Below are 71,463 nucleotides of genomic sequence, written 5' to 3' on the forward strand. Positions count from 1 at the left end.
GGACCATATGGGGTACGAGGGATCAAACCTGGGTGGACCACATGCAAGGCAAGCACCCTACCCACGTACTACCTGATGCACTTTGTCCTTTGCCCTTGGGAGAGCTCCTGTGTGGCATTTCCCCTACATTGATAGTTTGCAGGGTCCAGCAGACAGTTCAGTGGCTGACCATGACCATCCTGCCTGTGTAAGGCCCAAGGTCAATCCCCTGTGCCACTGTCTCTACTTCCATTGCTTCACAGTTTTTTAAAATTGTTTTTAATTTTATAAGTTATTTCACAATATTTGATTACATTTAATATTCAAACACCAATCCCACCACCATTACACCTCCCCACCACCAAATTCGGGATGTTTCCGTCCCAAGCCTCAATCCCTATCCCAAAACACAAATGAAAGAATATATTTTGTATTGTCTATTATGAAGAACTGCTGAACATACCTACAAAAAAGTGTTCATATAGAAAACAGTATGAAGATTGTTCTATTTTGGCAGGAGCCATTAAGACGTTCTATAGGATATCACTAACATGTTGCTAAAGTTTGGGTGATGTGAGCTTTGGTGGGGACTGGAGCGATAGCACAGCTGGTAGGGTGTTTGCCTTGCATGCAGCGAACATGGCCGACCCGAATTTGATTTCTCCACCCCTCTGAGAGAGCCTGGCAAGCTACCGAGAGTATCTCGCCTGCACAGCAAAGCCTGGCAAGCTACCCGTGATGTATTCGATATGCCAAACACAGTAACAAGTCTCACAATGTTACTGGGTCTGCTCAAGCAAATTGATGAACAATAAGACAGTGACAGTGAGCTTTGGTGGTACTTATGTCTGAAAATATGTATATATGCATATATATTTCCATCTATGATTTGTTGCCTACTGTCTGAACCCCATCCAATATGGTGTGGCAATTATGGAAAATGGGTAGGGAGTGTCTTATAAAATTACGGTCCAGGAATATGTTCACTCATATGTGAAGCTCGGCCCAAGAAGCTTCACACAATTTCTGCCACCACACCCAGGTGCATGCAAAACACAATAAACAGGTGTGAACCCCAGTGAACATGCGTCAGAACTTTCTGGTCCCACCTATCCCGCCCCCCTTCTCCCAACCAGCACGTGTGTGAGCATCACAGGGATCACAAGCAAGCACGCCAGGAGGCTCTAAAAGGAGGCAGCTCCAGGTGAGGGCCACAACCCGGGGTGTGTGCACTGCAAGCTCAGACAGCCAGGCCCCATATGTGCGGGACCCCAGTCATTTCGATGAAGCGAAGGAGGAAAAAAAATTTTTTTTCAATTAGAATTGCAGCAGTATCCAGTCTGCTCTTCAGCCCATCTACTGAGGCTTTGGGCAATATTTATTTTGTACATTCTGTTGGGAGCACTTGGGGCTACACCTGGTGGTGCTTTGAGGTCACTCCTGCTGATGCACTGGGGACCACGTGATGCCAGGGATGGGATCCAGGACTTCTGCATGAGAAATGCACTCAGCCATCCTAATGGCCTTGACCGTTGCAGAGGAGCAATTCCTCCTGCCCTCTGCGACAAACCTTTCCCCCAATGGCTGCTCTCATGCACACAGAACCTGACTCCTCCTTTCTCACAATGGCCATCCTGTGTACCAAGCAACACAACTGGTAAATCCCTAATCTGGCCTGCCTGCAGAGAAAGTGGGAGGGCATTCAGTGTGCCCAGCTGCAGAGCATGGGTTTCTGGGCAGCCCAGCACCTCCAAAGGTTACAAGCCCGATGGGCACTGCCCACCTTCAGGGAGAGCCCAGAAGGGCTTCCCATGAAAGCAGGAATGCACGACAGGGCAGCTGTGCTTCCCAGGGCAAGGATGGTCTTGGTGACAGAGGTACCGGCCCTGGGGTGAATGATACTGGACAAATAGTTTCATGTGAACCTTGATTTCCTCATCTATAAAATGGATACAGTCCTAGGAAGCAAACACACAGTGAAGGTTTGCTTATGTGGCAATCCATGCCAAACACTCAGCAAACCACCCCAAACACAATGGCCATACTCTAGAGGCAGATGTAGCCAGGTTTACCTTATGAGAATTCAAATGCTCCTGGATTTGAATTCAAAGCATAACTCCCTAATGCTGCATTTGAGGCTGACAGGCTTGAACACTCCCTTGCCCACCTTCCAGTTAGTTTATCTGTTAGGATGCCCCACCCTGTGTTCAATATTTCTGGGTCTGCTCTACTGGAGACTCAGTTTCTAAGTAGAACTTGTCTTCCTCCAAATACCTCCTCCAGGCAGCCTTCCTTGAGGCCGGTAACCCTCTGCCACCAAAATAACACACAACTCCATAAATCAAATCGCCCACACTCTCCCCCTTGGGGCTCACGAATGGGAAAAGCCAGCACAGAGATGCACACTTCTTTCACCCCAGACCCCGGTGCTGAGCAGAGAGAAAGTGCTCTGAGAAGGGGCAAATGAATCTAGGGTTTGGGGGAAGAAATATTCCTTCCTCCTGCAGTTTCTCCAGCATCTTCACTGGGAGACAAAACCCAGAAAAGGCAAAGTGGGGTGGGAGGGGCTGACAGTGGCTCCACACACACACACACAGACACACACACACAGCCCGGCGCAAAGGAAGCTGTGCAGCAGAGGGCGAGGAGGGTTCACCCTCACACACCAGCCTCTCGTCCCCGCCTCCCCCCGCTAAGCCAGCAGTCCTCCAGTTTTACAAGGCGCAATGAAGAAAGACAGTCTCTCATGAGCACTGCTTTTATTTCTCTGTTATTTGGTTTTCTACTTTGGTACACACAAGCTGCGGCTGTATTTTACACAGGAGCCGACATACCTCATTATGGCACGCCCCATAAAACAGAGCACAAATAAATCACTGGGCGCGGTTCTGCTTCACCTGGTTGTTATTGCTGAAATCTCTATTTCTAAGAGCACGGAAGAGAATATTCTTCGATTCGACAGATGGACAAGGACAGGGGAAACACTAGCCTGCAGTGCCAGGATGGGACAGGCCAGAGACAAAGTCTCTGACGCCTGGGGAGAGGCCACCCCACCCCCCCAAAAAAAACGCCAGGACGGCTGGAGAAAACACTCCAGAACCATTAGGCCTTGTCTCTCAAGATCCTCCTGCTTGCTTGGTCCTAAAAGATTCTGAACTAAAGAAGAAGGCCCGAGGGGGTGTGACCCCAAAGCCAAGAGTGCCTACTCTCTGGCCTCAATCACTGCATTAAAGTTTTTTACCTACCTCCCCTCTCCTAGGCAGGACCAACTGCCCCTCCCCAGCTAGTCCCCAGTGTCCCCGGACAGCCCTGTGGCGAGACCCCAACAGGCCTTGCTCAGCTCTAAAACGTCTTGCCCTCAAAGGCCTGGAGATTGAAGGCAGTATCCAGAAACTTCTTCAGAGATACCAGGTGTGTGTTCCGGTTTCCCGTGGCCGGGGCAGCTGCTGGGTCACGGCCGACATACCTGGGAAGGGGGACGCACGAGGTAAGGGATGGACAGGGCCCGCCTCCTCCCCCGTCCTCAAGGCACACCAGGCTTAAGCTTTCTCGTGCTTCTGGTGCTGGGAGGAAGGATGTGAGGGCCCTGGAGTCCCCGAGCCAGCCCGCGATGCCCGGGAGGCCCTTGGGCTCGGTTGTGGGACAGGAGTGAAGGCACCCTGCCCGCACTGTACCATATGGGGCGCGCCCGACTCAGGATGGTCATGAAGCGTGGGCTGATGTAGTCGTAGTAGCCCATGTTCTTGTGCTCCTCCTGACACCACACCAGCTCCGCGCTTGAGTACTTCTCTGCCTCTTGCTTAATCAGGTCAAAGGGGAACGGGGAGATCTGCAGCAGGGAGGCAGAAAGGGGTGCACTGCAGGGGTGCCCGTGACGAGGCCCCCCCACCTCCACCAGTCCCACCTGCCCTGGGCCGGGAGTAGGTGAGGAGGACGGGAGGGGTTTGAGCTCATCCATCCCCCAACATGACATGACACGGGGCTCAGGTGCACCTGCTCCAGGCGCGTGATGGCCACCTGGGCCTCCAGACCCTGGCTGCTCCGCTCCTTCACCAGGTCGTAGTAGACCTTGCCTGTGCAGAAGATGAGCCGCCGCACCTGGTCCGGGGCCTGTGCCGCAGGCCCATCCTCGGGAATCACCCGCCGGAAGCTGGTCCCTGGGGGAATGCAGGGGGTGGGGCCATCAGCTCCCCAAGGGGGAGCAAGTGTATGGGGAGCCAGGCAGTCACCCTGGCACCCCCATGCTCTCCTGCATACTATATCACAGGCATAAACCTAGGTTATACCCAAACCATGGAACAGGGAAGAGGGCACAGCCTGCGCTGCCTTGGGAGAAGGGCGGAGACTCAAGGGTACAGCACCGAGAGCATCAGCCACAGTGAGCCCAAACCACGGAGCAGGGGAGAGGGCATAGCCTGTGCTGGAGCTGGGAGAAAGGGGGAGACCCAAAGGGACAGCCCTGAGAGTACTGGCCACAGCAAAAGGGGGCAAAGGCGGAGATGCCACACCCCTGTCTGCCTAGACCCACCTGCATCCCCTCGGCCCATCTCCTGCCACCCAACCCCCAGCCGGAAGGTGCAGCTGTCTAGGTCATGGCTTCTCCAGCTTTCTCCCTCATGCCCCCTTTGTCACCAAGAAATGCACCCCCCTGAGCAAGCCTCGCCACCAGAGGTGCGTCCAACTCAGTCTGTGGCTGGGGCTGAGTTGAGGTTTGGTCACTGCACATTCAGAAACCTTTTTTTTAATGACACCCATATTCAGTCAGGTTTCAGCACATGGTTTCAGAAGCTGGGGGGTGGGGGGGTGGGCTTCCTCCTGGAACCTCCCTTAGACTGCAGCCAACTCGCCACTTCCAAGTCCTGTCTATCCATTATTCCTTTCTGAACTGGTGCCAGGCCAAGCACGCTGCCAGAACCTCCCCCGGAAGCTGTCGTGTCCCCCTCCTGAGCCAGGACACTGAAATGCAGGATCACAGCTGCTGACCTAACCGCAGCCAAGCACTGGTCTCCCTGATCTCCTCCGGCTGATATGTCACCCCACCTCCAAGCCCTTCAGAGACACTTTTGGCCCACTTCCAGGTAACGGAGACTGACAGCTCCTACGGTGGAGGAGCGTGGAGAGGGACACTGGGCCCCCAGGACCAATAATGTCTGTCTGGTTCACAGGAGAAAGGAATAAATTGGACCAGTGAGACCCAGTGCCTATCTGAGAGCCAGACTCACTCATCCCGGCCTCCTGCCGCCCAGCTCTCCCGGCACAGACGGGCTGCCCCGCCAGGTGGCCGGGGGTGGTGGGGGTGGGGGGGGAGTTCCAGTGCCTCCTTGGCCCTGGCACTCAGCCCAGGAGACCTGGGCAGGCCAGCTGGCCGCCTGCCAACCTTCCTAACCTGGTCCCCACAGGGGCGTGCTGGGAGCTGCCACAGGGTTGACGGAACTACTGAGAGCCAGAGAGGATGGCAGCGCCCCAGAAGCAGAGATCATGCCACGGGCCCCTGGGAACCCATCGGCCACACCCCAGCCCCCAGAAACAAGCCCGGCACGTACCAGACACCATTTGGTCAAAGCTGGACTTGGCATCTGGGTGTCTCAGCAGAGATTTGGGTGTGAAGACAATCAGCTGCATGGGAAACACAGGCCCAGCTGCTAGCCGCCTGACCCCCCACCCCCGGGTGGCGCCCCCTGCCCTCGCTCCCCTCCACGCTCCATGGCCATCCGAGGCGGGCAGGCACTCACTGGCTTGCGGAAGGGCAGCAGGATTTGCCGGCGCAGAACATGGAAGTAGCTGGCCGGTGTGGAGCAGTTGACAACGATCCAGTTACAGTCGTAGAGCTGGCGTACCTCAAAGTCCTGAGTGAAGGCCTGGGGGAGGGGACAAGGGGTGGCTGGGGGGTGGCCTTTGGACAGCACCCACAGCCCGCCCAGGCCCATCTATATCCCAGGCCTGACCCATGGGCAGCACTCACCGGATACGCATCCGAATCATCATTGCTCATCTGCAGAAACCTCTCGGGCCGTGCTGAGGAATGCTCCGGGCCCTGAAAGCAAAGCCCGGGCATGTGGAAGGGGGACAGTGACACAGGACAGTGCTGGCCTGGTGGGGACCCCAGGACTCCTCAGGGGACAGCTTGGATGGCTTCTCAGGATCCTCAGATCCGACATGTTCTCAGAGCACTGGACCAGCGCATGTAACTGGGCAGGAAGGCCCAGGCACCCGCTTCCTCTCTCTCCAGAACCCCCCACATCATTCCCTGATCAGACAAGTGATGGAGAAACAGTTTCCCCATCAACAGAAAGAAACAGCCCCAGGGGCCAGGGATATGGTCCAATGGACCACCTCAAGCTTTGCACACGAGGGGACTGGGCTCAACCCCCAGCACTGCACAGTTCCCTGAGCACCAATTAGAGTGACCACCCCTTTCTACCCTCCACCCATGCGCGACCCAGCACAGGGTCAGGAGCAGAGCCACAACACTGCTGGGCGCAGTCCAAAACCAAGAAGAAAACAGAAACCGAAACCACCCAAGGTCACACGGCCAGAAACGGTCAGCTCAGAGCTGGGCACGTCTCTGCTCCCCACCCTGGCCATGTGCCTGAGTGCAGCCAGAAAACCCTACACTGGCTGCCCAGCTGGTTCCCCAAGGGGGTGACCTTCCTCACAGCGCCCCCCCCCACACCCCACCCTCCTCACGGCTCAAACTCCACCCCAAGAAAAAGCGGGTTTCCTAAGGTCCCTCGCATCCTCCGGCATATGAAATGCTTCAGACAGGCCCAGTCCCAGGAATCCGCAGGGACCAAGAGTGCTCATGGCAGTGGAATGGTGGCGTGTCACTGACCCACCAGCAAGACCCAGCTGAGCTCAATCACTTCCCTGCGGCCAGACTGACCCTAGAAGCCCCTACTCCCTGCCTGCCGACTGGTGCCCCTCTCTCTCTCTCTCTCTCTCTCTCTCTCGCTCTCTTTCTCTCTCGTGTTGACAGTCTGGTCACCCCAGGGGGAACCCAAGGAGGCACACGCAGTACAGGGTACAACACAGCTCCAAGCTGTGTGACTTCAGGCAAACTACTGCAGCTCTCTGAACCCGTGCCCTCATCCGAACAGCAGGAGGAGGGGCGGCTTCGCGAGGCAGTCCTGGGGATGGAAGAGCTGCTCCCCCCAGGGGGAAGTCTGAAACTGAGCCTGGTGCCAAGCAAGCTCCCAGACGAGTCAACAGGAGCAGGTTCCTCGTGGCTGTCCTCCGCCGGGACAATGCCGGTGCCAGCAGGCTGCCCACCCTGCTCCAGCCCCCGGCACGGGCCTCACCATGCCCTCCATGCCGTGGGGTAGCAGCAGCACAATGCCGTTGTGCCGCACCCACTTGGCCTGGCCGGTGCTGATGAACTGGTCGATGATGCACTGGGCCGTGTTGTGGAAGTCGCCAAACTGGGCCTCCCAGAGCACGAGTGCGTTGGGGCTGGCCATGGCGTAGCCCAGCTCAAAGCCTGCAGAGAGGACACAGAGGCTGAGCCGCATGCACCTCCCTTCCAGCCAGGAGCATCCCGAGGGCTCTTCCTCCTCCTCCTCCTCCCACCATGCCGCCCTGATCTCAGGCCTGAGCAGCCCCAGGGCCTGAGCCCCGGAGCAGGGAGCAGCGGCTGGGCAAAGGCCCCTCCCGGAATCCTTCAGAGAAGGGGCAGGAAACGCCTCCTCACACAGGGGACTGCAAAAAGTGGGAGGAGAATGCGAGGCGCGACCCCAATATCAGAGCGGCGGAGAGGATCTCGGGTCAGGGCAACTGGGCTCAGTTATAGAAGAGGCACTCGGAAGTCGGGAATGTGGCAGGCGTCGGCCAGACACAGGTCAGTCTGCGGGTCTGGCCACAGTGGTCTCTACCACACCTAGTCTGGTCCCCTGATGCTGGGAGCCCCCAGACCCTCAGGGCTGCTCCCGGGCCAAGGGGACACCACCCGGGGCTCTGTGGGCTGCAGGCAGCGCTGGGACGCACCCAGGACTCCGTACTCCGAGAGGGAGCTGTTGCACACAGTGTAGGGTGCCTGGTCTGGCCACAGGTGGTTCATGGGGACACAGGTCCTCCGGTCAACTTCCTGGTCATGGAGAACGTGGTGCCGGTGGCTGCAGGGGAGAGGCAGCAGGTCCTCACCATGCCCGAACCGAGGACCCCCCTCACCCCCAGGGCCTCACAGTTGCACTGTGGCCTGAGCACAGATGTGAGGGTCTCTGCGTCTCACCCACAGAAAGGACTCTTGAAGGACCCCGCAAGGGTGGAGACTGAAACCTCCCCCAAAGGTCACCCCTCCCCCCGGGTCATCCCTGCCGGTCCTGCAAAGGCCCTTCACAAAAAGAGGCCTGAGCAGGGTGAGGGGGAGCACATGGACCCGAGGGGAGTAGAGCAGCTATGTCATGGAAAAGGGACGTGAGCGTGACGGTGAATGTGAGCATGACGCTAAAGCACAGTCCACCGCCCCTCACTAGGGCAGCGACCCCACCAGGTCCCAAACACTGGGGCCCACCAGACAACATGTCCTGGGCAGAACTGGCCCAAGTCCTGCATCCGGTCCCCAAAACGCAACAGCAGCGAGATGGGGGGAGTGGCTGGGGGCAGTTCTCATATACAGAATCTGGAGACCAGCAGCCAAGAGGCCCAAACCCACCAGCCTCTCCGGCCAAGCAATCAGCTCTCCCTGACCCCCCGGGGGTCAGCGAGGGAACCCCGTGGGTCTTGCCGGCCTGGCCCATGAACAGGGCCTGGGGATGGTGAGGGGTGACCGACAGGCCAGATAAGGGCCTGTCCAGGCTCCCCAGGAGCGGTCAGGGAGAAGAGTGAGGGCCAGTTCTGCCCTATAGTTCTGAGCTGACCCCACGCAGCTCCCTGGACACTTGGCCCCAGCCCCAGGAGCTGGAGCTGCCCCCACCTGAACGTGCCCCTCTCCACATCCTGCCCACTGAGCCGCACGTGGATGCCCTCCTTGAGCAGGGAGCCGAAGGCCATGTACTCCGCCAGCGCCCAGTCCACCATCCGGTTCTTGGTCATATCCGCACGGCCTCGCAGGATGCGGGAGAGGCCTGTGGGGGAAAAGGACCAGCCTGCCTGGGATCACTAAGGCACAGCGCAACCCTCCCCCGGCCCAAGGTGTGGACAGCTGTCTCCGGCTACCTCAGCTCCAGCAACCCGGGCCGGCTTGACTGCCCCATCCCCACAGCCTCTCCTCTGTGCGGAAAGGAGACGGCACAGAGCTGGGCCCTTTCTCAAAGCCCCACAGGGAAGACGGTTACCGAGTCACCAAGTCACCATCACAGCGGTCAGTGTGCTTGCATGGAACCGGCTTCTCGCAGGCCCACACCACACAGATTCAGAACAGAGACCGCAGGACACTTGGGCCTCTGCAGACACTAGAGAGGATCCCCTGGACTCCCACAGGCTGGTCTCAGGGTGTGAATTGCAGGGGCCCCGCTCCTGTAACCATGGTGGGGATGGGGGATGGGGCAGTCAAGCCGCTCCTGTAACCATGGCCTTCCCGCAGGCCACCTGAGCAGAGTCCAGTGGCCAGCACAGCCCAGCAGCCCAGCACTGCCGGCCTCCCACACACAGTCCTGGCCCAGGCCCCCGCGCCCCCATGGGGAGCTCCTTCTTCTCGGTCCTGGCAAAGGCCCTGGGGAAACCCAAGGGATGTGGTACATGCAAGCCTGGCTGCCAGCACCCCTGGGCAAGGCATCATTAGGCCAGTGCCGAGAGGTACTGGCATCATTAGGCCAGTGCCGAGAGGTACTGCCATCCTGGGCATCTCGCCTGCAGCTGAGCCACCAGCGAGCAGGTGGGGACAGCCGTGCATCTCATCCACTCACCTGTGTGGATCTTAAAGTCCTCCAGGGGCACAGAGCTGGCCACGGTGCCGATGTGCGTGAGCATGTCCTCGGAGATGCCGGTGGAGGGGCACGTCATGCTCTTGGGCTCCCCGTCCACGTTGAAGAAGCCTGAGGGGACAGGGACTGTGCACTCTGGGCGGTGTGGAGCCTCAGAGCCCCGGTGCCTCAGGACACCCCCCCTCGATCCCCTGCCCCCAGCAGGCACCCCCGACACAACCGGGTGAAGATCCACGGGGAGCAGTTCCAACTCTGGCTCCAACCCCGGCCTCCCGGTGGTGGGGTCACAGCCATCGGCCCCATCCCCCGAGCGGTCCCCGGCACCCTGCTTTAGGGCTTCCCCTTCACGAGCCCTGGCCTCGCTCAGTTCTCTCTTCCCAGAGCACCGCAGTGGACACAGGTCCCGGAAAAGCCATGCTGTCTTGCTTGGCTCCCCTGGATCCACCGTCCACTCCCCAGCTGCAAGGGCGCACCCCACGCGGCCTCTGAGCTGGGGACTGCCCGCCCCGCCCCACCCCGCCGGCTCACCAGGCCACGGCGAGTCAAGCCAGTGCTTGATATGCAGGATCTTCTTGTCCTTGGACCTGCCATAGGCCTCCTCACAGATCCGGTCGTATTTAGCGATTTCTTCCTGAGACGAGAAGTGGGGGTAGGTGAGGCTTGGGGCAGCCAAAGGCCCACGCCAAGCCTAGGGCTCTCCATCCAGCTGGCCTGCAGCACCCTGTAGCCAGAGGCTGAAGTCTGAGTTCAAGTGGATCCTGGGCAGGTACACCAAGGCGTGGGGTGGGGGTAGGGGGCAGAGTGTTTGCTGTGTGTTCAAGCAGGAAAGAGTCATCGTCAGTGCTGCCCTGAAGATGAGACGACTACACATCCGTAAAGGACCTCAAGGACAAAGGTGATTCAGGGCCACCGCCTGCAGGAAGCCTTCCTGGACTCTGTTTGCCCACATGGCAGCATCTGTTCATCTCAGAGTGCAAATGTGCCTCTCCCTCCTTAAATATGGGGCTCTTGGGGAACCTCGACACCACTGGCGGCTGCTTTCAGTCACCAGCACCCAGCATGACACTGGCCACCACTTCCACAGGGTCCCTGCTCAGTCCCCGGCCCAGCCACCTCAAACTCCTGCAGGGTGACGGTGCCCTCGGCGATGAGCTTGTCTGCGTACTTCTTCAGCACGGGCACCTGCCTGTGGATCTGCTTGTACATGAGCGGCTGCGTGAACATGGGCTCATCCATCTCGTTGTGGCCGCGTCGGCGGTAACAGACCTGCAGGGACCTGGCGGTAGGTGGTGGGGGACCAGATCGCTCCCTGCCCCCACCCCCAGGCAGTGCGGCTGGCATCAGCACCTCACAACTGGGGCATGCCTGGCAGCCCCCCACAACCACCGGCCCCTGAATACCACCCCCAGCCTGGGCGTAGATTGATATTCCAGGGCTCCGCACCTTCCATAGAAAACCTTCCAGCCCTCGAGGCCTGAAACACGGCAACCCCTCCCCCGCGAGGCCCCATCCCGGCCCCCAGACCCACCAGGTCGACCACAACGTCTTTGTTGAAGGTGTTCCTCCACTCGGCCGCCACACTGCACACGTACATCACGGCCTCGGGGTCATCTGCGTTCACGTGGAAGATGGGCGCGTTCACCACACGCGCCACGTCGGTGGGGTAGGGCGAGGAGCGGGCCATGCGGGGGTCCGTGGTGAAGCCGATCTGCAAAGCAGGAGGCGTGGCAGGCTCCCATTTTAGAGCTCCCAAGAGGGGTGCCTGCCTGAGTGGGCAGAGGGCCGAGGGGCTCGGGTGGGGCATCAGTGGTCCTTCAGGGGTGTTCGAGGGTGTCCAAGCCACCCATACCAAATGGGATGGAGGAGCAGGGAAGGGCCCCAAAATCGGACTCGGCAGCTGCGCACCAGGAATAGCAGCACCACCCTGACCTGGGGGTCTGCTCCTCATTGGCCGCTTTCCGTGGGTGGGGACAGTGGGCAGGTGTTTGCCTTGCATGCAGCTAACCCAGGTTCGACCACCCTCGGCACCCCGTAAGGTCCATGAGAGCCGCTAGGAGTGATCCCTGAGCACTGAGCCAGGAATAAGCCCTGAGCACTGCTGGGTGTGGCCTCACTCCCCCCCCCCCATAAAATAAACACAAAACCCAAAATTCCCCTTTGGTGAGTGGCAAAATGTGTCCAGACAATGCCCATCTCTCTGAACACCAACTGCATGGCACTGGGGAAGAGGCTTTTTTTTTTTTTCCTTTTTGGGTTATACCCAGCGATGCTCAAGGGTTACCTCTGGCTCTGCACTCAGGAATTACTCCTGGCGGTGCTGGGGCACCATATGGGATGCCAGAGATTGAACCTGGGTAGGTCACGTGCAAGGCAAACGCCCTACCCACCGGACTAGCACTCTAGGTCCTGGGGGAAGAGGCGTGATTTCTGCTGTTGTGGGGGGAAAACCGAGAATGGGGGACGGCAGGCCTCCTGCTCAAGGTCACCCGCCGGGAAGCCCCAGAGCAGCGGGGCTAGAAGCCGGAACGGCTCCTCATGGGTCCTGGCACTGCCTAGACACACAACGGAGGCAGCCGGGCCCTCACCTGGTTGTTGACGACGACGTGCACGGTGCCATTGGTGGTGTACGAGGGCAGGTCACTCAGGTGGAAGGTCTCGTAGACCACACCCTGGCCGGCAAAGGCGGCATCCCCGTGGACCAAGATGGACATGACCTGCGAGGCAGAAAATGAGCCAAGAGGAGTGCCGGGGAGTGGCGGGGACGGGGGGGACCCCGGGCCTGAGAGGCAGCCCTGCCCCCTGCAGGGAAGAGAGCTGGAGGCTGGCCCCAGAGCCCAATACCCAAACCCCAGACCTCCAAATCGGCATCCTCTCCTTGGCTCCAGAGTGACTCACCTTCTTGCCCTGGGCGTCCCCGCGGTAGAACTGCTCCGCCTTTGTCTTCCCCTGAACCACCGGGTCCACGGCTTCCAGGTGCGAGGGGTTGGCCACGAGCGACAGCGTGATGTTCCTGTTGGTGACACGGTTGATCCTCTCGTGGTACATGCCGAGGTGATACTTGACGTCTCCAGAGCCCTGCAAGTGGAGGGGGCCTGTGAGGAGCACCCCCGCTCCCATTCCCTTCTCAGACAGACAGACAGACGAGGGGACGGCTCAAAGGGACGGAGCACATGCTTCACACATGGGAGCCTCAAGTTCAACCCCCAGCACCCTCAGCAGTGACCCCTGAGCCCAAAGCCAGAGCAGCCTCTGAGCACCATGAGTGTATCCCCCGCCCCCAACCCCCAGTGGCGCCTGGACCCTCCCAGGATCTTTCGCACAAGAAAGATCATGCTGTCCCTGAGACACTCCCACCCCCTTTCCCCACCTTGCCCTCCAGGCCTTGGCTGAGAGGCTAGTCACCAGAGGCCCGGCTCTCCCAGCATCAATGGCGGCAGAGAGGCAAGGAGTAAGGGCTGCCGTGACAGCACAGACCGGGGAGGGGTCCTCGGAATGCTAAGACACAGGATTCCTACCCAAGTCCCTCTTCAGAGTGACAATGACACACACAACAGGCAAAGCCACCGCGCAGAGGGAAACACGACAACTTGACCACCTCGGGATGGGGAAAAGCCTTTCTGAACAACGGAGAGAGAAACCTCAGAAGCCAAGAATGGGAAGACGGCTGGAATGCAATCGACTTATCACGGGAGAAGCAAATCCAGGCGCAGTGTCAACAGGCAGAAACATCAAGCCCAGAACGGTATTTCTAAGACAGATGCCGAGAGAGCACTAATCCCCTTTATACCTGCGTGTGCCACCAAGCCCCAGAGGAAAATGAGCAAAAGCCACGAGGAGGAATTTGACAGCGAAAGAAATAAGATGCGGCTAGTGACATGTGAAAAGATCACCCCACTGCACCCGAAGCAGCAAGGTGAAATCTGGTCCTGCTCCGCTCCACGGCAACAGAGGCAGGAAGAGTGGAGAGCGAGGTAGGACGAGACCAGCACAGCCCACTGTGGTCTCGGGGGCCTGCAAGTTTGTTGCAGGGTGATGCAGCTCTCACCCACGTCACTCAGACGCCCCCAGACACTCACTCCGGCCAGGAGCATCCACCCAAAGGGACAGTGCATGCCACAGGGGCTCTGGCGGCTCTGACAACACACTCAAGATGCACAGCAGGGTCAGGGCGCAGGGCAGTCCTGGCCAAACAGGCATGTTCCAATCAATGTGGAACTTGGGCCAGAGCGACAGCACAGTGGCTAGGGCATTTGCCTTGCATGCTACCGACCTGAGTTCAATTCCCAGCATTCCATACAGTCCCCCGAGGACCGCCAGGAGTAATTCCTGAGAGCATGAGCCAGGAGTAACCCCTGAGGATCACTGGGTATGACCCCAAAAGAAAAACAAACAAAAAAACAATCCATGTGGAACTTTCCAGAAGTATACATACAACTTCCCACAAACAAAAAACTGCCCACGTTAGCACCTCAGAAGATCCAGAAAGGGAGTCACACCAGAGGAAATTTATTTCCTTCAAGGTGTTCATTAAAAATTTAAAAAGCTCACACTTCTTTTTCTGTAAAAAGACCCTCCTATTTTAGGGTCTCTCTGCCAGGTTTCACAGTGACACGTGCATCTCCTTCACTCCTCATGGCCACCTGGAAAACAGGTTCCCTGACCCCCATTTTACAGAAGAGCAAAATGAGGCTCTGAGATAGGAAGTAGATTCAGCAAAATGAATGTGACTGAGGGAAAATTATAGGCTAAAGAGGCAGTGGATGTGGATTCTAGTGTGTGGATTCTAATGTGGATTCTGCTCGGAGCTGCCACACTGGGGGACTGGAGAAGTCATATAATGTCACTCACTGGAATGAAGCAAGCGCCAGTGCTAGGAACTGAGGATGTTCCCTCTCCAGGCTGACACAGGCATGTGCACACACACAAGACTGAAGAAAGTCAGAACAGACACATATGCGCACACACACACACACACACATACACACACATATACCTGGAGAAGGCCTGAACAAACACAAACACACACACATACCTGGAGAAAATCAGAACACACACACACACACACACACACACACATTCACATAGGGACCTGGAGAAGGCCAGAACACACATGCAACACACTCACACATACACATATCTAAAGGTCAGAGCACACCCACACGCACACACACTCACACAGACATACTTGGAGAAGGCCTGAACACACACACATGCACACACACATGTATGCACAAATACACTCATACAGGCAACAACATGCACATTACCTGGAGAAAGCCAGAACACACAAACACAGACACACCCCTGAAGGCCAGAACAAGATAGCACTGAAGACGGAGGAAGGAGGGACAGGTTTGCTTTGATGGTCAGGTCCACAGGGGAAGCAGAGTAGGAGAGAGGGGCAGAGGCCCCAGTATGGGCAAGGGTGCGGGCAGTGGGGCAAGCACGGGTGCCAGGCAGGGGTGAGGCAGAAATGCGCCTGGTCTAGTCCTCTCTAGGCACAGGACACATCCCAGACAAGTGAATGGAGGTCCTGGGCAGGGGAACTGAGGAGCAGAAACAGCGATGAATGGCTTGAGGCACGGTCCTGGGCCTCCACTTCCCCAGGTGTGAACAGGGAGGCTGGCCCAGATTCTCCAAGGGAGGCAGCTGGAGGTAACTCAGGCAGACATCCCAGCCTCTCCTTCTCGTCCACGTCCATGTGGCTGTCACTCTCCAGGTCCCTGTGAGCCCTGAGGCTCCTGACCCAGCCCCTCCTCCCGGGCACGTCCTAAATACCTGCCCCGCCCCCCTCCCCGGGAGCTCCACGGTCTGGCACCCACCTCATCCGCCGCCTCCAGCTTGGGGTCAAACTGGCAGAAGATCTGTTCCAGGTCCTTGCGGATCACATTGGCCAGCACGTTGAGCCTGCCCCTGGAAAAGGGGGTATGGGTGTTCACAACCCCCCTCCCAGACAGAATCCCCCAGTTTCTTGCAGAATAAACATGGGAGAGCTGATGCTCCGACCCTCTTGTTCTGTCTCAAGCTGCGAGACCATCCGTGAGTGGGCCTGGCACGCCAGCTCCCCGGGCAGACAACACGGGCCATCTGAGTCCCAGCGGGCGGGGCAGGTGGCTCAGATGAGCAGGATGCCACCCAACCCCACGGCTGTCCCCCCGACCTCCCCAAAAGGGAGCCTGACCCAGTAAGTACTTTGAGCCCCACCTGCTAACAACATACCACAGTGGCATCCACAGCACCATCACCCACTTCTGCACAGGGCAGCGGAACAGGGAAGAGACAGGAATGACCGTAACTAAGGTCAGGAGTCACCAGAAGGAGCCCAGCTCAGGGCTGAGGTGTGACGGGGACTGAGAGTTCCCCGGTCTGGAACGTTCCACTGACGATGCACATTATACTGTGGTGGGTACCAAGAGATGCCTCAGTCCCCAGCAGCAGGCACCCACCTTAGGTCTGGCCTCCTACCCTGAGGGGTTGTGCCCAGAAGGGTAGTCCTCCCCTGGGTGGGCAGGACGGACACCCCGACCCCTCTAAGCAAAGCTACCTCACCCTCTGTGGAGGCCTGGCCCAGAATCCCCGTCAGCTCATGGCTGCCTCCTTAGCCAGGAGCCTGCCCAGCACCACCCCTGCCAACTTTCCCAGCTCTGCTGATGCCACTGCAGTTCACCAGAAGCTCTGCCTCCACCAGCACCCCAACACCAAGCAGTCCGAGGACCCTCGCACCAATGGCGTCCAGGGGATGCTGGAGGGATAGTACAGTGGGTAGGGCACTTGCCTTGCATGTGGCTGACCTGGGTTCAGTCCCCAGCATCCCATAGGGTCCCCAAGCCCTCCAGGAGTGACTCCTGAGCACAAAGTCAGGAGTAAACCCTGAGTACCACCAGGTGGCCAAAAAAAACCCCCAAAAAAAACAAAACCAGAAAGGTGTCCAAGTGGACTCAGATGGAAGCATCTGGCAGCAGTTACAGGAAACACCAGCTGGTCCAAACTTCCCACGGCCCATTCAGCAGGACCCCAGGAAACCCCGGCCTCTCAGCCCAGGCTCTTCCCATCAGCCACAGGCTCCAGCTCAGTGGGAACTGCCCCGTTGCTTAGCAGCCATCCAGGTTTCTATTAAGGTCAAAGCAGCGGGCCGAAAGCCAAGAGAGGGGCCTGAGCTCACCTCCCTGCAGAGGAAGGAGCCAAGGCAGGGCTGAGGGCCCAAGCCCTGCCTGACACTCCGGGACAGGTCAACTCCGTGCCTCCTTGTCCACAGGAACCTCAAAAAAGTACAGCCCTTCTCTGAAACCCTGACCCTCGTGGGCACAGGGACAACACAGGTAAGAGAGAAACAGTCTGCACACATCTGATTTTGGGGGCAGGGGAAGAGGAGCCCACCTGTGAGGCATGCCCAGGATGACGTTCTCAATCCCCATCTCACTGGACTTGTCAATAATAGTCTTGAGCGCAGGGATCATGACCTCGCAGCCCTCCAGGCCGAACCGCTTCTCTGAGGACCACTTCCGGGCCAGGAAGTCTTCGAACCTGCTTGCAGGCAGGAGATGGGAAAGGATGGAGAGTCTGGGGCCGTCAGGGTCTGAGGGGTGGAGGAGGGTCCCTCACCAGGGCTGGGGGCTGGCTGCCCGAAACACAGAGAGCTGCGCAGCCGCCACCCCTGGAAAAATCTGGCTCCTGGCTCAGACATTGGGGTGCTCCCACTCCACCGAGCACCAGGGGGGAAGGAGGTCAGAATTTACCCCATCGCAGGGAAGATCTGTGCCGGTACCTTTCCCGACAACCACCTTCCACCCTTCTGGTCTCATAACTGCCAACAGCCGCCAATACACCCAGCCCACCTTCATCACTCCTGCACCCCCACCCTGGAAAGACTATTAAGCACAGCTCTACTTCCGGCGTGCGGGCCACTGCCCTGATCCCCTCTGCACCCAGAGGCCAGACCAGGTGCACGTCAAGGTCTCCCCCGCTGCCGAGAAGTCCAGCAGGCAGAGGCAGGCAGTGGCCCGCCCGCAGCAGGAACACCCCTCTCTCTCCACAGAGGGACATCTTCCTGCCTCACATTGCCAAGGCCACTCGCTGTCCCCTCCCCACACTATGAGGATCTCATCCCCCTCCCCCAGGTCTGTCTGAGCACTGGGTCCCTCAGGAGGGCCTCGTCCAAGTTGGGGGTGGCCAGGAGAGAAAGGGCTCCCTAGGTGTGCCTGTCCTTCCAGCCAGTCTCCTCTTCCCTAGGCCAGGTTCCCTCGCTGGGACACCTCCACCACCCCCGTGGCAGACCAGGCCAGTGGGGGACGCCAGGGCGGTGCTGAGGGCCTGACCTCATGGAGCGCACCAGCCGGGCCAGCAGTGTCCGCTTCTCCTCGCTGGAGAACTGCATCACGCCGGGGGTCTCGAACTTCTGCCGGATCCACTGGCACTGCTCCACGTCATTGATGAACATGAACTCCAGGCCTATGTGCTGGCAGTAGGTGTTCTAGAGGCGGGGATAGGGTGGTAGGTGGGGAGTCCAGGAGGAGTCCTGGCTTCCGGACTGGGAAGGGTAGCTCCCTGCTAGCCATCGGCCAAGGGGCCTCCCCTCACCAGCCCGCGCTCACCTCCAGGCGCCGGATGATCTCCCGCAGCGAGAGGGTGCTGTCCGCGCCCCCGATGAAGGTGGTGGTGGGCAGCTGGAACTCCTTATCCAGGTCAGCCTCCCGCAGGTCATAGAAGGCTGAGGATGTACCATGTAGCCAGGTTGGGGCTCGACAGCATCCCCAGACCTCTCAATAAGCCCCACCCCCCACCACCACCCCTTGCCTTGCTCCCTCGTGCTAGCTGAGACCTCAAGAGCCCTGAGTGGCAAGGGGAAGAGTCTGGGGCTGGCCAGGAGGGGGGTCTCGGGCACATTTCTCTGGAGTGCTGAGCAAGGGGCCTGCTAGGGAAGCTGAGAGGGCCGCACAGGGATGCTCAAGTTGCACACGGGGCCCCGACCCAGAGGCTACACCATCTCCTCCCAGGCACAGATGGCAGCTGCCTCTAGCGCTGAGAGCACAGGGGAAAGGGCGCCGACTCTCACCCAGTTTGTCGATAGTAGTTATCAAGTCCGAGGGCACAAAAGAGTCCAGGTCTGCATCCAGAATGCCCAGGGGGTCCAGCTGGGCGACATGGTGGCCTCGAATCTGAGAGGGGGAGAAAGGAAGCAGCTGGATCCAGGCTCCAGGGCCCGGCCCTCACTCGCTGCTTTCCAATTCCCAGGTTCCATGTGTCCAAATGCCCAGATGCTCCCAGTTATGAATGAGGCCACCAGGGTGGCAAGAGCTCATCTCCTCAAGAGAAATTTTCAAATACAGGAAAGAAGAGGGTGGCTGGAAAGATAGTACAGTGCGCAGGGCACCCGCCTTGCATGCGGCTCACCCGGGTTTAATCCACAGCATCCCATATGGTCCCCCAAGCCTGAGTAATTCCTGATTACAGAGCCTAGAGTAACCCCTGTGCATTGCCGAGTATGGCCCAAAAACCAAAACCAAAAATAAAGACAAAAAAATAGAAAAATAAGAGATACACCAAAATGCACCACCAGTACAAGGAATCATGAAACTCAACACCTCATACCAGCAGTGGATAAAGGAAGTTCGTGCAGGGGAAGAATACACAGCTTTCAAAAGAAACGAAAGAAGGATGGAGAGCTCGCTCAATGGACCAAGTACATGATTTGTATGTGGGAGGCTGGGTTCAATTCCGTGCACCACACATGGTCCCTGCTGGCACTGCCAGTAGGGACCCCTGAGCATAGAGCTGGGAACAACTCCCTAAGCACTGCCAGGCTTGGACCTCAAACCTAAAAAACAAACAAAAAAAGAAATGAAGATAATCTCAGGGCTGGAGCAATGGTACAGCGGGTAAGACACTTGCCATGCATGTAGCTGCCCTGGGTTCAATCCCCAGCATCCCCAAGCACTGTCAGGCTCTGAGTGCAGAGACAGGAATAGGCTCTGAGCATTGCCAGGTGTGGCCCAAACACACACACACAGAAAGAAAGAAAGAAAGAAAGAAAGAAAGAAAGAAAGAAAGAAAGAAGGGAGGGAGGGAGGGAGGGAGGGAGGGAGGGAGGGAGGGAGGGAGGGAGGGAGGGAAGGCAGACTCTGTGTTAAGCAAAAAGAAGCAAATCACAGAAAACTATGACCTATTGTCTAAAGAGGGAGTTATGAGTAAAAATTATGCAACTGTATACACTTGTACCTGAATCTGCATATCTAATTAATGCAAACTTTTTTTTAATCAACGTAAACACAAACTTATATATTAGAAGAATACATTGCAAAGTGAGCAAACCAGAAAATGAGAAACAAAGAAAGGACAGAAAAGAGCAGGGCTAGGAGCTGGACTTTCAAGGCCCCGTCTCCCTGGAAGATGTGACTCTGGGAGCTGGCGAGCAGGAGGGCTGGGTTCAAGTCCTGGCACTGCCGGTCCCCTAAGCACCACCAGGACTGAGCTCTGAGCACAGGGCAGGAGTTGTCCCTCAGCACCATCAGGTATAGCCCCCACACCAAACTCTCTGAACTTTGAAACCTGGCAGATATGTCGCTATAAAACAAAACTAAATTTTAAAAGCTGAACGTAAGAGGGAAAGAGAGCTAGTATGGAGGATATTTGCACTAGCTTTGTATGCAGCTAACATGGATTTGATCCGGGCACCACTTGTGGTCCCCTGAGCTCTTCCAGGAATCATCCCTCAGTGCAGAGTCAGGAGAAATCCCTGAGCACAGCCACGCGTGACCCCTAAGACTCCAAATAAATCAAAGTTGAAATAAGACTGGGGAGATGTGCTCGAAGGGCTGGAGCACATGGTTTGTGCTCTGGCAGTGCTCAGAGGCTACTCCTAGCTCTGTGCACGAAGTATGCGGGAGGGCATCAAATTCAGTCCTCCCACAGACAAAGCATGTGCTTGGCCCACTGAGCTATGTAACAGGCCCCTGCTTTCAGCATTTTGAAAAGGAAAGGAAATCAAGAACAAACCTTAATTCCTGCATTGAAGTGTGTAAAAGCTTCAGTATAAACCCATAAAGTATGTTATATAATATATATATATATGTGTGTGTATACATTTTTTTTTTGCTTTTTGGGTCACACCCAGCGATGCACAGGGGTTACTCCTGGCTCTTCACTCGGGAATTACTCTTGGCGGTGCTTGGGGGACCATATGGGATGCTGGGAATCGAACTCGGGTTGGCCGCATGGAAGGCAAATGCCCTACCTGCTGTGCTATTGCTCCAGCCCAGTATGTTTTACTTTAAACACAGACACACAGACATACATACAGACACACACACACACACAGAGTTCCTGGCTCGAATCACTGAAAGGCCCCTGAAATTATTACTGAGATCAAAATGCAGCAAATACTCAGCACTCCCTGGAGAGTGACTGGTATCAGGGACGAGCAGATGCAAGAGGAGATTGGAGCACTGGGGCAGCAAATGAAGCTGGGATCCAGGATACGGTAGGAGTCATGCTAAGGACAGTACCTGACCAGACAAACTCATCAATATGTCTAAATTCACACCCTACTCAAAAAATGAAAGCCTTCACTGGCCATCTGTGGAGGGTATGAGGAACCTCCTAATTTTGAAAATCAGGGGGCAGAGACGTGGCTCAGTGCTAAAGCACTGGTCTTGCATGTGTGGGTCACCACTGGTCTGGGTTTGATTCCTAGCATGAAAGAACAAAAGAGAAAAGAAGAGATAAATGGAAAAGAACAGAATGAAAGTCAATGAACAGAAATATGAAAGACTGATCCTACCGCTCCTAGACAATTCAAATTCAGGGTATAAAATGAGTTGATAAAGAAAACCTTTTCCTGATGGAAGTAATTTTATGTCATAAACAAAGACAAAAATAGAAAGTCACTTTTTTTTTAACTACCCCTAATGAGTTAATGTGTCCAGGATGAATTAGTCATCCCTAGCCGCTAAATGATGAAGCGCCCATCACCCCCAGGAAGCTGATTTCAAAACAACAACAACAGAAAGTCAAATCTATATTGGATCAAGCTTCTAGATCTTACTACCTATTTACAGAAATTCCAAGGGACACAGACGAAGGAACACCATGGGGATGCAATCAGCCAACTCCAGACTCAAAAGGCTACAGGACAAACAACCTGGTCTCCTGGGGGAGGCAAGACACGGAAGGGCACCTGCAGAGCATAAGAGGCTTAAGGACCATTTCAACTTGTCACAAGTTGTGGCTTTCTTTGGATCCTGATCCTGTTCAAACAGGCAGCAAAAAGAAATTCTGAGACAGACAGGCAAACACGGATACCAACAGGATATGTAAACAACTGCTCTCCAGAAGAAAGTACCTGTCATTGAGCCAGAGGCGGGGGGGGGGGGGGGGGGGAGGCGGATGGCAGGAGGAGGATGGCAGGAGGAAACTACAGTCATTGGTAGTGGGAAATGGACACTGGTAGAGGGATGGATGTTGGATCATTGTATGACTGAAACCTGATCATGAACAAATGAACAGCTTTGCCCTTGTGTATCTCATGGTGACTCAAAAAAAAAATACATGATTGAATGGGGGGGGCATGGAATAAATACAGTAATTATTAAACAAAATAATAATAACCGCTCTCCAGTGGAGGGGGAAGTAACAAGTGAGTTAAGATTCTCTTCTCCAGGGACTGGAGTGATAGCACAGCAGATAGGGCATTTGCCTTGCATGCGACCGACTCGGGTTCAATTCCCAGCATCCCATCTGGTCCCCTGAGCACTGCCGGGGGTAGTTCCTGAGTGCAGAGCCAGGAGTAACCCCTGTGCATCACCAGGTGTGACCCAAAAAGAAAAAAAATGATTCTCTTCTCCAGGTCTGGGGAGAGAGCTAAGAGCTAAAGCACTGCAACATAAGTGAGAGAACTTAGACTAATTGAGTCCAAGCACACCCTCCCCCACCCCCATCCCGCAAAGGAGCAACACATCGCTTGAACTTGCCCAGAACAGGTTTAGGAATTATTTATTTTTAATAGTAAGTACAAATGCATTAACCCAGAACTCTGCTTCCTATTGGCTACCCCCGTGGAAGCTTGCAGAGGTCAGGCTCCGCTTCCACAGGCCTTAATCAAGCTTAGCCAGTCACAGATTCTCCTGCAGGGGTCTGGTTCGTGAAAGGACAAAGAGCAGCAGCAGCTCTGGGAATGATGCTGGACAGATAAGGCCTGCACTCAGAAGGCTACTTTGTATTTCAGAGTTCTACATTCCTGGTTATCTGGGGTTTTGTTCTCCAAGTTTCTGCTTGGAGAACTTTCTGCTTCTTTCAGCCAGCCAGTGAAAATCCAATTAAACTAGCAAGGTTGACTCACAAGTGGCCCCAATCCAGGGGGCCTGAGGCCAGGGAAGGGACTGGATTCAGGACTCAGCTCCTCACCTTTCCGCCTCCTTCCCCAGGGGGCTGGTCCCAGGAATGCAGCTAACGTGAAGTACTCCTCACTGCCCACAGACAAGCCTCCATTTCCGTTTGCTAAGGCCCCACCTGCCACCCCACCTGCAGCCAGGCAGGCACATGCTGCCTCCCCGGGGGTCTCCGCCAAGGGGCCAGGGCGCCCTCGCCCATTCTTCTGCGCCCCTGCATGTTGAGTTTCTCCGGTGAAACACCTTCTTTCACTGGCTCCCAGTGAGACCCACACCAATGATACCCATTACGGTGTGAACACCCACAGAGCCCTCCAGTGAGACACAGAACACGGAGCACTATCAGGCCAGTGACCCAGTCTAAGTGGCCAGCACAGAGCATCTGACTGAGCCATCCACTCATCCCATAAATACTTACTAGCATCGTCAGCCCCTGACCCCTTGGAATGCTCCAACCAAGAGCCATTAACCAATCCACCAACTCGACTTTCCTGCCACCGATGCGTTCCTAAGTACTCCTCTAGGTACCTGAGAGACTGTGCTAGGCGAGGTGGGCAACATCCACATAGAGACCACAAACCAACCAGCACACACACAGAATGCCAGGGGTGTAGCTCAACAGAGTAACAGGAGGAGGGAGCTACAAGGATAGAGGACTTGGCAGAAGGTGCTCTGATGAGAAGCCACAGAACGAGGAAGCCCCCTCCCACCCACGCGCAGGGCCGCAGCCGCTCACCTGGTAGGCCCGGATCAGGGACTGCACGGCCAGGTGGTCCTCCACCAGCTTGCTGGTTTGGGCCTGTCTGGAGATGACGGGCCTGCTCTCAGAGACGACAGCCGGGGCTTGTGGCTGACCCGGCACACCAGAGGCCTCCTCGCTGGCTTTCCGGAAGTAGCTGTCCCAGGACTGGGCAGGGGCAGAAACAAAAAAAAAACACCAAGTTAAGGCCTGGGAGAAGCTGGGGACACAGGAGGTAGCTGATGTTCCATCCTTCCTCCATAGCTAACGTTCATCCCTCCTCCATCCTGATGTTCTGTCCTTCCTCCATAGTTGATGTCCCGTCCCTCCTCCATCCAGATGTTCATCCCTCCTCCATTGCTGATGTTCCATTCCTCCTCCAGCTCTCAGGATTTCCTAGGACCTCTCTGAGGACCTTCATCCCCAATCCACAGACCCACCCAGTTCCCTCTTAGACCCAGCTTGGCAGGGGCTGGAGGAGGCTGTAAGTGTGACCTGGGGGCCTCAGGTGTGAAATGGGCCGCTATCCCTAGGGAAACATGCCATTCCCACCCCCGTCAACGGGGCTGGCCTCTGAGATGGCAATCTGCTGGCAGGCCCTCCGTGTGTTCAATGGGCATCTTTGGAGCCAGCAAGTCCGCCACTAGTCATTTGTTCTGCCAATGTACAACTATGCCCATCCACGGTTCCCTCGGGACTGTTTATAAAAATGACAGCATAAAACCCACCTAAACCGTGATCAATAGGAAACTGATTAAGTAATGGCACATTTAGAATCTAGAAGATTAAGTGGCCTTTATAAAAATAGGAGGGCAAGGAGTATTGATGATGTGGAATGCTGCCAACACAGGTTGTGAACACTGGAGAAGAGGCACAGGGCTGCCATTGTCTGCGTAGCAGCAAAAAGTACACAGGCCTGAGCGTAAGGACCTCCATGCTCTCTAAGGAAACACGCCAGGGTGCTTTCCTCCACACACACCCATGCCAATGGCAGCAGGGAGCTAGAGGGGCCAAACCCCAGAGGAATCCCTTTTGGAAATTAAATGCACACACGATCAAATACACATTGACCGGAAATAATGCCACCTGGGGTGAAACGATCTTACAGAGAGCTGCCCATGTGCCAGATAACAAATGCACAAGACTCTGCACTGGTGCACTTGACATGACAACTGGACACGGGAAATGAGGCAGCTGCCTGTCAGGGGAGCTGGTGTGGCATATCCACGCCACAGAATACTCTGCAGCTGGAAATAAAGGAATAACTAGGCTTTTGATGAAGATCCTGGATATATAGAGTCAGTAGGAAAAGACTGGAGCAGGAGCCAGAGAGGAAGCTCAAAGCGCTGAGTCCATGTTTCGCATGAAGGAGGCTGAGGTTTGGGACTTGGCCCTTCCACATAGTTCCCAGCACCATATGGTCTGCTGGCACTGCTGGATACAGCTTCTCCCTCATCCCGACCCCCCCCCCCCCAAATAAACCTAGAGCAGGAGAGCACCCATTCCATTTACAATTGTGTTTAAGGGGTCAATCCACGAGGAATATTGCCCCATGGTTGGAAGCCTCCCTCACGAGCTGGGGGAGAAGGGATCACTAAGTCAATGATGGTTGGAGGAATCGTTTGGAATGGGAGATGTGTGCTGAAAGAAAAAGGACCAAATGTGATCGCCTCAGTATCCCATTTGCAATATGGTACTGCCAACCATAATGCCCAAAAATAGAGTGAGAGGATGGGGAAAATTGTCTGCCATGGAGGCAGGGGGAGGGGTGGGATGTGGGGGGGGGGGATACTGGGGACATTAGTGGTAGAAAATGTGCACTGGTGAAGGGATGTGTGTTTGATCATTGTATGTCTGAAACTCAAACATGAAAGCTTTGTAACTGGATCTCACGATTAAAAAAAAAAATTTAAAAAGAGGAGGTGTCGATCCAGAGTCAGGTTTACAGTAAATTTACCCAACTCTCTGAAAGAATATGCAAGAAGCTAAGAATAAACCGGGGACAGGCCGGTAAGTGCTCAGCACTGGGAGGAGGGTTTCAATATGGAGTTTTTCCTGCCTTGGTCGGGGCACTGTGAAGCATCACATCAGCCCCAGGACAGCTACATGCTCCACCCACCCAGCATGTGCTCGGGTTCTCGCCTACCAGGAGTGCAGACTGACAGGCAAACCAGCTGCCCCAGGCCACAGGGCAGCCAGTACAGGACCCCCGGTGGCCCCCACAACCCAGCCAGAGCTTCCCCACCTCCCCCCGGGCAGGCTGCTGACCTTGTGGACGCTCTGGGGGTTCTCCAGCCAGGCAAAGTACATCTCCTCCATATAACTGGAGCCGCCTCCAGCTCTGCTGCCCGGGAAGGTGGCCGGGGGCCCCGAGGACCTGCCGCGCCCGCTGCTCACCTGGGCATCACGGGGAACGAGGAGGCGCACAGCCTGGGCCCCGAGCCGGGTGGAGAGCAACCTCAGCTGGCTCATTCTAGACAGAGGCACAGGGGACAGGCATGTCACCGTGCCTGGCACAGGGGGAAGGATACACCTGGGATCTACCGGTCTTACAGAGCAGGTGACGGAACAAGCAGTGAGGGGACAGAGGTGGGCAGGGGGGCTGGGCAGCCCTGCCTGGAGTCTCCCCACACAGACTGTGTTCCCCAGTGCTGACAGCACCCTCCAGCCCCACCCAATTCCAGGACAAGCACTACCCAGGCCCTGCCTCTCGGGGGGTGTCAGCTGGAAACCTGAAGCCCATTCTGTTTTGTTATTTTTTTTTTGGGGGGGGTCACACCCAGTGGTGCTCAGGAGTTACTCCTGGCTTTGCACTCAGAAATTACTCCTGGTGATGCTCAAGGGACCATATGGGATGCTGGGATTTGAACCCGGGTTGGCCGCGTGCAAGGCAAACGCCCTACTCGCTGTGCTATCACTCCAGCCCCCTGAAGCCCATTCTGAAGTCACCAGGCACCATGCAGCTCAGGCATCACCTCCAAAGGGCCAAAAGGGCCTTAAACCTCTGCCAAGAGGGCCTTACGGGGGCTGATGTACCCACGTGGCAAAGTCAGGGAAAAGCAAGCAAAGAAGATGGGTAAAAAGTGTGGAGGGGACAGAGCGGGTAAGGGGCCTGCCGTGCACACAGCCACCTCAATCCCTGGCACCTCATAGGATCCCTGAGTACCACCAGATGTGGCAAAAAGAAAAAAAAAAAACTGTGGCAGAAGGATGCTGGCAGTGAGTCTCTATCCCAGGGCCCTGCTAAGGGGCTCTGGTCACTGACACCAAAAGCTCACTGACAGCGGCCTCAGTGGGCCCCGCTGCGAAGCTAGAGGATCAGGGTTCAGAGGAAGGAAATGCGACAGGGTGCAGTAGAAAACAAAGTGAAGGCGGCCGCAGGAGCGGCCCTGAGCCCAGTCACACCTCCGCCACCTTCCCTGGCTCCTGCGGCCTGCTCCGAGCCTGCACAGACCGGCTGCTCTTCAAGGCCACGCTCTTCCTTGAACACGTAACTCGCTTGTTTGTCTCTATTTGCTTATTTCCACTCTGGAGAAGCCTGTTTCTCGCTGGTACGTGTACTTCTCCCTCTTTCTCACCTCACACGTTTCTAAATAAGTTTCAATCAAAACTTTCTTGCTGCAGGGGCTGGAACGATAACACAGTGGGTAAGGCGTTTGCCTTGCACATGGCTGACCCAGGTTTGATTCCCAGGATCCTATATGATCCCCCGAGTACCGCCAGGAGTAATTCCTGAGTGCAGAGCCAGGAGTAACCCCTGAGCATCGCCGGGTGTGACCCAAAAGGGGGGGAAAAAACCCTTTCTTGCTTCACCAAGAAAAAAAAAATGCTTGCACCCAGGACTCATGTCACTCAGCACAGCCAACAGCTCAGGGTACTGACAGGCCACAGCCCTCTCAGAGTGGGAGGCAGAAAAGCCCAGAGTTCATCTCGTGCCCATAAATCACCTGCTGTTTGCTGGGGAAAACTCCTGAATGGGGACGGGGTTGCTTTCAATGGGGATGGGGTCGCTCCCTCTATATACTACACCCCCAGGAAGGTGTTCTAACAGCCACCACCCCGCACCCTCAATCCCAGAGTACCTCTAGGGCTCCCTTAGCAGACAAAATGGGGGGGGGGGGTTGACAGGGCTCCCTGCGGCCACTGCTGCCCCCCCAGACCCTGGCCATGGGGGTCCAACGTAGGAACGACAAAGTAGAAACACTTTCCCCCACCCCAGCCCGGCCCTGAGGCAGGCCCAGCGCAATCAGCCTGTAAAACAGTTCCCTGCTGATTCAGCCTGTGAGTGGAGTGCAGGACAGCACTGACACACCCCGAGGACACACAGGAATCCTCTATTTCTCTTCAGTTCCAGATGGGGGTGGGGAGGGCAGGGGGAGCATCAATGGCTCCCAGGTGTGAGTGGACTCCCCACCCCCATCAGCTTCACCCAGTCCCCGGAACTCTCCGTTTAGATCTTGCAAAGGGGTCACATCCCAGAGCAGGACACAGCCCTTCCAGGCAGCCCCTTCCCCCTCTTCCTCCCACATCCCCACCACCCCGCCAACTCACATGAGCCAACACAGGAGACCTCCTCAAGCAAGAAAACGTGGGGTCCGCAAGGGCAACAAGTCTAAAGAGAAGAAATATTTTAAGCCATAATTATTATTATCATTTTGCTTTTTGGGTCACACCTGGTGATGCACAGGGGTTACTCCTGGCTCATACACTCAGAAATTACTCCTGGCAGTGCTTGGGGGACCATATGGGATGCTAGGAATTGAACCCGGGTCGGCCGCATGCAAGGCAAATGCCCTACCCACTGTGCTATTGCTCCAGTCTCTAGAGAAGAAAAAATTTAAAAGCAAAACTCAGTTCCCCCACCGGCAGGGAAGGAAGTATATTCAGCTGAAACCTGAGGCCCAATTTCCCTCAAGTCCAGCCCTGAAACATCATGCCAGAGGGTTTCAGCCCTGGAGCAGCAAGTCACCACTGCTGGGCTGGGGTCAGAAAGGGCAGGATAGGCTTCCCTCCCATCATCCCCGTGGCCTGAGCAAATACCCAGCAGAGAACCATGCGGTTCAGAAATGACTGGCCTGTGGCATCACAAGAATCTAAACAACCCAGGGAGTCCTACCATTCCCTCTTCAGTGGCCAAAGCGGCCAGAGAGGGGCCAGGATGATGGTAGTACAGTGGGTAGGGCACTTGCCTTGCACAAAGCAAACCCAGCACTATGTATGGTCCCTAAGCCCACCACGAGCAAGTCCTGAGTACCACTGGGTGTAGCCAAACAAACCAAAACAAAATGATAATAGTAAGTCGGATACCCAAACCATCCTTCACGGGGATAAATATAAGAACACACACCTGGGGTGGGCTCTAAGCTCATGAAACAATCTGAAGAATCTCACTGGAGGTGGGGGGCTCACCTTCAGAACATGAAAACTGAGGCAGAAGGAGGCTAATTAGCTGACTGATGGGCCTCAGTGTGTTCTAAGGCTACGTTCTCCTTATGGAGGAGTCAAGACAGAAACCCAGGACTGGAGAGACAGCCCGGGGGCTGAGCACATGCTCCATGCTGGAAGGCCAGCTCTGGACCACCACAGGGTCTGCCCCACACATAGGACCTCTAGGAGTGACCCCCCAGCAGGGCCAGGAGTAGCCCGTTGGCACTGTCAGATGTAATGCAAAAGTCAAAGGGGAAACGATAAAACGTAGAGCGAGGCCAGAGAGCGCGCAGGGGACAAGGTGCTGACCTAGCTCGTGACTGACCTGGGTTTAATTTCTGGCACCCCAAGTGCTACCATGAGACCCCTGAGCACACAGCCAGGAGTAAGCCCTGTGCATAGCCAGCTGCGGACCAACTGTGGACCACAATTTTTTTAAAAAATAAAGATAGAGCCCGAGAAGCTACCGAGAGTATCTCACCCTCGCGGCAAAGCCTGGCAAGCTCCCCGTGACGTATTCGATATGCCAAACACAGTAACAACCAGTCTCAAAATGAAGACGTTACTGGGCCCACTCGAGCAAATCGATGAACAATGGGAGGGCAGTGACAGTGACCTCTAAATAAATCCCTCAAATAAAGATTTATCTTAAAACCCAGATTTCTGAGTGACGATGCACTTTCCAGCAGCTGCACCCACAGCTGCCCTGTTTTCTTTTTCTTGATGAGAGGCACCTGGCCTGGTTTTACGATCAAGGTCGGATTTGCCTCTGTGATCAGAGGCCATACCTGGCTCTGTGCTCCAGGGACCATATGCGGGGCCCTGGGGTTGAGCAGGAACTGGCCACCTGTGAGCAAGCCAGCACCTTCACCCTTTACTCTCTCTCCAGCAGAGCTGCTCTTTCTGAATTCTCCACCCCAATGGGACTAATCAGATCAGGCAAGTGCCAATGCTTGGCTGCCCCCAACCTGGGAACAGTGTTTAATAAACACCCACAGTGCGGGATGGCTGACCTTCACCTGGCCGGGCGGGAGGGCTGCCAGAGGCTGCCCCCGTGCCAACAGGCCCTGAGGACCCAGGCACCTTGACCATCTGGGGTCAGAACAATCTCAGTTTGGGGCGCCAAAGTGCCTGCCTGCCTGCCTACCCTGTCGGGTCCTGCCCAAACCAGTGGAAGCAACCAACTCCCAAGAGTTGTCGGGAGCTGTACCCTGCCCCCTCCTAGGGACAAGGTCAAAAACGTCCCCGCCTTTGCCCTCTAGAACCAGGTTGCAAACACCCTGCTGCACTAAGCCTTCCCCACCAGCAGACTAGGTTGTTGGCCACCACAAAAAACATCAGTTAACAGATGCCAGAGGGCAAAGGGGCCTCCCTGACCTTCAAGGTGGGCGGCAGGGTGAGTCCTCCCTGACTCCCCCCAAGAGGCAGGCAAGGAGCCTGATGTGATGCAGCATCTTCAGAGGGAAGAGGGCTGCTTCTGAGGCGCAGTTAACTAGGCGCAACGCCGCCCCGGCTAGGTCAGAGAGTTTACCCTACAACCCCCTCTCCCATATAAGCCAGTGAGTGGGAAAAGCAGTTCCCTGGCCGCCAGTCCTGTCTTCCGTTTCCCCGTCTGTGTCGGACACGGTGGTTGAGACGGTCTCCAAGGGTCCTGGCTCTAACTCACGGGGCTCAGGGACTTCGAAGCTGCCCGCCTGTCCACTTTCCAAGCACGCACCGCTACCCCCTACCCAACCCCGGTGCCCGCCGCTCTCCGAACCCTCAACCCTAGCCCCTTGCGGGGTGCCTGACCCTTGCGGGGATGAGGCCCAGCTAGGGCCAACCCCCCGCAACTCCCCGGGCCACTAAGGGCCGCGGGGGCAGTCTTGGGGCTGGAGAACTCTTTCGGATGCTGCAGCCCCCCCGTGGATGCCCGAACTCCCAGCATCAGAGTGTAGCTCCTTTAGGCAAAACTCTGCCCTCCGGGGTTCGACGTGGGAGAAAGGATGGGGGGGAGGCCTGGAGCGGCTGTGGCCAGCACAGCGCGAAGCCAAGGTCACGCTCACTCCCCCTGCCCCCTCCCCTCCTCCCCGGCGGGCAGGAGCCCCCCAGGAAGACGGAGCCCAGAGAGAGGGGCCGGGCCTCGAGAAGGCAGAAGGAGAGAAGGCTGAGGACACGGAGGAAGGGGCTGCCGCGCTCACCGGGCCGGCGGGGGTCGGCGGGGCAGCGGGGTCCGCACTCAGCAGATGAGGGGGGCTGCGCGCCCCGGGGTGCGCGGCGCGCGGTGCCAAGTACCTGGGTCACGTGACGCGCTGACGCCCGCGGCCCGGGAGCGCGCGCCAGACTCCGCGCGTCATGACGTCTCCGCGAACGCCCCGCCCCCGGCCCCGCCTCCCGCCCGCGACTCTGTCCGTGGTGCTGACGGCCCGGCCTCCGAAGCTTCTCGAAGCCTGGCAAGCCCCAAAGCAGGGGCAGGAAACCGTCCCAGGACTGGGAGCCTTGGCAGACTGGGAGCACTTGACCACTAGTGCCTGCTCAGAGCCCTAAGGAGAGTGTACTAGAAGATAAACTGCTGTTTGCATGCTTAACAAAGAAAATTAGGAAACCAAAAAAAAAAAAAGAGTAATATATAAATTACTGTATATTATCAACTGCACCTGTCTCATGGGAACAAAATAAACTGAGACATCTTGGAGGTTGTGAGCTCAGAAATATAGGGGAATGTGGTTGTTAGGAATTAGTTGATTGTTCATACTAGAGCTGATTGGTGCTTTGCATGGAGAACATGATTAACGCAACCATCTACATCTGTACCTGAATTCTACCACAGCTGGGTTTGGGGGAGATGTTTAAGGTTTATCTGATAAACCTTAATCTGTTTTATTTAATGCTGTATTCCTGACACTTTGCATAGTACCAACTTTTATCTTTTCAGCAAAAACATAAAATGTTATTACTTAATAAATAAATGAAACTTAGATCCAGAAAGATTTGTTTATCCTTTGTTTTCTAGTGAAGAACAGTAGTACTCAATTGGAGTGCTTTGATTAAAACACATCGGAAAATCATCTGACTAGATTAAGCTAAATAGGAGATTGCCAGGAATGATAAGTGGGTGAGCAGGTTTGTGAAAGAATTCACTGAGAGAATAGTAGGCAAAGGGGAAGTTTATTGGGGAAATACATGCTTGAAAAGGAGCACCAGGCCTTTTTTTCTGAGTAAAAGACCCAGAGTCAAGCAAGGCTGGTGTTTTGCCCAGGATTATTTCCTTGATGACTATGAGAGGATTGGGGTTCATTTACATAACTGAGGCCTCCAGGTCAGATTTGGGTTCCTTCTAATTGTTCAGATGCATCCTACTGATAAGCATTTTACTGAGCTGCTGTACATTATCAACTGCACCTGTCTCATGGGAACAAAATAAACTGAGACATCTTGGAGGTTGTGAGCTCAGTGTCTTTTCTCCCCATTGTGGTTCCCTGAGAAATGCATGGGTTGTATCTCCTAGTACTTCCCATGCTGGCTTCCTACACCTTGGTTTTGTGCCTGGCAACTAAGAATCTGTGGAACAATGCCATTTTCTAACAATTTCACCCTTTAATCACAAAATAAATGTGTCTCCCCTCGATATAATACTCATCAGAGTTGCTAAGAAGACAGTCTATGGAAAAATTCACAGAATCAGAGGAAAACTGAAGAATTTGTTTCAGGAAGCAAGACTGAGTCAGAAATGTAAGGTCTCTTCAAACCTCTAAGTGTTTAAAATTCAAATTCTAGGCCAGAGAGATGGTACAATGGTTTAAGTATAGTACTTGCATGCAGCAAGTACTTATACATACCTAGTTTGATCCCTCGCATCACATAGTCCCTGGAGCACTGCAGGAATCAGCCCCCAGTACCACCAGGGGTGGCCCCAAAACCACTCCTCCTCCACAAAAAAATTCAAATTCTAGAAAGATATGTTGTTTAGTCAGCTTTCTGTTGATGTAATGATCCGGCGTGGCCTGAAGTGAAAGAGAGGGGGATGGGAGACATCTATCCAAAGAACACATGAATTGAGATGTAGACAGACCTTGGGATGTCAGTACAGTAGTAAACAGGACTGAACTCAAGGGCAGGGATGGGAGGGGATTAACACATGTCACTACCAGCCCCAGCAAGAAAACAATGTTAGTTGAAATGAAACATCACCACTGAAAAGGATGAATAGAGAGCTTTATTTTTTTTCCAAAGTTTAAAGTTGAAGGCTGCCTGGAAGAAGAAGCAGAGTTCAACTTAACTACATTATGGTTCCTCCCCACTCCACCTCCCAATACAAAGTATGATTTATATACAATTTCTATAAGAGAGCCTTCCTCAGTAGAGGAAAAAATTATGTTTAAAGTCATAGAAGAGAAAAAGCATTTGTCTTTTGATGGGCATATGGCAATTTCCAACATCCTGGCTGAAACAAGTATTAAAATACATTTGGGGGCCAGAGTGATAGCACAGCAGGTAGGGCATTTGTCTTGCACGCGGCCGACCTGGGTTCCTGAGTGCAGAGCCAGGAATAACCCCTGAGCATCGCTGGGTGTGACCCAAAAAGAAAAAAAAAACCCCATTTGGATTTTGAGACCGTTCCATAAAACAGGAAACATTGTAGGGACGAGGATATGTAAATCAGAGATAACAATTTCTCATAAGTTGTATGGCTTGATGACACATTACCTGGTAACATATTGTTATATTTAGCCTACCCACTGTTTTGTTTTGTTTGTTTGAGTCACACTCAGAAGTGCTTTGGGGCTACTCCAGTTTTGGTGCTGGGGAGGGGCCTGGGGAATCTCATGGTGACAGGGACTGAACCCAGAGCTCTAGCAAGCAAAACTTGCACTCCAGTCCTTTGAGCCATTTCCCAGGTTCCTAGTAGGCCTATTAGCATAAGACAATCTCTGCAAGAAGGTTAGAATGTAGATGCATCCAGGCTCCTAAAGCAGGGCTTTTACATTTAAAAAGAAGGTTTTGTTTTTCTTTATGGTCCATAAAAAGACTTCTGCAAAATTCACATCTCCCGCCTGAAGGAATATTGGAGCATCCTTTGGACTAGCTTGGAGGGAGAGGAGAAGGGAAGCTAGAACTGAGGGCTGATAAAACCAGAGTGTAAAGTTTAGACAAATAAAGTGAAAGTTTATTAGGGAGAGCACTGTCAGGAGGACAAAGCAGAGACCTCTGAGGGAGGCTTAGAGCCTTTTATCTTTCTTAGGGGCCTCCTTTTGGGTGGGAAGATGAGATGATGCATACTGTTATTTTTGGGGGACCGAATGGTTTGCTAGGTCGGAAGTGAGGTATGCAGGTGAGGCTGCAGAAGCTGCTGGACCCTGGGAGGGCGGGAGAGCCTGCAGGAGCCGAGTGTTGTTGCAGAGTTCAGAGCAGTTCCAGGCCTTTTAGATGATTGTTTCCATGATAACAACGAGGTTTTTTTTTTTCCCAGGGGCATTGAGTTCATCCCAACGTAGGGTATTTTTTCCCTCAGCAGCTTATACAAAGGCAGGTCGAGGGAAGAGAAAACTACCTGGAAGGAATTATTTCTGGTGGTCTAGGCCAGAAGGGCTGGGCAGACCATGGTGAGAGGGTTGAGTCTCTATCCAGAGGGTCATGGAAGATGAGCAATATTTTAAGCAGTGAAGCATGAGGTCAGGTTTGCCTTTTCAAATGCTTTCCCTCGCCAGGCCAGGCAGTTCTGCCCCAGTTCCCAGTCAGCCCCTGATCCTGGAAGTCACGCCCTCAATCCACCCCCAGCACCATTTTGCAGCCCACAGCAGTGAAGAAACTTGGTCTGCGGGCTCCACAACTCCCAGAGAATTCTCCAGGCCCCATACCGAGCCAATATCACCGGGAGGTCCCAGACGGGGTAGGTGCTGTCTCCCCACCTTCTCCAGATGGAATCCTGGTGACCATGAACTTCTACGAGCATGGCTCCGGTATGCAGGCACCACAACTATTCTTCCGAACTGCCTGGCCCGGAAGACCTTTCCTGATATGCAAAGTGAGCAATGGAAAGTAAATGATCTAGCGTCTGTCCCTGGAAGGCACGCTTGAATGGTGGTAGGAAAATTTGAGTAAAATATAATGCCCAACCAAAATGCATCTGGACTGTGCATTAAACTACGGTGCTATGCCGCCCTGAGAGGGGAAGGGTGTTTGTCCCTCTGCCTGCCCTCCTTGTGGTGGTGGCATGGTGGCCTCCATCTTTTAGACCCTAATGGAAAGCCAGGTATGAGACTGCATTGATAAGGCACGCTGGGCCTCTAGGAATGGGGGGTGGAACCATTCCTGCTCTCCGCAGCCCTGACAAGGCCCCAGGTTGCCACCCACAAATGCCTCCTCTGGCTTCTGAACAATCATGATCCCAGAGGCACACAAACCAATCTCAGAATCCTGGGGCTTTGGGGCATTAATCCCTCTAGGCTTATTACTAAAATATCAGAAATCTAAAATCACGTGGCAGCTGTTGCGGCCACGTGACATCATATGCTCTCCATAATCAGCAATAAAAGACAAATTATCTAATGATGTCTTTTGGCAGGACTGAATGTTGGGGGAAATTTCAAATAATAATGTTGGGTCTTTTGTCACAATATTGAATGTGATCAACGTAGAGAGAGAGTAAAGTGGAAATCTGCCACAAGGCAGGGGGAGGGGAGTATACTGGGGTTCTTGGTGGTGGAAAATGTGCCCTGATGAAGGGATGGGTGTTTGATCATTGTATGACTGACCGAGACTTAAACTAAAAGGATTTGTGACTGTTCTCAGGGTGATTCAATAAATAAAACTTAAAAAAAAATGCTTTCTCTGGGGCTTTACCTCCAGAACGAATCTGGCCCGGTCTGTGTGTCCACCACATGTAAGCCCTACCTACCTGCTGTACTATCACTCCGGCCCCTTGCTTGTTCTGAAACAAATAGTGAAACAAACAAACAAAAAAAGTTATGTAGGAAATGTATGTGTGTGAGAAAGAGCAAGAGAGAGAGATAAAGAACACAACACATTCCAAAGGAATTTTGTATTTCTTCGGAGAGGACATAACCTTGTAAAGGACTTACACATCTCAAATTGGGATGACAGCAACTCCCAATAAAGTCCAAAGAAAAAAGACACACCAGAGTATTGGTTTGTGGGTGACTCTGACACAAAATGGCAGTGCTCCCCCAAATAAAAAGGAAACAGTTGTCTACCTAGACAAGAATCAATGAAACCAAGATCAGACTGAGAAAATAAATTCACCTCATTCCTCCAAAGGTGATTATTTTTTAGGATCTTTCTAAGATTCTCTATCTTAGGAGATCCACTTGATAAGGGCTTTGTCAAAAGGAGACCACTGAATCATCCCTCGTGCTGTCTCTTTGTGGGGAGGGGTAGGAGGTGCTACACTCAGCAGTGCTCAGGGCTTACTCCTGGCTTTGCTGAATCATCTTCTGAAGGGTCTTAATTGGTCCTTGATGAGCTTGAGCTGGTTCCGACTCTTTGAAATTCACCTGAAATTCATTGTCAACAGGTCCCTTTATCAGGTGGAGGAAATCAGAGTGGTAAAAAGTGAGAGCAAAAATATATCCCAATGAGAGGCAATGACACACTGGCAGAATAAGTGGAAAAAGAAAGACAGAATTAAGAGACATTTAGAAGTCAAGTCCAGTGAGAGGAAAAAATATAATGGCAGAAAAGATAGGGGGGAAATACGGAATTGGGAGATATTTAGAAGTCAGTTCCAGGGGCAAAGAGGCTGAGTGTATGCTTTGCGTTCTGGTGGGCTGGGTTGGATCCCCCACACCACACGATCTTCCAAGCATCACTGGAAGTGATCCCTAAGCACTGACCTGGAATTAACCTCTAAACATGATTGAGAAGTGCCAGGTCTGGCCCTAAGATACTTATGTGCACAACACACCCTAGAGATCAGCACCACTGGGCCAAGTGGTTGACAATATATGAATGGTGAGGACAATAATAATTCACAGCTTTCTTATCCTACTGACTGGGAGGCCAGTGGAGCCTCGTGAATTTGAAAGGAAGGTTGGGGAGAGAGTTTATGAGATGACACTACCACCTAAAAAAAGAAGAAAAATAGGCAAAAGAGAATTTGAGCAAATCAAAAGGCGCCAGAGACTCCCTCTGTGGTCTTCAGAGTGTCAAAGTTTTTTGCAACTTTGCCTCTTCTCCTCCTGAAAACGAAGGACTCTCCTATTTCCTGGGGGATAGGAAAGACTAAAACAGACCCACCTGAGGCATGAAGTTTGGAGTGTGTGACCACCTGTCCCTGGAGAAGCTGCCTTGTTGCACTCTTGATTATAATTGGGGCAGAACCTCAAGAACACTTTTGCACTGTTAAGGCCCCAGACCTCTGGCCAGCCAGTACAGCCAGTAGATTTGGGCAGGAGAAACGATTTCAACCTCTAGTCTCCTTGATCTTTGTCACTGTCACTGTCACTGTCCTCCTGTTGTTCATCGATTTGCTCCAAGCGGGCCCAGTAATGTCTAATTGTCTCCATTGTGACAATTGTTATTGTGTTTGGCATATCAAATATGTCAAGGGTAGCTTGCCAGGCTTTGCATTATGGCAAAATTACATTGTCACTATATAGTATCTATATAATGTATAGTACCTATATACTATATAGATATATAGTATCTATACACTATATACAGATATAGTATCCATATAGTGTATAGATTCTATACACTATATGGATACTATATAGCATGCATTAATTTATCCCATTTTGACCTAATTAATGTACTTGATCTTCGTACCATACTAAAATGCACATCCCTAAGGATGTTTCTCTGCCATTTTCTGTACATGTATATATATTCTTTGTACGTTCCTCAATTGCACATGCCCACTTTTCTCCCTCATGAATGTGTCAGAGTTTCCTGGGACACAGTCAGCTGCTAGGACACAAGCTCGGCTGGGCAAAAAACCTGAACCCCTATTCGTCCTCTGAAACTGTTCTCCAGTCTGCCTGCAGAAATCCTTCCCCAACTAAGATTGTCTCATTGCCAATAAACTCCTCTTCTCTGTTCAGTCGTTCTGAGCTTTTGTAGGCTGACAAGTCATAAAAGGAAGCAGAGCACCATGGAGGGCGAGAAAACCACACTGGGGAGAGAAGCTGAGTCATGGAAGAGGCTGCTTGGGGCAGCCAAGGACAGAAGTCAGGGCTGGCGGAAGGCTGGCTGCAGGGCTACCGGCCTAATTGATGCCATGATTACACTGGTGCAAGCAAGTGTGGGGACCAATCAAGGCACTCTGCTGGTGGTTGCCATCCTCAGATGACTGAGAAGATCCGAGGCAATGTCCATGGGCTCTGCATCGATCCTCAGAAGTAGACCCCTTTCTTTTCTTCCTTGACTGCAAACTGTTGTGTGTGTCTGTGTCACAGACGTGCTTGTGTATAGCTATCCTGTTATCCTGTGGGAAACACTGGCACAGAGGCTGCTCCCTCACTGCCATGAGTTTCTCGGATGTCTTAGAGAAATTGTCTTATTCATCAGCCTTGGAGTGGTCCACAGGTATGAGGGCTGCGCCCCCCGTGGTGATGCAGAAATCAAGGCACTGTCCAGAGAAGGGTGGGTCCACTCAGTAACAGGGAAACAGAATGCTGTGATAAGAGAATGAGAGTCACAACAAAAATTCAAAGCTCAAGCTGGAGAGGTAGCACAAAACGTTAGGCTCTTGCTTTGGCACACAGCTGGCCTGGTTCAACCTTGGCACCACATCTGGCCACACAGCACTGCCAGGAATAAACCTTGAGCACAGCCAGTTGTGCGCCCCCCACCCCATTATAGATATTTAAATAACTAAAACAAAATCTTAAATATTTAAAAATATATAGCTCTTTTCCTTATGATAACACCCTAGCAACAAATTCTTATCTGCGAAAAAAGCTTCAAGCCAGGCAGTTTGGACAAAAAAAACCCCATAAAAACAGCTTCGCAAATATACTTGCTGCTTTTCCCTCATTCTAGGGGACAAGCGTAGAAGGATTCGAATGATAGGCAGAGTCACAGGAGCTGATGGGGGCAGGGGCTGGCATGATTGGCAGGAATCTGCTTCCCCTTCCATGTTCTGTCCTCGCCCCACTGCTTGTCCTCTAAACACCACCCCACTGGCCCCAATCATGATCAGCTAATCAACCTCTAGTTGGTGGCTGCTGGAGCAGGTACTGTTTGCATGGGACTGGGGAAAGTCTGGCGGGGGATGGCAGAGAGGTGCTGATGATGCTCATCTTTTATCAAAATGGGCATGGTGGGCAGCACAGTGCTCATCCATGAACAGCTCCCGCCAGCTATGTCTGGGAAAGATCCCATCTGCGGGGCTGGGAGACTTCTGCACCTGTGAAATGGAGATAGGAGTTGGGGCTTCCATACCAGATGAGTATTCGGAGGTGCCGAAGGCTGAAGGCCCACACACTTGTTCTCTTGGAGATGGGGGATCAGAACCTGCAGCAGAGAGGGCTCGCAAACAAGGAAGAGTGGGTGCTGGGTTAATGACAGGAAGTACCTTGGGGGAAACCCTAGAGAGATTGGAAGGGTCGAGAATCTGGAGGCTAAGGGAGGGGGACAGTGTAGGCAGTTGTCTGTGTCTGGGCTCAGAGAGTTAGACACGTCTCTGGTCCAGGGTTCCGGGCCAGGGCTAGAAATTAGATGAATGTCTCCATTCAGCCAAGCCCAACCAAAGGCCTCAAATATTCTACCTGAATTTTCAGATTGGAGCCTCTGCAAAGTATAAGCAGAAGACAAAACCGGAATCTAATTTTAGTAGAGGAGATGAAGGACTGGGCTGTTGGAGGAGAGAGCCAAAGACCTGCCTGAACTGCAGAGTTTCCCTTGGAGAGGTCTGGGGAGGAGGCCACCAGACCACAGTAGGGGTCCCCTGGCAGAGAATTACAAGGGGATCAGCTGAATGGAGGGTGGACAAAGAGTCTGGCCATCCCACCTGTGGCAGTGTGCTGAGCCCCCTTCATCTTTTTTTTCCTTTCCTTTTTGGGGGGGGTGTGGGGGAATCACACCGAGTGATGCTCAGAGGTTACTCCTGGCAGTTCTCAGGGATACTGGAGATCAAACCTGGGTTGGCCATGAGCAAGGCGAATGCCCTCCCTGCTGTACTATCACTCTGGCCCTCCCCCTTTTATGGTGAAGAAGCTCTTTTGTTCTAGCACTTGAGGGCTGGGCCATAAGAATCTTTATTGCTTCTTTCTGCTAACTCAACCACCCCAATGGTGGTGGGCTACTCCCAATTCACAGAGTGGTGCCTGACTGACCGGCCATGCTCTGGCTACTACCAGTGGTTCTCAGGCTGGAACTCATGCCTTTGCACATGCTAAACAAGCCAAATGTTTCACCACTTGAGCTATTCTCCCAGCTCGGGCCCATAATATTCTTTGAGGTAGGAGAAAGGTTTTCCTTTTTATCCTTGGATAAAGATAACTGGGTAGAGACTCAAGCATGCCTGCTGTCATGGTGATTGCAGAATATTGGACACTTGGCAATTTGTGCTGTGCCCTCAACCCTGAATCCACAGAGAAAGCAGAGACCAAATGGCAAAAACAAAAAGAATCTGAAGCGGTTAACAATCAGACAGGCACTCGTAATGGAGTCACTTTTCAGAGTCAAGATCTTATTTTTGTTTGGCTTTTTGGGTCACACCTGGTGATTCACAGGGGTTACTCCTGGCTCTGCACTCAGGAATTACTCCTGGCAGTGCTCAGGGGACCATGTGGGACGCTGGGAATCGAACTTGGGTTGGCTGCATGCAAGGCAAACGCCCTACCCGCTGTGCTATCGCTCCAGCCCCAAGTTGTTTTTTTTTTTCCCCCTTTATTTTATTTTATTTTTTTTAAAGTTGTAGATTTACAATTTTTTGTGCTTTGGTTTCAATTATACAATGATCAGATACCCATCCCTCCACCAGTGCCCATTTTCCACCACCATGGATAATATCCCTCCCACCCCCATCCCCCCATCCCCCCGTCTCTGTGGCAGGGCAATCCCCTGTGTTCTCTCTCTCCTTTTGGGTGTTGTGGTAAGCAAAAGAGGCATTGAGTGGCAAACATGTTCAGTCCATAGTTTACTTTCGACATGCATCTCCCCTCCTGGGAGGATCCTCCATACATCCTTTATTTGGTGCTCCCTTCTCTATCTGAATAGCCCTTTCCTCTAGGATACCCGGCTGGCCTCTAAGTTATGGAGTAATCCTCCTGGTGCTGATCTCAGCTATTCTTGGGTATTAATCTCATACTTTGTTACTTTATATCCCCCAGATGAATGCAATCTTTCTATGTCTATCCCTCTCTTTCTGACTCATTTCGCTTAGCATGATACTTTCCATATTGTACCACTTGTATGTAAATTTCATGACTTCATCTTTTCTAAGAGCTACATAGTACTCCATTGTGTAGATGTACCAAAGTTTCTTTAACCAGTCATCTGTTCTTGGGCATTCAGGTTTCTTCCAGTTTCTGGCTATTGTAAAGAGGGCTGCAATGAACAAACAAGTGCAGATGTCACTTCGACTATACATTTTTGCCTCTCTGGGATATATTCCCAGGAGTGGTATTGCTGGGTCAAATGGGAGCTCAATTTCTAATTTTTTGAGAATCGTCCATACTGTTTTCCAGAAGGGCTGAACCAGTGGACATTCCCACCAACAGTGAAGAGAAAGCATTTGATAAGATCCAGCACCCCTTTATGATGAAAACCCTAGCCAAAATGGGTATAGAGGGGACCTTCCTCAACATAATTAAAGCCATCTACCACAAGCCTACAGCAAGCATCATCCTCAATGGGGAAAAACTGAGAGCCTTCCCTCTAAGATCAGGGACGAGACAGGGATGCCCACTCTCTCCACTGCTGTTCAATATAGTACTGGAAGTACTTGCAATAGCGATTAGGCAGGAAAAAGATATTAAGGGCATTCAGGTAGGAAAGGAAGAAATCAAGCTCTCACTATTCGCAGATGATATGATACTCTACTTAGAGAACCCAATAACTTCCACCAAAAAACTCTTAGAAACAGTAGACTCGTATAGTAAAGTTGCAGGTTATAAAATCAATACCCAAAAGTCCATGGCTTTCCTATACGCAAACAGTGAGAGAGAAGAAAGCAACATGAAAAAAACAATCCCATTCACAATTGTGCCCCAGAAAATCAAGTACCTGTTTTTTTTTTTTAAATACAATGTCAGCAGGAAGCAAAATGGCTTAAAGGGTTGGAGGACATGGTTTGCATGTGGGAATCTAGTTTTGCTTCTTGACATTGTATAAATTACCAGTCCTAGAGGTAACCATGCCCAAGCATCACTGCATACACCCCAAAAGAAAAAAGCAAACTAAATGCAGTGTTAATAATCATTTTACTTATAAATAACTTTAAAAGCACAAAAATATGAGAAAAATGTTCAGTCTCTCACTCAAATTCACCCACTTTGCCAGGACACCTTAAGTAGTATTTAATAGGTTACCCCAATCCTAGTTCGTCAGGTTTGTCTTAATTTCTGAATCTAAAATGGCAATGAATCTACAAATTATTAATGCAGATGCCACTTGCCTTTTGTATTACAACAGAGGTTAAGAAATGGGCTTCCTGAAGTTGACTAGTGACAAAAGACAGTGGTGAAGGGTCTTTGGCTTTGATAGTGGTGGTGGTGTAATAATTGCAGATCTTAAACATCAATATTACTATAATCTCTAACACAAAATAGTGAAAAATAAAAAAGTAAAATATGAAAAAGAGGAAAGAAACTTTTTTCTTTTTGACTCATATGAATTCTTTTCTCCTTATTTTTTTTTTGTTAGAGTGCTAGATATCATTCCTCCCAAAAAATATTTAGGCAACTATATGCACAGTGGCTTAAAAACTACAGCAATATAATTAACTTCCAGCGGAAATAAAGAGGAAGTATGGACTGAGGTTAGTTAATGAGATTGAGATAGTCTGCTCTATTAGATCAAGCATGAGATGAGGCCCTTGGGAAATAATCAATGCCATTTTGGGTTGGGTTTAGACTGATTTCATAAGGAAGAACTGAGCTATGGAAACGTCAGGTAGCGATATTGTGTTACTTAAACTCCATCCCAAAAGTGGTTTGCCAAGATGGACACTACTCAAAAATCTAAGAATTGAGCCTCTGTAACAGCCCAGCAATCCCACTTCTTGGCATCTACCCCAAGAACTCCAAAACACTATTTCAAAAACACATTTGTGTTCCCATGTTCATTGCAGCACTATTCACAATGGCCAGAATCTGGAAATAAGTCAAATGTCCAAGGACAGATAATGGATAAATAAACTGTTGCATAAATACAATGAATATTACAAGAAAAAATGAAATTATGGGATTTGCTGCTATGTGAATGGAACTGGAGGCTACCACGCTGAGTAGAATCAGGAGAGGGTCATACACAGAATGATCACTCTCACATCTGGGCAATAAAGAAGCATCATAAGAAAATAACAAATGGCCAAAAGCAGCAGAACATTCCCAGGTGATGCCCATATTTCTGGTTTGTGGACCCCTATCTGAAGAGCAAGGTTATGATGAAGATGGAACCCAGTTCCCAGAAGATGCCGAGCAATTATGCTTCTAGGTCTGAGTTCAAAACTAAACAAAGGCATGCTTGCCCACACCTCCTCTTGCGATGTGTATTTTCTTTTTCTTTGCCTTTTTTTTTTGACGGGGGAGGGGCGGTCACATCCAGAGATCCTCAGGGGTTACTCCTGGCTCTGCATTCCTGAACTTGTAGGCAGCCTCTACCCCATACTAACTGAATCCAGATCCTTATTTATTTACTTAGGTTTTTAGGGCCACACCAAGTGGAGCTCAGGAATGACTCCTGGCAGTGCTCAAGAGGAGGAACCATATAAATGAGGTCAGCTGCATGTAAGGCAACTGCCTTAACCCCTGCACTCTTTCTCCAGATGCCGTATCTGTATTTAATACAGATAGGAGAAGCACTGTGCTCTGCAACATGGAAACCCTTCAGCCTTTTTCCCTTTAGCAGAACGCTCTAAGAGGCTGTGAATAAAAGAATGCTTAGAAGGAACCAGCTGCAGGACTTCACTTTATATATTGTTTCTTTTTGGGGGTCATACCCAGTGATGTTCAAGGATTAATCCTGGATCTGCACTAAGGTATTACTCCTGTTGGTGCTAAGGGGACCATATGGAATGCTGTGGATCGAACCTGGTTCTGCTGCATGCAAGGCAAATGCCATACCCACTGTACTACTGCTCTGGCTCCTTACTTTATATATTTTACAGATCAAATTAAAGCTCCATTTTTGAAAGTGTGCTCAAGGATTACAATCTTGGTGCATTCATCTGGGGAACATAAAGTAACAAAATAGGAGACTAACACCCAAGAATAGCCGATATCAGTACCAGGAGGATTACTCCATGGCTTTGAGGACAGCCGCACACACTAGGGGAAAAGGCAGCTCAGATAGAGAAGGGTGCACTAAATAAAGGATGTTGGGAGGTTCCTCTCAGGATGGGAAATGCTTGATGAGAGTAGACTATAGTCCGAAAAAGATTGCCACTCAATGTCTCTTTTGCAAACCACAGCACTCAAAAGGAGAGAGATAACAAAAGGGAATGCCCTGCCACAGAGGTAGGGTGGGATGGGGGAAGGGGGGTGGGAAGGTTACTGGGACTGGCGGTGGTGGAGAATGGGCACTGGTGGAGGGATGGGTATTCAATCATTGTATAACTGAAACCCAAGCACAAAAATTTGTAAATCTACAACTGTACCTCATTGTGTTTCACTAATAAAAATTTAAGGGGAAAAAAAACCTAAAAGAAAAAAATTACAATCTTGGAGGTTTTTTGTTGTTGTCATTGTTGTTTGGGGGTCATACCCAGCAGAGCTCAGGGGTTATTCCAAGCTTTGTGGTGGGGTGGGATCACTCCCTTCCCATGCTCAGAGGGACTTTTGGTACCAGGGGGTCCAACCTGAGCCTCCCACATGCATAGCGTGTATACTAGACCAGTAAAAGTGCCTACTTTGCAAGCATGAGGCTGAAAGTTAGATCCCTGGTCCCACCCACATGCACCAAGCACAGTCCCAGCAACTCCGTTGTTTCTAGCTCTGTATCAGTGTGTGATCTCCGGATACTATAGCCAGGTGTGTGCAAGCACCACAGCCAAAGTATGCTACCAAGGAGGGGAGTACCACAGGTGAAGATGCATACTTGCTGTGATCAAAATTGAACCCCCTGACCACACCTATGAGAGCACAACTATAGTGTGTGACTCTTGGTGAGAGATGTGTGAGCAACACAACTGAGCACATACATATATGGGACTCCTGTCATTGCAACAACAAAAGGAAGGAAAGGGGAAAATAAAATAAAGTGAAAGTCTCAATGAGAGACCTGACACAAAGAAAAGATATGACAGTAGCATAAAAAATTCTGTGAAGTGGTTATAAAGATGAGGTGTTGAAATGGATGTTAGCGAGTGTGACAAAAGAGCCCTTATTTAACAAATATTAAGGGTTTTGCTGCTTATCCTATGATGGACACTTAGATGAAACAACCAGTTGTTGTCCGGCTAAAGCAAAAAGATGAAAAATACATAAAGAAAGAAGACAAGAGGCTTTTCTTTCCCTGGCTTTAAATTAAACTAGAAAGCTATAGTAGTCAAAACTGTGTGGTACTGGAATAAGGCCAATAGAATATAATTGAGAATTCAGAGAAAACTTCTCAGTCAAAGAACAGTTAATTTTTAGTTTTTACTTTTGGGCAGGGGAAGCAGATGTTGGTCTATACCCAACAGTGTTCAGTGGTTACCCTGACTCTATACTTAGGAATCCATGCAGTGCCGAGATGGAGTCAAGGTTGGCTGCATGCAAGGCAAGCACCTTTACCCCTTGCTATCTCTCTAGTCCTAGATAATCTTTTACAAAGGAACCAGGTGTGGGGCTGGAGTGATAGCACAAAGGGTACGGTGTTTGCCTTGCACGCGGTTGACTGGGATTCAATTCCCAGTATCCCATATGGTCCCCCAAGCACCATTAGGAGTAATTCCTGAGTGCAGAACCAGGAGTAATCCCTGAGCATCACTGAGTGTGATCCAAAAGGGAAAAAACAGGAATCAGGTGCATGAAGTAGAGCAATGAATGCTTCTTTAACAAATTGTGCTGGGAAAACTGGATAGTTACATATGGGTCAAAAAAAATTGGACCTCTATCTCATGTCATACACAAAAGTTAATTCAAGGGGTCATTGAACTAATATAGCAGGTAGGGCTCTTGCCTTATATGCAGCCAATGTGGATTTGATCTCTGGTACCCAGATGGTCCACCAAAATCTGCCAGGAGTGATCTCTGAGTGCATATAGAGCCAGAAGTAAGCTCCCAGTACTACTAGATGTCCACCCCTCTCCTGCAAAACAAACCTCCTTAATTCAAAATGGATTAAAGATCCCAATATTAGTCCAATTAGTTCTAGAAAAACATAGGTGGAACTCTCCATGATACTGACTTCAGCATCTTCTTCAATGATTCAATGACATAGGCTAAGAAAATAGAAACAAAAATTTAAAAAATGAGACTATATCAAATTAAAAATTTTCTGTATTGTGAATGAAATAATGGCTAGAATAGAAACACATCCTACTGAGTGAATGTAAGAATCTTCCCTCGTCAGGCATTTGACAAAGGGATAATATTCAAGATTTATAAATCACTCACAAAACTTAACAAGAAAAAAACAAATCAACACCACCCCATCAAAAATGGGGAGAGGAGCTGAGCAGATATTTCCTCAAAGATGGTCAATAGTATATGAAAAAGTGTTCATCACTTATCATCAGGGAAATGCAAATCAAAACAAGAGTCATCTCTCATCAGTAGGACTAGTACAAATCACAAAGGATAGAAACTGTAAATGCTGGTAGATGTCGGAGCCAGAGGAAGGAACTCTCTTCCTCTGTGTGTAGAAATGTCATTTAGTTCAGTCTCTAAGGAAAACAGTAGGGACACATCTCAAAAATTAATAATTGGATCTCCATGTGACCTAGCAATTCCACTTCTTGGCATCATCCTAATAGCATAAAAATAACAGTGATACAACAAGATATTTGCACTCCTATGTTCATTGCAGCTCTATTTACAATAGTCAAAATCTAGAAACAACACCAGTGCCCAATCACAGATGAGTGGATAAAGAAATTGTGACATTTATACACAGTGGAGTACAACTCATCTATAAGAAAAGATAAATCCTACAGTTCACTGCTACTTGGATGGAACTGCAGGACATAATGCTGAGAGAAGTGAGTCGAAGGGAAAGGGGCAAATACAGAAAGATGTCCCAAACCCCATCATCCAGAAAAATAAATAAATACATAAAAGGAGCTGGGTAGATAGTTAAGAGGTTGAGGTGCTTGTTCTGCATGTGGTGGACCCAGGTCTGGTCCCAGGCACCACATATGGTCCTCTGGGTGCAGCCAGGAGTGGTCCCTGTGCACAGAGTCGGAGTAAGCTCTGGAACCACCGGGTGTGGCCCCAAAACTAAGCAGACAAAAAACCAGAATCTCCTTCATACATAGACTATAAAAGAAACAGAGTAATGGAATAAATGTATCAGATCCTGAGAGTGTGCTTGTGGAATTGAGTTTGCTAAAGTGTGTGTGCAGGCAGATGATGAGAGGGAACCTGGAGAGATTGGTGGAGGGAGCTGCTATTCTGCTGATAGTGTAGTAGGGCAGCACTGTATTCCTAGAGCAGAAATATTAACATTAATACTGTAAAGCCGGGCTGAAGCGATAGCAGAGTGGGTAGGGCGTTTGCCTTGCACATGGCTGACCCGGGTTCGATTCCTCTGTTCCTCTCAGAGAACCCGGCAAGCTACTGAGAGTATCCGCCCTCAGGCAGAGCCTGGCAAGCTCACGGTGGCGAATTCGCTATGCCAAAAATAGTAACAAGTCTCACAACAGAGACGTTACTGGTGCCTGCTCGAGCAAATCAATGAACAACGGGAGGACAGTGCTACAGTGCTACTGTAAATCACTATGCCTAAATTTAAAAAAATAAATGAATATAAATGAAAAACAAAACAAAACAAGACCTATTTTTTTTGCCTTGTTTTATTTGATCTCCAAGCCTACTCGGATTTGGGCCGAGCATCCTCCACCCAGATCCTCCAAATTCCAGTAGGCCGGGGTCACACCCACCAACTGGCCCCCTGGCGCCGTGTAATCCCATCAACGGCCAAGACTCAGAGACTATAAAAACCAGCTCCCGGAACTGCGCGGCCGTGGCCGCGCAACATCCTATTATGACATCTTATTATCTCATTCCTACTTTGGACAAACTGGCAGGCTACCGAATGTAGCCTGCCCACACGGCAGAGTCTGGCAAACTCCCCGTGGCGTATCCAATATGCCAAATACGAGTAACAATGATGGGTCTCATTCTCCTAAAGAGCCTTGAATATAATCTCAGGGCTAGGATGAAGGAGACGTTACTGGGGCCTGCTCGAGGCAATCGACGATTAACAGGATGATTTGTGATTTTGTGATTGTTTTATTTGTGGGGGCCACACCTGCATGGTCCAGGGGTTAGTTCCAGCCCGATTCTTAGAGACAGTCCCTGAGATGCTTAGACCTCTTCATGAATAGCATGGGTATCCTGACCAGGAAGATGATATTCTTTTTTATAAAAAAGATAAACTATTTGTTTATTTATTTATTAGTTTTGAGGGCATACCCAGGGATGTTCTGGGCTTACTCCTGGCTATAAGCTCAGGGATCACTCCTGGCAGTGCTCAGGGAACCATATGGGATGCTGGGAATTGAACTCAGGTCAGGCACTCGAAAGGCAACCCCAGGAAATCCAGCAAATCTCTGGCTCCAGGAAGTTGAGATTCTTACAATTCAAAGTGTTGCCACTGGGGATGGGGTTATAGTTCAGTGGAGGATAACATGACTTGCATGTATGAAGTACCGGATTTGATCCCCAGCACCAGACACAATAAAAATAAAACAAAAACTGGCCCCACCAGAGTTTGCCTGTGTGGCTTATTTCCACGGAGCAACAACAACAGCCTCTCCTGGGAACTTGCTAGAAATGCACACTCTGGGAGGCCGGAGTGATAGTACACAGGGTAGGATGCTTGCTTTGTACCTGGGCCAACCTGGGTTAATCATATGGATCCTCAAGTATTACCACCAGGAGTAATTCTTGAGTGCAGAGTCAAGGCCACACCCCTGTGAATCACTGGGTGTGGCCCCAAAACATAACAAAACAATTTAAACAAGTAAAAATAAATGCACACACTCAGGCTCCAGACTCAGAACCTGCATTTTAATAAGAACTGCAAAGTTTTAGAAGCATTGTTCTAAGTGTAGAATAATACTGTGCACGGAACATGTTTGGAGGAATAGGTCAGATTCCGCTTGAGCTGGTCAGGGGAAGCTTCTCCAGAGTGTCACATTTGGGCTAGATATTTGGAGATCAATAGAAATAGACTAGCCTGAAAAATGGGGGAGAGAATATTCCAAGTAGAGGGAAAAAAAGATGAAAAGGCAGCAGAGGGGCCAGCAAATGCTTCGTAGTATCACACCTGAGTCCCTAGGTATGATCCCCAGCACCTCCCCCTCTCCTTTAAAAGGTACTCTGTAGTTGGAGAGCTAGGAACACAGGGGAGATGCTTGCTTTGTACACAGCTGGCCTGGGTCTCATCCCCAGCACCACATACGTTGACCCCCCAAACACCACTAGGAGTAATCCCTGAGCAGAGTCAGGAATAAACCCTGAGCACTGCCTGGTGTGCCCCCCATCCCACCTCCACAAAATCAAAACCAAACAAACAAGAAAACAGGCCAGAGACAGAGCTAAACTAGAATCTTAATTTGAAGATACTTCTCTTTTGTATTGAGACACTGACATGTGTTTGTTTCCTAAGGATGGAAGTCAAGAAAGGAGGGAGAACATTGGCCAGGCAACTGCTAAGGTTCATCAGTGTTGGTGCTCAGTGTGCTTTAGAGTACTGATGACCTTGTTCACAGCAGAAATGTTTTCAGGACAGATTAGCCTCCTCCAGATTTGCTCAGAGGATGGAAGAGTCCATATATTTAACGGGAAACAAAAGACTTTCCATGTAAAGACTTTTATCCGGAAGGCAATAAAAGCAAGGAAATGATCAATTCCTCTAAATGGTATTAAACCAAAACATTGTGTCAAGGGACTAGAAATTAATATTTCTTGAAGGCAAAATAGCAGCTGTTTAATCTTCTAAGTACTCTCATGAAAAATCAAAGTAGATACTAAAAGTTTTTTTATTTTTACTTTTTTTAGTGAAACACCGTGAGGTACAGTTGTAGACTTACAAATTTTTGTGCTTGGGTTTCAGTTATACAGTGATCGAATACCCATCCCTCCACCAGTGCCTATCCCTCTACCAGTGCCCATTCTCCACCACCAATGATCCCAGTATCCCTCCCACCCTCCATCCGCCCCCCATCCCACCTTGCCTCTGTAGTAGGGCATTTCCTTTTGTTCTCTCTCTCTCTCTTTTGGGTGCTGGGGTTTGCAAAAGAGGCATTGAGTGGCAATCACGTTTGGTCTATAGTCTACTTTCAGCATGCATCTCTCATCCTGGGAGGATTCTCCCAACACCCTTTATTTGGTGCTCCCCTCTCTATCTGAGCTGCCTTCTCCCTTAGCATGTACAGCTGGCCTCCAAGCCATGGAGTAAACCTCCTGGTACTTATCTCAGCTATTCTTGGGTGTTAGTCTTTTATTTTGTTACTTTTTGTTCCCCAGATGAATGCAAGTAGATACTAAAAGTTTGCCTCACTTTACTAGAAAAGTTTTAACTCAGAATTCAAGTCTGATGTTTTTGATGATAAAGTATCAGATGGATCGGTTACATGTTGAATTTTTGCCCAGATCCTTATTCTGGGGGTATTACTGTCCCCCACACACCTAGGCCTTCCTTCTTTTTTTGACAGGCTGCATGTTATCACTGAGGAGTCAGTCATAAGACTGACTTTTTTTTGGAGGTGAGGATAGAGCTGTGTGGGGTTGTGATGTTTCTGAAGCAGTGCTCAGGAGGCCTGGGGCTCTTCCTGGCAATTCTTGGTCATTTGGGTCAGTGTTCAATGCAGGGATGAGGGACTCACAAAATTTGTTGCAAATTAATCTAGCCTTCAGCAAATCCATCAAAAATAAGAGATGGAATCCATGCAGATCAACAGGTTATTGAACAGTGATTGTAAATGTATATTTATGTATATCTATACCACAGCAACCTCTGGGAGTATTATAAAGAAGATGTGTCTGAGCCCAGCACCTAAAGAGTGCAACCCCTGGCAAGCACATATGCAGCACCACAGTGAGAGAGTGTGTCTCACACTTTTTATGTTTTATAACATAACATGATATAAAGTGTATAAATGATAGATAATCATATTTAATTATGATTGTTTAGTTTTCTTCATGCCTTACTTTAGTATTTTTCACTCTTCTCTTCCCTTTGTTGTTGTTGATTTTGTGATACTGGAAGTCACACAAATAAATACCTGGATAGGGTGTCCATGCAGTTTTAGTTGAAGGTTTGCTGGAGACGCATGTCAGATTGCAGTGCTCACAAATCTGACTGCCATGCTTGCCAAGGGCCACACTGTCTCACTGTAGTGCTGCATATGTGCTTGCCAGGGTTTGCACTCTTTAGATGCTGGGCTCACACACATCTTGTTTATAGTACTCCCAGGGGTTGCTGTGGTATTGACACAGTGTTGCTCAGCAGTGGTCACACTTCCTGGCTGTGGTCTTCACACATCTTTCAGTGGCACTCATTGGGGAGTCACACTCCTTTGTTCTGGTGCTCACACATTAGTGATGATACAGCTGTAAATCATTTGCAGTGCCAGGAATCACAGACAGCAGAGCAACCAGGATGGTGCTCAGTGAAAATGATAGATCCTTTGCTGCCTTGCCAAGGAGGTAGAGAACTTATCTACTGAAAACCACGGCATTATTACAAAAAACAAGATACAAGGAAATGGAAAGTTACACTATGTGAATTGGAAGAACAAAGATTATTTTACTAATTTCTTTTTTCAGGGAGGGCTGGAGTGATAGCACAGCGGGTAGGGTGTTTGCCTTGCACGCAGCCAACATGGCTGACCCGAGTTCGATTCCTCCACCCCTCTCGGAGAGCCCGGCAAGCTACCAAGAGTATCTTGCCCGCACAGCAGAGCCTGGCAAGCTCCTCGTGATGTATTCGATATGCCAAACACAGTAACAACAAGTCTCACAAAGGAGACATTACTGGGCCCGCTCGAGCAAATCAATGAACAACGGGAGGACCGTACCATACTGTACCGTACTTGGGGACTGGTCCTGCTATGTGCAAGAGGCTTCTCCTGGTGTTGCTCAGGAGACCATGTGGTACCAGGGATTGAATCAACTCAAGATTTCTGCATGCAAAGCATGTGTTCCAGTCCTAACTCCCTGGCCCAAAATAATATATACAGTCTTACTTAAGCAATCTATAGATTCAATGTAATCCTTGTCAAAATCTAAAGGCATTTTTCAAGAAAAAAGAACAAATAATTGTAAAACTTACATGGAACCACAAAAGACCCTAAACAACCAAAGCGACTCAGAGAAAAGAAAAACTGAGGCATCCCATCTTCTAATTAAATTATGATGCAATAGTCATTTAAATAGTATGATACTGAAACAAAAATAGGCACACACCAATGGAAGAGAATAGTTTATCCCCAAATAAAGTAATACATATATGGACATCTAATCTATGATAGAGGTACCAAGACTATACAATAGAGAAAGGAAATTCTCTTTAACAAATAATATCAGGGGAATTTGATAGTCATGAAGAAAAGGAAACCAGGTCAATTTAATATATGCTAACATATACTTATGCACATAAAATATTAATACACGATAATATATGTGATACTGCAAATAAAAATCAAACTAAAAATTCCTAAAGACTTGAATATTAGACCAGAGCCATTAAATACATATAAGAAAATAGGTGATACACTCCAGGAATTGAACATCAGAGACATATTTGGATGCTCAACACAACTGACAAATAAAAGCAAGACTATACCGTGGAGGGGCTGAAGTGATAGCACAGTGGGTAGGGCATTTGCCTTGCACGCGGCCAATCCGGGTTCGATTCCCAGTATCCCATATGGTCCCCTGAGCTACCGCCAGGAGTAATTTCTGAGTGCAGAGCCAGGAGTAACCCCTGTGCATCGCCAGGTGTGACCCAAAAAGCCAAAAAAAAAAAAAAAGAATATACAGTGGAGGGCTAGAGAGACAGTACAACAGGTAGGGCACTTGCCTTGCATGTAGCTGACCTAGGTTCAATTCCCCCGCACTCCATATAGTCCTCTGGGCCCTTCCAGGAGTGATTTCCTGAGTGAAGAACAAGCCCTGAGCACAAATCCAAAACAAATCCAAAAAACCAATTCAAAGGAGTATTTACATGTTCATTGCAGCACTATTCATAATATCCAAAACACAGAAGCAATCTAAATGCCTATTGAAAGATGACTGGATAAGGAAGTGTTCAATGAAATACTACTTTGCTATAAAATAAAATAAAATAAAAAAAAGGAACTGTCATTTGGGACAAAATGGATAGAACTTGAGGAGATTATGCTAAGTGAAATAAGAATATTAAAGACAGTAATTGGGGGTTGGAGTGATAGCACAGGGGGTAGGGCGTTTGCCTTGCATGCAACCGACCCGGGTTCAATTCCCAGCATCCCATATGGTCCCCTGAGCACCGCCAGGAGTAATTTCTGAGTGCATGAGCCAGGAGTAACCCCTGTGCATCGCAGGGTGTGACCCAAAAAGCAAAAAAAAAAAAAAAAAGACAGTAACTAAATGGTTTCACTCATATATAGAATATAGTTGACTGAAGCAAATGAACTAGCATAAACCAACTAACTTCTAAACTTGGTGAAAATTATTGTGAGTACTCATGAGGAAAGGGGTAGGAGGTAGAAAGGGTTGAGGGTTCTTTTTGGTGGTGGGATGGTATTGAAACTTTGGGGTGATGCTGATGAATTCTAGATATACAAAGTCTTAAGTTTTGCCCCTGAACTCTATAAAAGTGTAAACTTATGAGAATCAGTAAAATGGGGGCAGGGAATAAAGAAGTCACTCACAAAGAGAAAATTAAATCTTTAATTTAAAAATCCTAAAAGTGCTACGTTGGTTTTAGTCAGCACAGTGTATTTTCTCGTTAAATTCATCATTGGCTATATTAATGTTTTAAACATTCTGTTCTAATATCACATGTACTTAAACCAGTTGAAGCAAATATTAGATATACCACAAGGAAAATGTGGACGTTACAACTTATTTCTATTATTTTTATGTTTTTATGATTTTGTTTTATATGAAACCATACTAAGCCATTTCCAGGACATACTCCTGGTTTTGTGCTCAGAGGTCACTTCTGGTGATGCTCAGGGGACCATATGTGGTTCTGGGGATCGAATAGGGAGATTGGCTGTGTACAACTTTACTTCTTGTACTATCTCTCCAGCCTCTCATTTCTGTTATTGTACTTTTAAAATATAAATTTATAATTTAAGGACTTTTACTTTATATATAAAATTAATAACAGAATCTTAGGAACATTCAAGAAAAATGCTATTTTTATTTGTTTAAAAATTTTTGGTGGTATCTCAAGGGATTGCCCTGCCACAGAGGCAGGGGGGTATGGGGGAGGATGGGGGTAGGAGGGATATTATCCATGGTGGTGGAAAATGGGCACTGGTGGAGGGATGGGTATTTGATCATTGTATAATCGAAACCTAAGCACAAAAAATTGTAAATCTACAACTGTACCTCATGGTGTTTCACTAATAAAAATAAAGAAATTAAAAAAAATTTTTTTTGGTGGTATCAGGGAGAAAACCCCGGCGCCTCACGCAAGTAAGACAATTGTGTATGTTTGTGTTTTGTTTTTTGTAGTGCAAAGGAACAAAACTCAAGGTATCAAGTATGCAAATACCAATGAACAGCCCTGGCTCTATTAAAAAAAAAACATTTTTTAAGGGTTCACTGTGAGTTTCCAAGGAAAAGCATGGGGGTGCACAGGATTCCAGTGTTCAGTGGCCAAGAGCCGTTCCCGTGGCCGGCCCACAGCAACAGATGGACGAAGGACCAGGGGAATGGAGAAACAGAGCCCTTTCTTCATTTGGTAGACTGGTTGTTAGTCAGTTTATTTCTCTCCTCCTCAGGATAGTCTGATCTCTCCCCTTACAGCACACTTGTAGTCGTAGTTTTGGTCGTAGTCACAGTCATCATAGTTTCATCACTCTAGTTCCAGCCTTCCCTCTTTGCCCTTAGGGCATAGTTATATAAAAATCATGAAGGGTGGGGGTACACATAGGTAGGGTTGAACATTATGGTAACAACAAACAAATGTAACATTTGAACATTATGGTAACAACAAACAAATGTAACATTTGAACATTATGGTAACAACAAACAAATGTAAATCTTCTCCTTCAGGGGAAGTTCTAGGAGATTAAGGAAGATTTTATCTCAGGGTTTAGCACTCTAGATACTAGGAGATCTACTCTAGACTACTAGAAGATCCACTCAAGGGTGAGATTCCATCTAGGGTGTATTGCTTTCTCCTTTCCTCAGCTACTAATCCATTTAACCAATCACAGTAAATTTACTTCTTATAATAGTTTTAATGAATGTCGAAAATCAGATGGGCTGGTCACGTAATGAGATTTAAAGACGACCGTTGGACTAGAGCTGTTACTGATTGGATTCCACGGGATGTCAAAAGACCGCGTGGCCGCCCACCTACCAGATGGTCAGACTTCTTTGTCAAGGTCATGAACGATCGGTTTGAGACTCTCCATGTTCCCGGAGCGAACAGATGCCATTGGGCTACACTAGCACGCGACAGGGACAAATGGAGACGTTACTGGCGCCCGCTCGAGCAAATCGACGACTAACGGGAAGTTAAGTGATTAAGTGATTAAGTGAATAGTTTTAGTCATTTTTGTATGAACACAGTAAGAGATATATTAAGCTTAGAGGTTGGCTCTTCCTGGGAACATCTTGCTATATATTCCAGACCACAGTCCTCAGGCCAGATTAGTCTTTCCTCATGCCAGCAGGGTCCTTATTCAGTTACTTCGTTTTGGGTCATGACAGGACTTGTTCCATGACCATGCTCTTTTTTTTTTTTTTTGATTTTTTTTTTTTTATTATTAGTGAAACACTATGAGGTACAGTTGTAGATTTACAAATTTTTGTGCTTGGATCTCGGTCATACCACGATCAAATACCCATCCCTCCACCAGTGCCCATCTTCCACCACCAGGATAATATCCCTCCCCCCCCATCCCCCCAACCCCCCCCTGCCACTGTGGCAGGGCATTCCCTTTTGTTCTCTCTCTCCTTTTGGGTGCTGTGGTTTGCAAAAGAGGCATTGAGTGGCGAACATGTTCAGTCCAGTCTACTTTCAACCTGCATCTCCCCTCCTGGGAGGATCCTCCAAACACCCTCCACTTGGTGTTCCCCTTTCTATCTGAATTGCCATGACCATGCTCTTAACTTATAATACTTATGGTGCTTAGCTTGTCCTCTTTTGATGCCAGGGTAGCTTACAGCTTTCCCTGGGTCCATCCGGTCCCTTTGTCGGGACCCTCCTTTTGGGGGTGTTAGGAAGTAAGGGCAACTGAGGTTTAAGTCAGGTAAATATGATGGATGAGCAGGAGTAAATATTATTTGGAGTCAATTAATTCCCATGTTACAAAAGCATAGCATCAACTATCTTCCTGTGTCTATATAAAAAAAAACACTGCTAAACCATGCAAATGACATAAAGAAAAGAGAAAAGCAATATAGGATTGTTAGTGCTTGATGGGATAGGGTGTGCCTTAGGGGGCACTGTTGTGGGAGTAACTCAATAAACCTAAGCTCCCTGGGAGAGGAGCAAGAATAACTCAATGTTATCATCTAACAGTTCACTTTTAAGAGACTTCAGTGTAACATTTATATCCAAGTTTCTAAGTGCATTTAAGATGATCTGTTTAGAGATATTTAGTTTATAGCTTTTCTGGAAGAGTTTCATGTTTCTGTTTCATGGATGAATAAGTATTTCACATAAATGCAAATCTGTAGGTCTATTTAAGATACTAGTAAATCAATAAGCATTTAATGATCTCATATTCCTTTAAAGAGGCTGTACTGCAACCTGGAAGAGAAAGGTTGAGAGACAAAGATTCTGATCTAAAGAGGTTTCTCTCTAGCAAGGAAATAAATCAAACAAGCAGAGAATTAAGTAAAAGAGATGTTTGGGGATGAGGGAGCTACCCAGAAGCCACCCAGACTCTCTAAGAAGTGCTTAGAGAGTCCAGGGTACTCAGTGATATGGCGATAGTAAGACAACTAGGATGAACGGTTCACTGCTAGGGCCTGAGGATGCAGTGTCCTAAGGCCCTGCTATGCTGGAATGACTAGCGGCACCCTAGTGGTGCTGAGGGCCCCTACGGAGCATTTTATTATTTGGGAGGGGGTTTGGGGACACATCTGGTGGTGCTCAGGGCTTAATCCTGGATCTGTGCTCAGGCTTCACACATGACAGTACTGGGGAACCATATGGGATGCTGGAAATCAAACCCAGGACGGCCACGTGCAAAGCAGGCATCCTCACTGTGCTCTCCCTTCATCCCGATAGCATAGTTCTTTATAGCATTGGATACTTCACCTTTGTCCAAATATACCACTGTGTAATCACAAAATAAGTGAGTGTGCAGTGTGGGCTCTCATGTGCGTTCGGTGGCCACGAGCTGCTTCCCCAACCTGGCCTGCAGCCACCGCCAACAGATTCATGAAAGAGGACACAGGCTGCCAGGTGGTTGATCAGTAGCTGTTTATTCCATTCTCCATCCTACTGTTTATTCCATTCCCCCTATGTGCCTGTTCCAATCTCACTGAGCGCCCCATTCCAGTCTCACTCCGCCCCTCATTCCAGTCTCCTCTGGTCCCCCCATGCTATTCTCCCTGAGCCCAGTCTCACAACCTAGTCTAGACTTCAACTCCCCAGGATTAGGGGTAGCAATTATACCTAGGTCAACTAGCACAATCAACATACGAAAGCCCTTCCTTGGGTGAAACTCTTCTAAGATAAGACAAAGATCTCCTCCTGCTAGAAGGGTGGGATTTTGTCTAAGGACAAATTTCCTCGTTCCTTAGTCCATATCCATTTAAACAGTCACCTTAAATTTACTTCTTAATAATCTTACCAGTCATTTTGTATGGACACAGTTAGAGAAACATTAAACTTAAAGGGTAGTTCTCCTGGGAACATCTTCAATAGATCCCAGGCCATAGCCCTCAGGCCAGATTAGTTCTTCCTAATCCCTGCAGGGTCCTTGTTCAGTCACTTCTCCTTGGGTCATGACAGAATTTGTCCACGACATGCTTTTAACTTATTATAAGTTTTACGGCACTTGGCCTGTCCCTTTTCGATGCCAGGGTAGCTTACCATTTGTCCTGGGGCCATCCGGTCCTTCGATGGGACCCTGCTTGTAGGGTGCTAGGAACTAAGGGCAACTGAGGCTAAGTCAAGTAAATAAGAAAGATGCCCAGCAGTAAATATTATTTGGAGTCAATTAATTCCCAAGTTATCAAAGCATAGCATTAACTGTCTTTTTGTGTCTGTACAAACAGGACATTGCTCTAAAGTAAACTATGCCAAGGACATAATGAAAAGAGAAAAGCAACATTTCACTTACAAACACAAAACCAGAAATCTCTGAAGAATTTGACTTTACAAGTGACAATTTCTGGTTAGGGGAAATGAGTGATTAACAGAGATAGCAGAGCACAGAGAAGTAAAGGATGAATACTCACTAAGGAAATGGGAGAGCTTCCGGAGCATTATAACTCAATAAACCTAATCTCCTTGTGGCAGAGGAGAAAACACAAACCAATGTTACCCTACATACCTCAGAGAATCTTTTTACCTCCACCAATCAGGGCACTTTGTTATAGCCTGAAGAGGGTGGAAGTCTAAGTTCTTCCACTTTCCAATGGGACATCAGTTTTTCTGTGGTATTTACCTATAGTGGGTGGTTAGGACATAGATGATTTTTCTATAATTTTTCCTCTTTCCTGTTTTATTCATTATTTTTGTTTGTTTTGTTTTTTAAGCTAGAGAAAAGGCTTTTCTTGGGCCTTTTTTAAAAAGTAATTTTTTCACTGATTTAAAATACTATAATATTTTGGGAGCTCAACTTCATACCTTTGTATGCTTTGTATGTAGATGACACACTATACCAACCACCAAAATTCCAATGCTATCTCTCCAATTTGTTTTGTCGACATTGTCATGAAAGGCACATTTTTATGATTTTTTAGTAGTCTAGTAGCATTTCATTTATTTACCACAACTCTCTTTTGGAGATGTCAGGGGTGCATAAAAGGTGGTACTCAAAGATCACAGCATAGGAGGTCATGCTGTGCTATGCTCAAGGATAATTTTCCTGGCAGGGATTGGGGACTAGGTGCTGGAGATTGAACCTGTACTGGCTGTGCAAGAGCTTTCTTTGTACAATCTTTCTGTAGGAACTATACCCCATGCTCCCCCCCTCCCCCAACACACACCATTTTTTGCCATATCTGATGGCCGGTGTCAGAGGGCCATCAGGTGCTGGGAATTGAATCTGGTCTTCTGCATGCAAAGTATACACATTAGCCCTTTGAGTTATTTGTTTGGCCTACCTTTCAAAATTTTGTTTAATTTATGTTGAGGATATGGCTCAATGGCAGTGTACAAACCCACATACTGGGTTTCATTCCTGGTACCACAAAAAAAGAAAGGGAACATTATGCTTAATTTATATATGATGTCTAGGGTTTTTAGCTGCATTTAGCAATAAGAATAGGGAAAATATTTACTTTGGAATAAGAATTCATTTTCTACTATTTCTAAATGTGGATACATGACAATATTGTGGTAATTTAATTTTAGAGACATCCATTTGCAGATGAAATATGATAGCTTGGATGACCTTCAAAATTATTTGAAAGTAGATAATGGGTAGGAATATAGAACTAGTGAGATAAGCTATAAATTGATTATATCTCCAATTGATTTGTTTTCTTGGGCATCTCCATTTGTGCCGAAGGCCATTTGGGCTATGCCTGGCAGAGTTTGAGAGGCCATATGGCACCAGGGAATGAAACCAGGGTCTCATATATGCCAGGCATATGTACCAGCCCAGGGAACACCAAATGACCTCTGCACTGCTGGGATGGCCCTAGTGGTTCCTAACACCACAGTTCTAGAGGAGTACCACATCCTTTTGCTCTATGCTCTTCGTGATAGTATAAATCTGGTAACAAGGTCTATCTATCTTGGTCATGTTTATAGCTCCAAAGTTCAAAAATGACTGATATATAGTTGGCACTAAATTACCTTCTGCCTTAAAAGCTATCATAGATTATGAAATACCTGTATTTTATTTATTTTTATTTTTTATTTTTTGCTTTTTGCATCACACCTAGCAATGCACAGAGGTTACTCCTGGCTCATGCATTCAGGAATTACTCCTGGCGGTGCTCAGAGGACCGTATGGGGTGCTGGGAATCGAACTTGGCTTGGCCGTGTGCAAGGCAAATGCCCTACACGCTGTGCTATTGCTCCAGCTCCAATACCTGTATTTTAAATACCACTAAGTATTACTGCAGGGTCTGGAGTGATAGTGTGGGGGTTTAAGCTCTTGCCTGGCACAGTTTTTTTTTGTGGGGGGGGGTCACACCCAGTGATGCTCAGGGGTGTCTCCAGGCTCTGCACTCAGGAATTACTCGTGGCGGTGCTTGGGGGACCATATGGGATGCCGGGGATTGAACCCAGGTTGGCTTCTTGCAAGGCAAATGCCCTACCAGCTGTACTATCGCTCCGGCCCAGCCTGGCACACTGTTGACCTTGGTTCAATCCCCAGCATTGCATATGGCCAGGAGTGATCCCTGCATGCAGAGTAAGTCCTGAATACTTCTGGGAGTGGCATCTCCCCCCACCCCGCCCTCATATATGTATGTATGTATAATCTGCAAATTTGAAAAGAAATTTGTGGAATAAACACTGAAAACATTTATAAAAATGCTTTATACATGTTTAAGAGCAGAACAGGGTATATTATTGAGGCCATTACCAATTCTGTTGAGAATATAGTCATTCCTTGGCATCTAAAGGGAAAGATTCCAAGATTCCATGTAGTTACCCATGCATACTAAAGTTCCTTGTGCAAAATGACATAGTATTTGCATATAATTTGCATATTTTTCCATATGCCTTATGTCATCTCTCTACTACTTGTAATACCTTATACAGTGTAAAAGCTATGAAATTATGCTGATGTTTAAGGAATAATGACAAAAGGGAAAAAAATTACAAGTTCAGTACAGGTATGGACATGATAGGCCTAACTACATAGTAAATAATTTGGTTGAAAGGGCAGATGTTGAACCCAGGCTGGCTATTACTTCCCAAATCCTAATATTCTATGTTGAAGCTCATAACTTGTTGTAAGAATCCTTAACATAAAATATGACATAGACATGATAGTCTCTACCTTTTCACAATAAAGACTCCTTTTAGTATTTTATTCTGAAGGTTATACTGGTTTTACTAACTTGAAGTGGTATAGTATAGTGAAAAGAAAATGCCATTTGTAGGGTCTTAGATAACTTAGCCCCTTTCTATGCCTCAGTTTAGATATGCACAAAGAGTTGTTCATCTTTCCATCTCCAAGCAGAATTCAGTGACTACCCAGAGAAGTCACCGTGTCTGTGGATATGTGAATGAATGGAAGAATAGTGGTGCCCGGAAATTTCAAGATTTTTTTCTCTGTCCTTTATTTGCTCTCTCTTGAAGATAAAAATCATTTCATGTGTCTTTTGGCCATTTGTATTAAAAAAATGCTCTACATTACTAATCAATAGGGAGATGCAAATCAAAACAATGAGATGTTATCTTACACCACAGAGCATGGCAAACATCAAAAAGAACAAGAGTATCCAGTGTTGGCACGGATGTGGGGATAAAGGGACTCTCCTTTTGGTGGGAATGCTGACTGGTCCAGCCTTTTAGGAAAACAATATGGGCATTCCTCAAAAAGCTAGAAATTGAGCTTCTAGATGATCCTCCAATAACACTTCTGGGAATATGCCCTGGGGGATGAAAAACACACTGCAGAAATGACATCTGCACTTCTGTTTATCACAACACTATTCACCATAGAAAAAACCTGGAAACAACTTGAATGTCTAAGAACAGACGACTAGTTAAAGAAACGATGGTACATTTACACAATGGACTACTATGCAGCAGTAAGCAAAAATGAAGTGATGAAATTCACTTATAAAATGGATAGACATGGAGAGTATCATGCAGAGTGAAATGAGTCAGTAGGACAGACAGAATGATTGCACTCATTCATGGAATATTAAAAAAAGAAAACATGAGACTAAACATAATAAGGACATTAGAAACAAGGGCAAGGAGGATTAGTCCATGGTTGGAAGCCTGCCTTAAGTGCTAGGGGAGAGGGCAATTGGGATAGAGAAGGGACCATTATGACAAAGATAGCTGGAAATGATCACTCTAGATAGGAACTGCATGCTGAAAGTGGGTAAAGGAACATGACAACCTCTCAGTATCTGTGTCTCAGCCCAGGAGAGAGGGAGGGAGAGAGGGAGGAAGAGAGGAAAGGAGGTAAGGAGAGAGAGAGAGAGAGAGAGAGAGAGAGAGAGAGAGACAGAAAGAGAGAGACAGAGAGAGAGAGGTGGGAAGAGAAGGAAAGTGCCTGTTATAGAGTCATAGAGGCAGGCTGGTGGGAGGGAAACCGGGGTCATTGGTGGTGGGAAATGGATGGACACTGGTGGAGAGAGTGTTGGAGTGTTAGATCATTGTAGGACTGAAACAAGATCAAGAAAGTTTTGTAACTGTGACTCACAGTGACTCAATTAAAATTTTTTTTTAAAGAAAAAAAAACAAAAATTAGGACAAGAAAACAAACATGAAGTACATCACCTCAGGGGCCTGACAAAGAAATGAAGCTAAAGTAACCAGAATTCTCTTCGTCTGAAAAGTTCTTCATGCTGTGATGAATTAATTCTTCATGCCTAATATGATATGAAATAATCTACCTGCAAAATAACTTTTACTAGTGTGTGAAGCACCTTAAAAACTTTATTTTACTATTATAGGGGCCACACACTAGAGTTCTCAGGGACTTTTCCAGTCTTTGTACTTGAGCGTCACTCCTAGTCAGAGGGACCAGGTGGTGTTGGGAATTGAACCTAGGCCTCAAGCCTGCAAAGTATGCTCAGCCTGTTAATCTGATCTCTCTGGCCCACTCTAATATTGTAAAATGAGAGTATGCAAATGAAATTTCAAAAGCAGTGTGATTATTTGAGGAAAAAAAAAGTGGTATCAGGGGATCAGCATGTTTTTTTCTCTTCCTATAGAAATCAAGGAAAACATTTGTAAGTTCGAACTCATTATTACAAGTGGTAGGGCATTTGCCTTGCATGCAGCCAACATGGCCGACCCGAGTTCAATTCCTCCGCCCCTCTCGGAGAGCCCGGCAAGCTACCGAGAGTATCTCGCCCGCACGGCAGAGCCTGGCAAGCTCCCCGTGATGTATTCAATATGCCAAACACAGTAACAAGTCTCACGATGGAAACGTTACTGAGCCCGCTCGAGCAAATTGATGAACAACAGGAGGACCGACTGACCGTGAATCAGCCAGAAAAAAATAAATCCAGCTACCAGATGAACATTGGCAATTGTGATTGTCTTGTTTGGGATACTTGCTCTGACGGCTTGATTGATCTGTGTGAGATCTGATGAGAACTCAGCACACAACTACTAGCACAGAGAACAGCAGTGGGTCAGAGGATTTTCAGGGTTTTTTTTTTTTTTTTAGCTTTTTGGGTCCCACCCGGCAATGCACAGGGGTTACTCCTGGCTCTGCATTCAGGAATTACTCCTGGTGGTGCTCAAGGGACCACATGGGATGCTGGGATTTGAAACCGGGTCGGCTGCGTGCAAGGCAAATGCCCTACCCGCTGTACTATCGCCCCAGCCCCAGGATTTTCAGTCTTAATAAACATCACATTGAGATCCTCTTCCTATTTGTAAAATAGACAGGATTAAGTATTCTGAGCTCAAGTTCAAGCAATGTTCAGTCTTCTTTTTTTCTAGCAAAAAAGATTAGTGCAGAGCTAGATGATTGAGAAAAGGAAGTACAGACCCTCAACTATATCTTTATTATCTTTAAATAGACATAGTGTGAATCAGCATCCTATATGGTCCTTTGACCATATGGCTTCCTTACAGTGGAAAAAAAGAAAAAACTATCAAATGCAACCAAACAGGAAGTAAGTAGGAATCTACACAGTATCTTCTTCCTATGGAGGTTTTGAAGAACTCAATGCAATCCATTCTCTGCTCCATCATATTTTTTTTTTTTTTGGTTTTTTGGGTCACACCTGGCTAGGCACAGGGGTTACTCCTGGCTCATTCTCTCAGGAATTACTCCCGGCTGTGTTATGGGGACCATATGGGATGTTGGGAATCGAACCTGGGTCGGCTGCGTGCAAGGCAAATGCCCTATCCACTGTGCTATCACTCCAGCCCCTGCTCTGTCATATTCTTGGAAGTGGGAAAACTTAGTATATGGTTCCCAAAGCAACACATATTTAGTTAAATATGTAACACAGCAATCATGAGCTGTATTAGATTTTCTTTCAATCTCCATTTAAAATAAAAATTCGTATCTGCCTGTCCTAAAATTATTTCAACCAGAAACAGAATTCTTTCAGATAATTTTATATATTCCAACTGATAATCAATCTTTCATGTTGTAGTAGGAATTTGGTATAAGTTGAAGCATCAGAACATGTTTTTTTAAAAAAAATTTAAATCAAATTCCCTATCAAGATTAAGTCTCCTTTCATAAAGAACTCCTAGATGTTGAGATGGCATGTCCTAGCTATAAGGCATCTGTTAGTCCACTGGAAACTTGGAAAGTAAAATACAGCAACTAACAGTAAGTACTTTATAAGTGTTTCTTGGCCAAGAAGAACAAGGTTAACGTTTTTTTGGGTCACATCCAGCTATGCTAAGGGGTTACGCCTGGCTTTGCACTCAGGAATTACTCCTGGCATTGCTTGGGGGACCATATGGGATGCCAGGGATTGAACCTGGGTCAGCCACATGCAAGGCAGATGCCTTACCTGCTGTACTATCGTTCTGGTCCCAAGGTCAACTTTTTAAAAACACTAATCTATGATCATCACTATATACATAGCACTCCGCTTTCTGGACGCTCAAGCAGAGCCTCACGCAAGAATGAAGTACCACAGAACCCAGAAAATGTGGAAATTTGTGACCTTGGACTTTGGACTCAACGGAACCCGAATCAGAGATCCTCTGCCTGCTTCCCCCAGTCTCCCATGACTCAAGGATTACACCCATAAGCCACACCCTGTTGGCACCAGATAATATCCTCATCGGCCACCCTTTAGAACTCAAGGATGCTCCTCCAAGATGGGAAGATAAAAGGAGGCTCCCAGAACCATGCCACCAGGCTGCACCAGGCTGTGGGGTGGATGAGAGCCCTCTGCACCCCAAGGGACCCAGCCCCAGCAGCTGACCTCCACTGCCCAACCACCGCCATGCTCCATGCAGCTTTCTGGACCCTTATAAGACACTTCCTACCTATTTATGCCTCTTGGAGAGCCCGGCAAGCTACCAAGAGTATCTCGTCCACATGGGCAGAGCCTGGTAAGCTCCCCGTGGCGAGCTGTATATTTGATAGGCCAAATACAGTAATGACAATAGGTCTAGTTCCCCTGACCCTGAGTCTCCAATCGTTGGGAAAAGGCGAGTAAGAAGAGGCTGCTAAAATCTCAGGGCTGGGAGGAATAGAGACATTATTGGCGCCCGCTTGAGTAATTCGAAAACCAACAGGATGACAGTGATACATAGCACTGATTGGTGCGTAATAACTCATTTTCTGGATGATTTAAGAATAAGTTCAGAAATTCACTCTACTTTTGTTTTATTTTTTTTTGCTTTTCTGGTCACACCTGGCGATGCACAGGGGTCACTCCTGGCTCATGCACTCAGGAATTACTCCTGGCGGTGCTCGGGGAACCATATGGGATGTTGGGAACTGAACCTGGGTCAGCCGCGTGCAAGGCAAACGCCCTACCCACTGTGCTATCGCTCCAGCCCCCTCACTTTTTAATTTTTTCATGTTGCTGGAGATTGAACTCTGGAGAAACTCAGTTTATTAACAGAGGCGTAAAACGGTAGCGAGGTTTTCAGAGATTCTACGGGTCACGTAAGATTGGCAATCACTAGTTTTCTCCTCTATAAGACTGGACTCGAAGGCTGGAGAGATCGTAGTGGGTAGGGTTCTTGCCTTGCACACAGCTGACATGGGTTTGATCCCTGGCACCACATGTGGTCCCCTTGAGCCCAACCAGAAATGATCCCTGAACACAAAGCTAGGAGTAAAGCCGTGCTGGGTATGGCTCCAAATAAACAAAATCAAAACACTGGACTCTATTCGGAAGTGTAATAATAGAATAATTCCATTGACAACTCTTACTAAGTAGCTCCAAAATGATTATATCCATTATTTCTGAGGAACGTATTAGTTTTTGTGTGTGTGTGCCACACCTGGCTGTGCTTAAGGCTTACTCCTGGCTCTGTGCTCAGGAACCATCTCTAGTGCCAGGGATCAAATCAAGACCATGCATATGTAAGGGAAGTGCCTTAATCCCTATACTATCTTTCTGGCCTAGGAAAATATTCTTTAGGAATAGAAAGGTAGCTGGAGCTCCTTACTTGGGTAGTAAATAAAGTCTACTTAAAAAAAAAAAAGTAGGGGCTGGAGAGACAGTACAGTGGGTAAGGTACTTACCTTACTTCAAACCTGGATTCGATCACCACCACCCCAATACGGTACTGAGCCCATCAGGAGTGATCCCTGAGCACTGAACCAGCATTAAGTCCTGAGCCCCCCCCGCCCCCCCCCCCCCCGTTGTATCAAAAAAAAAAAGTAAAATCTGCCAGTAGTTTAAACACACCTTTTTTTTTTTTGGGTCACACCCGGCGATGCACAGGAGTTACTCCTGGTTCATTCACTCAGGAGTCACTCCTGGCGGTGCTTGGGGGACCATATGGGATGCTGGGAATCGAACCTGGGTTGGCTGCATGCAAGGCAAATGCCCTACCCACTATGCTATGGCTCCAGCCCCTTAAACACACTTTTTAAAACTTAGAAAAAAAAATATATTTATGAGCAGGGAAATAGTAGAGTGGTTAGAACATCTGGATTTGATCCCCAGCACCATACACTCCAGATATGTGGAACCCTGTAGGCCCCTATCACTCACTGCAGGGTTGAGCAGCATGGCATTCTCGGGCCCTTGCATTGAGCTTTGGTTGCCTAAGAATCCCTGGTGGGGACCCTGCCATGAAACTGCTGTGCCCTGCTTGAGAGGTCCTTTCCCACCTCCCAAAAAGAGTTTAAAAAAGAAATGTCTAAGAAAACATGTTTAAAAGTTGTAGATGAGACATACTGAAGTGATGTGCTATCTGTTACAAGGCTACTTGGTCCCCCAAATTACAGAGGTCTAATTCTTTGGGATTTGATGATTCAGATGTTTTTCCTCAAAGTCATTGTCCTTCTCTTCTATTTCTGAAAATAATTTTGCTCAAGTAATTAGTTTGGCTCAAGTACTTCATTTACAGTTTAAATGTATACTAAAACATTTGACAAAAGAAATGGCTAAGGTTTATCTGAAAAGAATGTTAGCATGACTGGGTGTAGACTTAAAAGAATACATGTGGTGAATAATCTATACTGTGGAATGATCACTGAAATACCAAGGACTCTAGTTTTTCATCTGTATCACAACAACTGTATTTCATCAATAAATGTATCACAACCATCCTGTTATTCGTCGATTGCCTCGAGCAGGCCCCAGTAACGTCTCCTTCGTCCTAGCCCTGAGATTTTTTAAAAAGTGCCATATTCAAGGCTCTTTCAGAGTTAGGAGAATGAGACCCTTCACTGTTACTGGTATTTGGCATATTGGGTACGCCACGGGGAGTTTGCCAGACTCTGCCATGTGGGCAGGTTACATTCGGTAGCCTGCCAGTTTGTCCAAAGTAGGAATGAGATGATAAGATGTCGCATGGCCACGCGCTTCCGGGAGCTGGGTTTTATAGTTTCTGAGTCTTGGCCGTTGATGGGATTACACGGCGCCAGGGGGTCTGTTGGTGGGTGTGACCCCCGCCTACTGGAATTTGGAGGATCTGGGTGGAGAATACTCAGCCCCGATCCGACTAGGCTTGGAGATCTCGGCCCCGGGACCCGCGTGGCTTTGTTCCTCTGCCAGTACCTTCATGTGTGCGGAGAGTGGTCTCAGCATGGTGGTGGCTGGTTCTGGAGGTCTTCGGCTGCCGGAGCCCTGGTCGGGGCGGGGAGGAAAACTCAACCCATACAATAAATGTATGTCTATAAAAAAATAATAAAGTGTTAACTAGGGCTATGTGGCTAGCATTTGAACCCAGCTAATCTAATTAAAAAATCTCATGACTTTCCATCATGCCACACTGTTTCCTTAAACTGTTACTGTATGACCGAGGAAAATAAGCAGCAAAAAAATTAGGGAGCTATATTAAAAACTTAAATTAAAACTGCATTAAAACTAAAAAATCATGTCATGCCTATATATAAAGGAAAAAAGGAAGGATACATAACATGAAATAAAACAGTAAACCCATATGAAAAAGAAAAGTGTACATAAAGGCCTTAGAATAAGTGTTAGATTTTTAAAGAAATTTTCAGAGGGTCTTTAAGAACAGAGTACTCATATTCTCTCTACCTTCCTCCCTTTTAAAAATGATCAATAGTTCTCTTCATATTCCATCTGCTTCAATTGTCCCAATCCCAAAATGTACTAGAACAAAAAATGGGGCATTTGTTTTATTTTGGAAAGTCCTCAACAGTGATATTCAGGTAGATAGCCCAGTTACTAAGTCTATTCTGTAGCCTGAGAATTAAGAGATACTATGTTCTGAATTATTAGAAAGCATGGTCCATTATTCTGGATAATGATTTCTCTACCACATGGACCATGTGCTTATGCAGCATTAAAAAAAAAAAACAAAACTTTGTTTAGTCTTGGGTCTGTGAAAGAGGAAAAGGATATGGAGACAGAAAAAGAAGAGAAGAAATAAAACCATAAATGCTGAACCTAAGTGTAGAAAGGGTTGGGAAGAGAGGACTTTAGTATTAGTGGGAATAAAGCCAGATGCTTTGAATTTAAAGAGATTAAGAATTTCTTTATACGGCAAAAAACTTAGTGAATGATGATGTAGAGCAGAAAATACTTTGTGAAAGACAAATGGCTGCCTTCAGTTGCAAATTCCTTTTAACTTCTCAATCTCCACAAAAGAGTTTAAAAAAGAGAAAGCAATGCAGACTTTGCTTGGAATCTGAACCAATGTTGGAGTTGTAGCCACATGCTAGGCAAATGCCTTTACCTCTACTATCCCTCTGGCCTTCTTCTACCAATATTAACATCAAGTGTTTGGGCTATCTAACTCCTTAATAGGATTTGAGCTTTAATAGTTTTTACTGGCAGCTGGCTGTAAACCAGGATTTGAACAGTATACTTTAGGACTATTTAGAAATGGGAATAGTTTGTGATTAAACTCTACTCTCAATTAACATAGGCTTGGTATGAGCTATTATCTCAACCTTTGAAAGACATATCTGGGGCTGGAGCAATAGCACGGCGGGTAGGGTGTTTGCCTTCCATGCGGCCAACCCGAGTTCGATTCCCAGCATCCCATATGGTCCCCTGAGCACCGCCAGGGGTAATTCCTGAGCGCAGAGCCAGGAATAACCCCTGTGCACTGCTGGGTGTGACCCAAAAAGAAAAAAAAAAAGAAAGAAAAAAAAGAGACATATCTGCTGACAGTTTTAGGTGTACAGTTATAAATAAAAGATTTTAAAACAAAGTTCTAAACTAAACCTAATCATTCTTCACAACTAGCATTTTATTTATATTTTATGTGTTTGCACACACACTTAAAGAAAACACACACACATACATACATATAAAATAAAGATGATGTGGAAATTCCTGATAAATGATTTCTTAAAGAAAATTTATTAGCTCTATAACCTTTGACTACTAAAGAAACGTCAGTATGTACAGATCAGCATGAAGTTTCCAGTTTCTAAACTGGATATGAATATGCCTCAAGCACCAGGGAACAAACAGTAACCCTAACTGGGGAAAAAAAAATCCAAAGAAATAAACAAAGAAAAATACCCTTCAACTCTCTTGAATATAAACATTTTTGAACCATATGGGAAACTACATTTCCATTCATCTTGGTCAATTTCCAATAAAAATTGATCAGGGAAAAAAAGGATAAACCATTACAAATAAAGATGATGTCTCAAAAGAACTTTTTGTAGAAATTGTTTTAAATAATAGTCTTACCCTATCAAATATGCATTATGTAACACATAGGGGGGAAGATTCTTTATTTTTAAAATCTAAAAACTCAAAATAGCACAATCATAACAAGAATTGAGTGAAAGTCTTCACAGGAACATTTTCTTTTCTTTTTTTTTTTTTTAAATGGTTTTTGGATCACACCCAGTGATGCTCAGGAGTTACTTACTCCTGGTTCTGAACTCAGGAATCACTCCTGGTGAGCTTGGGGGACCATAGGGGATGCTGAGGCCAATTGAACCTGAGTTGGCCTGTGTGCAAGACAAACACCCTATCCATTGTACCTATCACTACGACCCCCACAGGGTCTTTATTTATAAACCAAATAAAGAGTCTTTGGATTTCAACTTCTTCCCTGGCACCACTGGCATCTTCCAGCAGTGGTGAAATTTATATAACATATAGGCAAAGAAAGAGACTTGGTAGGCTGAGCACAACCTTCATGGGATTTCATAAGAAATCTCATGGGCATA

General features: G+C 48.8%; 2 protein-coding genes across 3 annotated transcripts in view; both read right to left on the reverse strand.

Annotated features, from left to right (window-relative positions):
• Positions 1-2,721: 2,721 nt before the first annotated feature.
• Positions 2,722-31,701, reverse strand: OGDHL (oxoglutarate dehydrogenase L). Of its 2 annotated transcripts, XM_056130379.1 has the most exons (24): positions 31,565-31,618; positions 28,509-28,569; positions 26,226-26,430; positions 23,955-24,125; positions 18,889-18,991; positions 18,428-18,543; positions 18,152-18,306; positions 17,214-17,360; positions 15,659-15,749; positions 12,732-12,911; positions 12,422-12,550; positions 11,365-11,544; positions 10,950-11,102; positions 10,365-10,467; positions 9,819-9,947; positions 8,888-9,038; positions 7,960-8,087; positions 7,278-7,456; positions 5,942-6,013; positions 5,712-5,837; positions 5,523-5,595; positions 3,973-4,136; positions 3,654-3,808; positions 2,722-3,445 (listed from the first exon to the last, which is right to left on the reverse strand). In XM_056130379.1, the coding sequence occupies exons 3-24, from the start codon at positions 26,427-26,429 to the stop codon at positions 3,322-3,324; spliced, it is 3,033 nt and encodes a 1,010-aa protein (XP_055986354.1). In that variant the 5' UTR covers position 26,430; positions 28,509-28,569; positions 31,565-31,618; the 3' UTR covers positions 2,722-3,321. The 2 variants fall into 2 exon arrangements, with proteins under 2 accessions (XP_055986354.1, XP_055986355.1); XM_056130380.1 differs by lacking the exon at positions 28,509-28,569 and having other exon boundaries at positions 31,565-31,701.
• Positions 31,702-70,642: 38,941 nt separating this feature from the next.
• Positions 70,643-71,463, reverse strand: part of PARG (poly(ADP-ribose) glycohydrolase) — a 102,958-nt gene continuing 102,137 nt past the window's right edge. The window contains exon 18 of the mRNA XM_056130413.1: positions 70,643-71,463. This exon is cut by the window's right edge and continues 409 nt beyond it. The gene's annotated coding sequence lies outside the window, so the exon portion shown is untranslated.

This window comes from Sorex fumeus, unplaced genomic scaffold (assembly GCF_029834395.1).
Source record: "Sorex fumeus unplaced genomic scaffold, SorFum_2.1 ptg000078l, whole genome shotgun sequence".
Taxonomy (NCBI): domain Eukaryota; kingdom Metazoa; phylum Chordata; class Mammalia; order Eulipotyphla; family Soricidae; genus Sorex; species Sorex fumeus.

Bases quoted from the DNA above. Each gene is read 5' to 3' on its own strand.
- OGDHL (XM_056130380.1), bottom strand. From the start codon at position 26,429: ATGAGCCAGCTGAGGTTGCTCTCCACCCGGCTCGGGGCCCAGGCTGTG. The intron at 24,126-26,225 runs GTCAGCAGCCTG...GCCCCTGCCCAG, and splicing joins ACCCCCAGAGCGTCCACAAG to TCCTGGGACAGCTACTTCCG. The intron at 5,596-5,711 runs GTGAGTGCCTGC...TTTCCCATGCAG, and splicing joins TGCTGCCCTTCCGCAAGCCA to CTGATTGTCTTCACACCCAA.